The 71,343-nt window shown below is 49.7% G+C and overlaps 2 long non-coding RNA genes across 4 annotated transcripts; one reads left to right on the forward strand and one right to left on the reverse strand.

The window, feature by feature from the left end:
* The first annotated feature begins 22,607 nt into the window (after nt 1–22,607).
* LOC118351398 (uncharacterized) lies at nt 22,608–49,670 on the forward strand. Of its 3 annotated transcripts, XR_004806832.2 has the most exons (5): nt 22,615–23,098; nt 27,974–28,153; nt 34,854–34,949; nt 43,452–43,607; nt 45,005–49,670. It is a non-coding gene; the product is annotated as an uncharacterized LOC118351398 (long non-coding RNA). The 3 variants fall into 3 exon arrangements; XR_004806830.2 differs by lacking the exon at nt 43,452–43,607 and having other exon boundaries at nt 22,608–23,098; XR_004806831.2 differs by having other exon boundaries at nt 43,452–49,670.
* On the reverse strand, nt 32,200–45,136 carry LOC125752882 (uncharacterized). The gene is made up of 3 exons (XR_007403449.1): nt 44,733–45,136; nt 44,281–44,649; nt 32,200–32,749 (listed from the first exon to the last, which is right to left on the reverse strand). It is a non-coding gene; the product is annotated as an uncharacterized LOC125752882 (long non-coding RNA).
* Nucleotides 49,671–71,343: the final 21,673 nt, after the last annotated feature.

Genomic DNA, 71,343 nt, shown 5'->3' on the forward strand with positions numbered 1-71,343 from the left:
CTTCCCTGTTTCCTAATAATGTTGAGCATCTCTTCATTGGCTTCTTAGCTATTTGTGTATCTTCCTGGAAAAATACCTATTCAAATACTTTGCTAAATTTTGAGTTATTTGTCTTATAAATATTTTTCTTGAGTAGTTTTTGTATATTCTGGATATAAGCCAATGTCTGATTTGTAAATATTTTCTCTTATCTGTAGGCACTAATGTTCATAGTAGCAATATGAAGGCAGACGCTTCACCAACTGAGCAACCCAGGCACTCCGATAGTTTATAGTTTTAACTTTTATGATTAAGTTATTGATCCAGTTAGAGGGTTTTTTGTGTTGCTGCTTTTGCACAGGATGGGAGAGGGAGAGAACTTCATTCTTTTGAAAGTGGATATCTCATCATCCCAGCACTATTTATTGAAAAGACTCTTCCACTGAATTATCTTGGAACCCTTGTTGAAGATCATTTGAACATAATTTAGAGGGTTCATCTCTATACTCTCAGTTCTATTCCATTGATCTGTGAATCTATCCTTATGCCAGCACCACACTGCCTCAATAATGTGGCCTTGAAGCACACTTTGAAATTGGGATGTGTGGATACTTCACTTTTGTTTTTTTGGGTTTTTTGCAAGGTTTTTTTTGACTATCTGAGATTCCTTGAATTTTCATTTGAATCTTAGGATCAGATGGTCAATTTCTGCAAGAAGCAACCTGCTATTTTGATAAGGGTTGCATTCCGTCTGCCGATCAACTTTTGGAAGATTGTCACTTTAACAATATGTCTTCTGATACATGAATGTTGGGTGCCTTTCCATTTATTTTGGTCTTTAACTCCTTTCAATGATGTTTTGCAGTTTTCAGTAAGCAAGTCTTGCATTTTTTTGGTTAAGATTATTCTTTAGTCTTTTGTTCTTTTTGATAAGATTGTTTTCTTAATTTATTTTTATTTTTTTATTATTTTTAATTTTTCTTTTCTTAATTTGAATGATGTTTGCTCACTGCTAGTATATAGAAATATGACTGACTTTTGTGTATTGATGTTGTATCCTGCAACCTATTGAATTCATTTATTTGTGTGTGTGTGTGTGTATGTGTGTTTCTTAGGAGTTTTTTATATGTAAAATAATATATTCTGTAAATAGAGATTTTTCATTTCTTCTTTCCTAACCTGGATGCCTTTTATTTATTTCTCTTGCCTTATGACCCTGGGTAGACCGTCAGTGCAACATTGAATAGAAGTGGTGACTGGATATTTCCTTCTTGTTCCTGACCTAGAAGGGAAACATCCAGGCTTTCTCTATGAAGTGTGAGGTCAGCTGTGGATTTTTGGTAGATGCCCTTTATCAGGTTGAGGAAATCCCTTTCTGTTCCTCCTGGTGCTGAACCAAAGCTGTGACATCTATGAGTGGTGGGTTCCTACTGACTCAGAGCCTAGAGATGGAGAGAGTGCTCTATACTCTATGCTGAGCCACACCATCTCTGGTCCTTGATACAGCACAATTTCTATTTTTGTCCTATAGAACATCTCAGGAACACAGATCACTTTAGCCTCACTTCCCTCTCTCTAGGCTTGACTCCTGCTCTGGGGCCTGGATGGGCACAGAGACCACACACTGGATCCCTTCTAAGGCAGATCATCTCATGGGGAAGGAACAGCATCCATTATTCCAACAAAGACAAACTCTGAATCCATTTAGATGCAGCTGGAACTCTCTCTATACTAATAAGAGATACTCTTTCATTCACTCATCCATTCACTAATCCTTTACTCATTCATACATACATGCAGTGATTCCTTCATTAATTAAACAAATGTATATGGACTGACCACTGGGCCCACAGTGGAGAGATAGCAGTGAACAACTGGGGAGCAATGGTTTCCCCTTAAGCAGTGAGACAAGGGAAACATGGTCAGTTTTGCTAATGAGACAGGATGGAAGAGAAAAGTCACCATGAGACCAAGGCTTATGTGTAGAGAGTTTATTTAGTGGTTCACCAAGATCCGTTGGAATCTTAATACAACTGTGTTAATTAGGCCAGTTACATGAGATGGTTGCATGCTAATGCCATAAAGCTCCTAGTGAGTAGCAGAAAGCAAAGATTTTGTGCCTCATATAGAATGACATAAACAGGGACTTCAGCCACCTCCTTGCCCTGTGAGCCACTTCCATATAGTCTGGCTCAGGCATTAGGGCATGTGGGAGGAGAGGCAAGGTACTTGAGGGATGGGATCTCTTTTTAGGGAATGGGTATGGGAATAGTCCATTCCCTTCCCACAAAGGCTGGGGGGAAAGTTCCAAGCCAGATGACTCTAGTTGTTCAGTACCTGAAGAGGAAGTGTTTACGGGATCCAGGATTTTTCTATAGGTCACTTGAGTGGAAACATGGGTCTTTAGGAACTACCAGAGGTCCTTAGGCAGAGCCTCAGACCTTACACTGGCAGCAAACAGGGACACAGCAGCTGGACTGGGAGCAGCAGGGCTTACAGCAGCAGGACTGGGAGCAGCAGGGCTTACAGCAGCAGGACTGGGAGCAGCAGGGCTTACAGCAGCAGGACTGGGAGCAGCAGGGTTTGCAGCAACAGGACTGGGAGCAGCAGGGTTTGCAGCAGCAGGACTCACAGCAGCAGGGTTTGCAGCAGCAGCTGGACTGGGAGCAGCAGGGTTTGCAGCAGCAGGACTGGGAGCAGCAAGGTTTGCAGCAGCTGGACTCACAGCAGCAGGGTTTGCAGCAGCAGGACTGGGAGCAGCCACAGGAGCCACAGCCCCCTTTGGAGCCCCCGCAGGAGCCACAGCCCCCCTTGGAGCCCCCGCAGGACCCACAGCCCCCCTTGGAGCCCCCGCAGGACCCACAGCCCCCCTTGGAGCCCCCACAGGACCCACAGCCCCCCTTGGAGCCCCCACAGGACCCACAGCTAGAGCAGGGACAGGCCGGCACACAGCAGCACACGGGCTTGCAGCAGCAGACAGGCACACAGCAGCTGGAGCCACAGCCCCCAGAGCAGCCACAGCAGGTCATGGTTCTGGTGGGTGGAAGGTGGAGCAGGTCAGAGGAGCAGGTGCAAGGGGAGGAGTTCAGGTGTGGAGCCTCCTGGGCCGGGGCCCTTTATATATCTGAGCATATGTTCACTTCCTTATGTTTGTTTATGCTCTGTTCTCAGGTAAATTCTGGTGGCCAGGTACTAAAAATAGGTGTGACAAACTTTATAATTGTGTCACATTTTTTGCATTTTTACTCTGTTCATTGATTGCCTTCGGTCCTTTCTGTGTCAGCTGTAGTGACTGAAGCTATAGATTCAGGATCTGGCTTCTGTCCCACCTCTGGATTCTCTGGGCTTTTTTAGATTTCAAAATCCTGAACCTTGTGTTTTGTTCTACTTGAGAGTCTCCCCATCCATGGACCAGCACCGTGCTGTGGTCCTACAACATGTCTCACAGCCAGTAGACTCACTGTGTCCTCAGCTCTCTCCCTCTTTCTTTTCTTTCATTTGACTTTTATCTGAGTTACAAGCAACACCGTGAAGTGAACAACAAGCACAAATAGTAGCAGAGACAGCAGTGGGTGGCTCCATCCCTCTCAGATATTCCAGCTTTGTCTGCTATTAGTTCAACCACTGTTTAAAAAAAAACACGACTGTGTTTCTATCTATTGGCGTTCCTGTTTAAATGCTATCTGTGGGCTCTCCTGACTCCCCTGCTACCTGCCTTCCCAGCACCAACTCCTGGACTAGCCCATAGATTCATCCCAGCTGTTGGGACAGTGATCATCAATCCCCTGGTCATCCGTTCTGCTTGCTGGGCATTCCCTAATTACAGCTGTGTTTCCTTGGGGATGATGCCGTGGGGGTTTGGGGCTCCCTCCTCTTCGGGAAGATGCCCTCTGCGCTCTCTGACATCCGTCTCCCATTAGTGGATCCCGTGGATTTATTTATTTATTTATTCATGAGAGACATACAGAGAGAGAGAGAGAGAGAGAGAGGCAGAGACACAAGCAGGCTCCATGCAAGGAGCCCGAAGCGGGACTCGATCCCAGGACTCCAGGATCACGCCTTGGGCCGAAGGCAGGTGCTAAACTGCTGAGCCACCCAGGGATCCCCTGAGCCATCCAGGAGTCCCTGGATCCCATGGATTTAATTTGGTTTACTTCCTTTTCTGACTGGAACAACTCTTGTAGTAGTTTCTTGACGGAGAAAGCAATGGAAGCTCCATCTTCAGAAAACATGCATTTCTGAGAATGAATCCTAATTTTCACTTCAAATCTGATTGGTACTTTGGCCAGATACACGATTCTGGGTTGGAAAGTTTCCCTTAGAACAGGAATGGAGTTGCTCTATTTCCTTCTGGCTCTTTGAGCGACGGTAGTGAACCTGAACCCTTACTTCCGCCTCTGTGTGCGCCCTCTGTGGCTTCTCCTCTCTGGGAGCTTGGAGGATCTTTCCTGGGAAACCGTTATTCTGAAATTGCACCCGGTGTGCCTGGGCTCTGGGTCTCTTTTCCTTTTTTTCCGATATGTCACTCCGATACCATGCTGCCGTCCTTGGGCGTAGAAGCGGAGGTCTTTCCATCCCCGAGCGTCCTGAATGAGATCTTTGTTATCGTGCTGTCCTGCTCTGTCTGCCTCTCTTCGCCCTGCAGGTTTGTTTGCTTGTTTGAGTCACGGGGACTCAGCTGGGGCCCCGACCACCTTGTCTTATTCTTCTATGGTTCATCTCTGCCTTTCCGTTCAATTTTCTGGGATCGCTGTTCAAGGCTGGCTCTTGGCCTCTCCCTCCCGAGTCCTACTTCTGGCTACCAGACTTCCCATTTTCAAGCTTTCTCTTTCACTGTGTTTTTCTTCTGGACAGCCCACTACTGTGCTTCATGGCTCTACTCTGCTTGAAGTGTCATCTTAGCAGCCTGAAAATGCTCTCCAAGGTGCCTTGGGGGTGCTGTGCTCCTACAGCATGGTGATCCTTGGCTTCGCCTATTGACCTTTGGGAGAACCTGCCCCCCAATGGCAGGATCCATGTCCCTGTTCTCTGGGACCCTCTGTTTTTCCATAGAGGAATCACTCTCTTGCGTGGAGATATGGCTGGTCCCCAGGGTTGTCAGAAGGAAGTGAAGGAAGAGGCCGGGGTCTCAAAGTTTGTGTGTGTCCTTCCGTGTGCCCTCCCTCCCCCATCTCAGCATGGCACTCTTGGATGCAGCGTGTCCTGTGTCCCTTGATTTCCCCATGAGTGGGAAGATGATCTAAGCCTCTCCTTCTTGTAGAGAATTTCAACGAATCTGCTTGGTGTTATACACACCCATCCCCTGTGCCCTGCCTCAGCGTCCCCGTGACCCTACACACCTTCGGTCCCAGTGGTGGTCCTGCATGTCTGCTGGCTCTGGCTTCTCCGCAGCAGGGCTGTTGCTCAAGCTTCTCCTTCATTGTTGAGTCAGCAAATGCTCACCGCTCTGCTTTTTGATTTCCAATGCTCTGTGGTTGCTGTGTCCTCTTTCCTTCTCTTACCTGGGGAGTTCTTCTACTCTACTCATTATTTTACTCAGAAGGGTTCAGAAGGGGATGGAAGTGGGTGTTATTCCGTCACATATGAAAGAACATCAACCACCACAGATCTACCCCCGCCACAAAGTTGAGGATCTCTCGGTTTAGCTGCAAAAAGGAATCCTGATGGAGCTTTTATTGGGATTGAAGTGAAGTGTAGATTAATTTAGGAATAATTGATACCTTTTTGCTGGAGAAACTTCCAGCGCAAGATCATGGTAAGCATTTACTTATGTTCAGTCTTTTCCTATTTCCCTCATAGAGGGGTTTTTCCTCTCAGTGTTATTGTGATAGAATTTATGTACAGTAAATGCACCCATTTGCAGCACAGCTTTGACCAGTTTTAACAAAACTGTACACCTGGGTCACCACAAAACAAATGAGATGTCAAACATTGCCATTGACCCAGAATGTTCCCTGGTGTCCCTTTCAACTCAGTACCTGCCACCCCTGCTGGCCAGGAAACGCTCACCTGCTTTCTGCCACCACAAGTGAGACTTTTCTTTTGCAGAGTTGCACATAATTGGAATCCTAGGCATTTCTCTTTTGTGTGTGTCTTCTTTCATTCCGAAAGTCTCTGAGGCTCCTCCGTGCTGTTTCTGCACAACTCATGGCCGACATGACATCTCAAACACCATTTCTGGCTCGACAGCTCAGGGAGGACTGTGTTCTCTGGTTCCCCCTTTCTGTACCTGCAGCCCGGAAGCAGCCTCTAGGCAGAGAGTGGCGATGTGGGGTCCTCACCAGTTCCCTTTGCTCAGACACCAGAGCCCTTTGCTTAATGTCACTCTGCGTCTGAACAAATTTATTTCGGGTATATATTTTTAAAGATTTTATTTATTTATTTGATAGCGCACACGCGAGAGAGTGCACAAGCAGGGAGGAGGGGCAGAGAGAGAGGGAGAAGCACGTCCCACGAAGCAGGGAGCCTGATGTAGGACTCGATCCCAGGACTCTGAGATCATGACCTGAGCTGAAGGCAGACGCTTCACCGACTGAGCCATCCACGTACCCTTATGTGTGTTCTTTAAGCATTATTTTGCATGCTTTAAACTTAATGTAGTAATTGGTAATGCACTACTTTTCTTCTTCTGGAAATTGCCTTTGCAAAATGCAGTGGTTACATGAAAGAGATTTCTCTGGGTGATTAAAACAACTTAACGTACAAATGAATGACTCTCATTAAATTTACAAAGTTGTGCAGCCATCCGCATAATTCACTTTTGGGACATCCTCTTCATCCCAGTAAGATCCCTTACACTTATTCAGTCAGTCGGTTTCTATTCCCACCGCCTGCCCAGGAAGCTAAGGGGCTCCCTGTTTCTGTGGAGTCACCTTCTCCTGACGTTTTATGTAAGTGGAATCATATGTGGTCTCTGTGTCTGGCTTCTTTCCCTGAGCACCTGAGGCACGTCCGTGTTGCTGCATTATGCAGACCCCATTGATTTTTATTGCTGAAGAGGATTCCTCTGTGTGGATGTGCTGCATTTTGTTTACCCATCACCGCTTAGTGGACATTTGTGTCGTTTACACTTTGTGGCTGTTGTGGATAAAGCTGTTGGGAATGTTTGTGTGCAGAGCCTCACGTGGCTGCACGCTTCCACTCTTTTGGGTAGAGACCTAGGGCTGGAATTCATGGGTCTCATGGTAAACGTATGTTTTTGACTTTTTAAGAATTCACAAGAGATCATGTTCCGCATTGGCCGTCCACATGACGTTCCCACCCACGGTGCCGACACCTGTTGCTGCGGAGCACAAATGCTCTAATGGGTGGAAGACGGTATCTTGCTTTAATTTTCATTTCTGCAGTGACCAGTGATGTCGTGCCTCGTTCTGGGGCATTGTCCATTACTACGTCCTCTCTGGGAAAATGTCTGTGCCCATGTCTTGTGCATACTAAATTAGGTTGTTCGTGTTCTTCTGATGGAGATGAAGACGTGTGTGTCTTGATATTCCTTCAGATGCTCCTCGTTCTGTTCCCAGTCTCCCTTCAGGACTCTGATTACACACGAAGCACGCTGTCCCACCTCAATATTGCTTTGGAGTGTGTCCCGCCTGTCTCTCTCCCGGTGCTGCTGTGCTCTGGGCTGTGGGCATAAGTGTCTTCTAGTTTATCGGCTCTTTATTTATTTGAGTCTAGACGGCTGTTGAATCTATGCAGTGACATTTTAAGAACCAATTCCTCTTTGAAGGATATGTCCTGGGTCCTTCAGAAGAGTCGGTGATGCTACAGTAACAGGCAACTCCAGCCTCCGATGGTGGATAACGAGGGGCCACATCTCACGGACACTCCACGTCCACAGGGAGCTGAGCATGTTGGGGGGCGGTGCTGGCCATCCGCTTCTGTTCGGCAGCAAACGCTAGGTTTCTGAAAGTTGTCTTTTCTTTGAGGTGTGCGTATTCCTTTTTTCTTCCATATTATAATTTCCGCTGTGTGTGGGAGAGGCCGTGCAGGTTCTACTGCTGTTCAGATGGAGGGCAGCACAAAAGAGACCATTCCTCTCATCGGTTCAAAGGACTCAAACTACAAAAGCATAGATATTGTTGTAAAACCCACCAGAGAGTCAGCGACACAAAGACACGTATACTCGGCACACCCCAGGGGAGAAGAGCCCCACGGCAGCTCTTGTGCCTGTTGGACAGTCAGAGGCCACGATGCCCCAGAGCGAGGACGAGGGGCCAGTGGACTGCTAAGACCTTTGGGAGCGGTACCTGTGGGCTGGCGGGACAGACTGTGTCTGGCAGGGCCCGCCCCCTGATTTAGAGTCCTCAGCCACTGCCAGCTCTCTCCACAGATCTCTGAGTGCTTAGGAGTCAGAGGGACAGGGACAGAATCTGTGAAGGATCCCTCACGGGGGTGGGGGCTACACCGTGCGCAGGTGAGAGCTGGGGGAGAGCCCGCTGAGCACCTGCAGCTCCCCGAGGAAGAAAGCCTGGGCACCTCACACCCGGGAAGACGATGCTGTCCAAGGAACAGAGACACACACGTGCGGGAGAGGATGTGCAGACATCAGAGGGCCCGGCAGTATCGACGGGAATGTTAGTGGGTGCAGCCTCCGGAACAGGATGACAGTTCCTCAAAAAATTACAAAGATAATTGCTGGATGGCCTAGCTGCCCCCCCTTCTGCCCATATCCCCCAAAGACCTGTGTCCCCCGTGTTCACAGCAGCAACCAGGCACACGCGGCCCAAGTATCATCGCAGATGAGTGGAGGAGCATGGTATGGGCCAGCCACACATGGACGGTCACTTGGCACAGAAAGGAAGGAAATTCTGACACCTGCTACAACTGGGATGCAACGTGGGGACACAATGTGAACTGACCATCAGCCAGGCACCAAAGGACGAAACTGGGTGACCCACTCATGTGAGTGCCTTGGAGGCTCCAGATTCATGGGGACAGAGAGTGGATGGTGGTCACAGGAAGGAGGGATGGGGGTCAGTGTCTCCTGGGGACAGGGTCCCAGTTTCCAAAGTGAAGATTCTGGAGATGGATGGCGGTGATGGTAGCACACAGTGTGAATGCCACTGAATGTGCACTTAAAAAATGGGTAAGATGGTAAATTTTATGTTATGTGTATTTCACCACAATAAAAACTTTGGAAAACAGGAGGGAAAAGCTAGGACAAGGGAGAAGAAATAAGAGAAGCCCCTGAGCCTTTTGGGCTCGGGACCAGGAAAAGACCCCATCTTGTGCAGGGAGCAGGGATAGTGCAGGACAGCGAGGGGAACTCCTGCAGGAACCCAAAACCCAGCAGAGGGGCAGAGGACAGGGCCTTAAGGGGCATGGACACTGGAGAACATTGAACCCCAAGAAGAGCAGAAGCAAGTCCTGTCACAGGGTCACAGACAAGAGAAAAGCTCCAGGGAGGCCTGGTGACCCAGGAGCCTGAGAAAATCTCAGATTCCCTGATACTAGACAAGGGGCAGAGATGTTTCTCAGAGCTTCTGCTCCAAGACATAGTGCAGAATGCAGCTTTCCATCAGGCTCGATTTGGATCATGAACTAGAAGAGTCCAAGCTTTATAAATGTCTCCACAAAACAAAGAAACCACTAAAAAGAAAACTCTGGTGAGTCCTTCTGGAATAGCGAGAGAAGCCTAACTAGGATACAAAGGGTCGTGGGCAAGAACAGACCAATATCACCTGTACCCAAATGATCACTGGGGTGAACAGGATTCTGATGATCACTGGGGTGAAGAGGACTCTGACCCTGGAGATTTAGAGCGGAAACATTGTGTAAAAAGGAAGTGTGTCACAGGCATAAAGCAATGTTTATGTTATTTTAAAATGACACACGATTTTCCTGGGGAGACAACATGAATAGAAACCAGGAAGTGATCGTGTGCCCAGCACCTCACCTGACCCCGGGCAGGTATATAAGGGGCCCCTGCCCAGGAGCCTCTACACCTGAACACCTCCCCTCTGCACCTGCTCCTCTGACCTGCTCCACCCTCCACCCACCAGAACCATGACCTGCTCTGGCTGCTCTGGGGGCTGTGGCTCCAGCTGCTGTGTGCCTGTCTGCTGCTGCAAGCCCGTGTGCTGCTGTGTGCCGGCCTGTCCCTGCTCTAGCTGTGGGTCCTGCGGGGGCTCCAAGGGGGGCTGTGGGTCCTGCGGGGGCTCCAAGGGGGGCTGTGGGTCCTGCGGGGGCTCCAAGGGGGGCTGTGGGTCCTGTGGAGGCTCCAAGGGGGGCTGTGGGTCATCTTGCTGCCAGTCCAGCTGCTGCAAACCCTGCTGCTGTGAGTCCAGCTGCTGCAAACCCTGCTGCTCCCAGTCCTGCTGCTGCAAACCCTGCTGCTGTGAATCCAGCTGCTGCAAACCCTGCTGCTGCCAGTCCAGCTGCTGCAAACCTTGCTGCTGTGAGTCTAGCTGCTGCAAACCCTGCTGCTCCCAGTCCTGCTGCTGCAAACCCTGTTGCTCCCAGTCCAGCTGCTGCAAACCCTGCTGCTCCCAGTCCAGCTGCTGCAAACCCTGCTGCTGCGAGTCCAGCTGCTGCAAACCCTGCTGCTCCCAGTCCTGCTGCTGCAAACCCTGTTGCTCTCAGTCCTGCTGCTGCAAACCCTGCTGCTCCCAGTCCAGTTGCTGCAAACCCTGCTGCTCCCAGTCCAGCTGCTGTGTCCCTGTGTGCTGCCAGTGCAAGATCTAAAGCTTTGACCCAGACCTTAGGCTTCTTTCTCAATATTTGGTGAAACCTGTATTCTTGTGGTTCCCCCGAATCAGCTCCTTCCCACACATCCCCTCCTGAAGCTCACTATTGGAGCCTTTATCTTTCGGTTTGTGGGAGCTTGGTCTACAGACTGAGGAGGACTCAGTTCTGCTGCTGTAGAAGACAGACATCTTTCACATGGTGGATATAAGTCCCTCTTACCTATTCTTGGGGAACCATACTTCTTTGCCTGTGTCACTTCTTTGCCTGTGCACTGCCATCCTGGGCCCTGGCTTGACCTGGACTCTTGCAGATATGACAGCCTCCTGGCCCACCATCCCTTCTGAAGATACTCCACCCCCCAAGCCTCATCCTCTTGCCTGTCCCATCTCTGACTCCATTTGAGCCAAGTCACAGGGGAGCAGCAGAGAGTGGGCTCCCCTAAATCCTAGGGACCCTTTGCCACTGAGAGTTGGCCCTGCTCTACAGCCTCTACGCTTGGCTGGCTACTGTTCCTGATCCCTCCGATTTGTGTATTGAGGTAGGAACTGAACCATGAATTCCCTAAATAAACACCGCACCCCCACCCCCTAATGTTGTTCTCGCTGTGATTCTTCATTCTGGTGTGGATGAGCAGATGCTTTGCAGCCCACGTGGCCTCAGGATGTTCCTGCAGAGTCCAAACGTGGGACCCCCTGCCCTGGATTCTGTGAAGCAAGTTGTGCGGGAGATAAGATCCATAGTTGGGGGCAAGATATGCCAGCAGCAGAGACCCATTTTGAGCTGTTCAAAGGTTGCCACCAACCACTTGGGGCTGTTTAAATTCAAACTGAATTCAAAAAAAAATCCTGTGAGGTAAATGCTTCAGTTCCTTACACACTGGCATGTTTCAAGTATGCAGTGGCCTCTTGTGGTCAGTGGTTGGCTTACAGGATAGCACATCTCCATAAAAAAGCAGAAAGCTCTGTGGGCAACTCTGGTTGGAACAGGAAAGAGCTCCCCACCAGGTGTGTCACCCAGGCCCAAGAGCTGGGGTCCAGATCCATGATTTCTCAATGCAAGTATTAGGTAGGTGGGTGTGGTTGCTCTAACAAATTATGTCATGCAGCTTGGCTTGAAACAAGAGAATTTATTCTCTCACACTTCTGGAGACCAGATCCCAAATTGAGGTGTTAGGACCATACTCCCTGGGGGTCTTTGGGGACAATCTCTTCTTTGTCCTCTTCTAGCTATGGTGGCATCTTGGGTTTATTCCCATCTCACTCCAACCACTTCCCTTGGTCACATTGCCTCCTCTTGGTCTGGCTGTCCATCTCTGTCTCTCTTATAGAGACATCTAATGGTATGTGTGTCAGCCCTATAATCTGGGCAATGCCCCTTCCTCAAGATCCTTAACTTAGGGATCCCTGGTTGGCGCAGCGGTTTAGCGCTTGCCTTTGGCCCAGGGCGCGATCCTGGAGACCCGGGATCGAATCCCACGTCGGGCTCCCGGTGCATGGAGCCTGCTTCTCCCTCTGCCTGTGTCTCTGCCTCTCTCTCTCTCTGTAACTATCATAAATAAATAAATAAATAATAAAAAATTTTAAAAAAAAGATCCTTAACTTAGTTCTATCTGTGAAGACTTTCAAAATAAGATAACATTCACTCTTTTGTCACATAAAGTAACATTCACAGATTCTAGGAATTTGGACAGGTATCTATATTTGGGGGGCCACCATTCAGGCCATGATAGTCTGCCCTGTGACCCCCAAACATCTGCATTTGTCCCATGTGCAGCATACACTCACCACGTCTTGGTATTCCCTAACTTCCCAGCCCATTACAGCATCAGATCATGTTAAACACCATCAGCTCAAAAGTCCCAAATCTCATCATTTGATCTTCTGAATCAAGTATGGTTGATACTCTGGATACGATCCATCCTGGGGCAAATTTCCTCTTTGTATGAGGGCCAGAGAAACTAGAGCATAAGTTATCTGCTTCCAAAGTGCAGCGGTGGGGTATGCATAAATTAACAGGTGCAGGCATCCTCATTCCGGGAGGAAGAAAGAGGAGGAATGAGCAGGTCATCAGTCTGGGAAGGCTTGAAATCCAGCAGGGCAGCGTCCACCAGGTGTCAAGGCCTGGGAATACACAGGTGATCACGTAACTCATCATACAAACCTGGGGGGCACTTACAAAATTTAACTTTTAGTTTGAAATGTTCAAGACTCACAAAGACCTTTCAGAGTTCCTCTGTATCCCTCACCCAGCTCCCTCCAATGATAGTATTTTTTTAAAATTATTATTGTGGTAAAATACACATAACATAAAATGTACGGTCTTTACCATCTCTAAGCCCACAGCTCAGTGCATTAAGCAAGGACATGGTGTAGGGTTTTCAGGTGGTGAAGGGTGAGGCCAGGCTGGGAATGCCTGAGAATGCTGGCCTGCACCATAGTGGGGAGCACCTTGTCCAAATTTGGGGCAGAGGAGGAAGAGGGAGAGGTGGGCCTGCAAGGTGTCAGCATCACACACCAAAGATGAAGTTGCGCCCCTTACAGTGTGTTTGTCCATCCACTCACTGAAAGGCATTTAGGTGTCTTCATTTTTTGGCTATTATACATTAAGCCACTTTACGCATATGTGTATGGATTTTTGTGTGCACATTTATTTTTATTTCCTCTAGGAGAGTGTTCAGAATGCAGCCACTGGGTCATATGGTGTTTGATTTACTTTATAGGAAACACCAACCGATCTTCTAGAGCGGCTGCACCATTCTGCATTCCCCCCTGGTGGAGCATAACAGATCTAGTTTTTTCCAGCACTTGGTTTTTCCAGTAACTTCAATTTAAGCCACTTAGGTGTGTTGTGGTTTCTCATTGTGCAGGTGTGTTGTGGTTTCTCATTGTGCCTTTAATTTGCGTTTTCTAAAAAAAAAAAAAAAAAATTTGCGTTTTCTAATGGTCATGATGCCGAACATCTTCACAAGTGAATCCCAGCCATTCACACATCTTCACTGAAAAGTCTTTTCATATGTTTTGCCCATTTTTAAGTTAGAGTGTTTTTCTCACTGTTGCATCTGGAGAGGTCTTTATATACTTCATAGCCAAACCGTTTCTGACATTTGTGATTTTCAAATATCTTCTCCCTCTCTGTGCTTGTTTTTCCATCCTCTTGATGGGAGTTCCACAGAGCAACACTTTTTAATTTTGATGAAATCCAATTCATCAGGTTGTTCTTTTGTGGATTGTCTTTAGTGTTCTAAGAACGCCTTATCTGTCTAACCCTAGGTCTTGAAGATTTTTCTCTGTTTTCCTCTAGACATTTTATTGTGATTTTTAAAAAATATTTATTTATTTATTCATGAGAGACACAGACTGAGAGAGAGAGGCAGAGACAGGCAGAGGGAGAAGCAGGCTCCATGCAGGGAGCCTGATGTGGGACTCGATCCTGGATCCCAGGATCATGACCTGAGCCAAAGGCAGGTGCCCAACTGCTGAGCCACCCAGGGGTCCCAGCTTTGTGGTTTCTATCCTATGATCTGTTTTGAGTTAATATTTAATAAAATATGAGGTTTAGGTCAAGATTCTTTTCCTCCTACAAATGGCTAATTATTCCAGTGTTACCTGTTGAAAAGTCCATCCTTCTACCATTGAATTGGTTTTGTATCTTTGTCAAAAACCATCTGGCCCTGGACACCTGGGTGGTTCAGTGGTTGAGAATCTGCCTTTGGCTCAAGTGGTGATCCCGGATCCTGGGATGGAGTCCCGCATCGAGCTCCCTGCAGGGAGCCTGCTTCTCCCTCTGCCTAGGTCTCTGCCTCTCTCTCTGTGTCTCTCACGAATAAATAAATAAAATCTTTAAAAGAAAATAAAATCGTAAAAAAAAAAAAAACCATCTGGGGATGCCTGGGTGGCTCAGTGGTTGAGTGTCTGCCTTCGGCTCAGGGTACGATCCCGGGGTCCTGGGATTGAGTCCCACATCAGACTCCTTGCTGGGAGTCTGCTTCTCCCTCTGCATGTGTCTCTGCTTCTCTCTCTGGTCTCTCATAAAATAAATAAATACAATTAAAAAAAAAACAACAAACATCTGGCCCTACTTGTGTGGCTTTATTTCTGTAGTCTCTATTCTGTTACATTCTCTTCTCTATTTGTTACATTTGATTCCCTACTTGTTACATTCTGTCCTCTATACTGTTACATTGGTCTACATGCCTTTCCTTCCCCCCCCCATGCCACAGGCTGTCTTAGTCTTTGTAGCTTAAAGTCAAGTAGTGTTATTCCTGTAACTATATTCCTTTTCAAGATTGCTGCGGCTATTGTAGTTAACCTTTCTTTATAATTTTTTAGAATCAGCTTGTCTGAATCTACAAAGAGTCCTGCTGGGATTTTGATGGAACTTTCTCTTTCATTGTAGATCAGAATGAGAGAATAGACATCTTAGCTATGTTGAGTTTTCCAATCCATGAACATTGTGTATCTCTCTATTTTTATAGATCTTTGTTTGTTTCCTTCATTAGCATTTTGTAGTTTTCAGCACACTGTGTCTCTATATATTTTTTGTTACACTTTGCCTATGCATTTTATTTTTTGGAGCAACTGTAAATGATATTGTGCTTTAAATTTGGTTTCCAGGTGTTTATTGCTATCAAATAGACATATGGTTGATTTTTTTTTGTGTTGACCTTGTATCTCATGACTTTACTAGACTCAAAACTCATTTATTGACTCCAAGGGTTTTTTGTTTGTAGATTCCTTAGGATTTTTTACTTTTTAGAGTTTTCCTGAGATCCTGAATCCTAATCTTTAACTTTTATGCCTTTCTTTCATTCTTTTATTCTTTCTTTCTTTCTTTCTTTCTTTCTTTCTTTCTTTCTTTCTCTTTCTTCTTTCTTTTCTTCTTCTTTCTTCTTTCTTTCTTTTCTTTTATTTTCTTTTTAAAAGATTTTATTTATTTATTCATGAGAGACTCACAGAGAGAGGCAGAGACATAGGCAGAGGGAGAAGGAGGCTCCCTGCAGGGAGCCCCACATGTGGCTTGATCTCAGGATCCCAGGATCACGATCTGAGCTGAAGGCAGTTGCTCAACCACTGAGCCACCCAGGTGTCCTTCCTTAGGATTTTTTTTTTACAATCACATCTTCCTGTGTGTAAAGTCCAGGAAAACTCAGCTCCCAGCTCACTGGGCTTCCTTGGAGCTGCTCTCAGTCTGTGGCCTCCATGACAGTTCTGTTTCTTCTCACCTTTCATGTTCCCAGATGCTCCTGCTCCACAGGGCTCTGTCCTCAACTGCTCTTCTCTACACCCTATAATCGACCTTAAGCTGATGTTATCTGGCCTTGCTCATTCCTGGTTTTGTTACCACTGTCATGGTTGGTAGCTTCTGGATCTGCACTCAGGCCCTGAACTCCAGGCCTGCTCATCTGACTGTACTTGGGATGTTTTGAGGTCCTATGGATTCTGTGAATGAGACCTGTCCTCATATCCCCAAACTTGTCTTTCTTCCTGTGATAGGCAGAAGTAGAAAATGACCCTCAGTGACCCTTGCCCTTATGTAACCTCCTTGTGAGTGTGGATGGAGCTGCAGTTAGGGTGAGTTATCACCTTTGTGGTTTTGTTCTGCGATACGGCAAAAGGGATGCTCACAGATGTGATCAAGGCTCCTAATTAGCCGAGTTCATCAAACAGGAGATTATGCTGGCTGGGCCTGCCTTGATCAGGGAGCTCTTATAAGGGAAGTCTAGATGCTGGAGACAGAAGTCAGAGACGCACCTCCTGCTGGCCTGAAAGGAACCAGAGAGCCAGGTTGTGAAGTGTATGGGGGTCACAGTGCAAGGAACCGTGGGAGGTCTCTAATGGATGAGAGTGGCCTTGGGCACACAGCTCACAAGGAAATGGGGCCTCAATCCTGCAATCACAAGGAACACCTAGTGGGCTTGGAAGTTCCAGAAGGGAACCATGTGCGGCTGACCCTCATGCTGGCCTTGTGACAGCCTGAGGAGAGGGCCCAGCTTTGCTGTGCCTGGACTCTAGAACTTAGGAAATGGAGGTAATAAATGTGTATTGTTTTAAGCCTCAGAGTTTGTGGTAGTTCGTTACACAGGAGTTGGAAACAAATATACCCTCTCTTAGCACTGAGTCTCCACTCGATTCCCCAGAGCCCCATCCTCATCCCTACACGGCCTTTGTCTGATCCATACCCCTCAGTATCTATTTGCTCCACTGCTCTGCCTGCAAGTTTAGGCTTCCAGTGACCCCCACCCACTGAATGAACTTACAGAAATCCTAGATACTCCCCCACCTGCAATCACATGCTGGCTCTTTAGCTTCCAGTGAAGGGATTGAGCTCCTGTGTTGGGCCTCAGCCCTCTCCCCTCTCCTGTCTGTGCCCCTTTATGAGCAGGTGTGCTGGCCAGGGTGTTTGCTGTGCACTTGGCATGGACTGAACACTCAGCATTTACCTCAATGCTGCGAGGTATGAACTATTGACTCCTTTTTACGGATGAGGAAATCGAGGCACCAGGAGGACACATTGCTTGCCAAGGGTCACACAGCCTCTGGCTCTGACTACCAAGCCAGTGTCCTCTGTGTCCTCAGACACGCCACCCCCCCCCCCGAGCCCTGCATGACTTTACCAAATTCTTTTTTAAAAGATTTATTTATTTATTTATTTGAGAGAGAGAGACACAGAGAGAGAGAGAGACAGAGAACACATGTAAGGAGGGGGAGGGAGAGGGACAAGCAGACTCTACTCTGAGTGCAGAGCCTGATGCCAGGCTCCATCCCAGGACCCTGAGATCATGACCTAGCCAAAATCAAAAGTTGGATGCTTAACTGTGCCACCCAGGTGCACCCTCACTGAATTCATTATCTGAGGGAACCGTTTGCCCACCTCACGATCCTGTATTGGGTCCTACACACCCTCCCTTGCAGGGGTGAGCAGGCCAGAGCAAAATACTCCAGGGAGGGGTGATAGGGTAGAGGCGTAGGTGGGGCTTTCACTTGTTAGAAGGGAGCCAGAGAAAACTGCACCATGAGAAGGTGTCTTGTGCAGATGGAGTGTATTTATTGCAGGATTTCACAATGCCTGGTTTGGGCCAAAAAATGCAACAAAAATGGCAGAAGTGACCAAGGACTTGCAGGTGGTCAGGAGGCCTTGGTTTGAGGGGTCCCAGGAGGCTTGATTGAGCTTGAGGCTCCAATATGGGACTCACTTCCAGGTTGTGCTAGAGGAGGGGAATGCCAGCTTTCCATTAGGAGGTGATGGATGTGAGGTTGATGCTATCCCTATCTGCTATCATCTGTAGCCCGACACTGACCACCCAGCTGAGGAGACTGAAGAAAGAATACTCCAGAGGGTATGATGGCATTACAGCTGTAGGGCTACAGCAGGCAGACCAAGATGCATCCTGGAAATCTGAAGTTGAGTGAATTACCTGAGCCTGTGGCCAGCATCTCAGACCTTGCACTGGCAGCAAACGGGGACACAGCAGCTGGACTGGGAGCAGCAGGGTTTGCAGCAGCAGGACTCACAGCAGCAGGGTTTGCAGCAGCAGGACTGAGAACAGCAGGGTTTGCAGCAGCTGGACTGGCAGCAGCAGGGTTTGCAGCAGCTGGACTCACAGCAGCAGGGTTTGCAGCAGCAGCTGGACTGGGAGCAGCAGGGTTTGCAGCAGCAGGACTGGGAGCAGCAGGGTTTGCAGCAGCAGGACTGGGAGCAGCAGGGTTTGCAGCAGCTGGACTGGCAGCAGCAGGGTTTGCAGCAGTTGGACTCACAGCAGCAGGGTTTGCAGCAGCAGGACTGGGAGCAGCAGGGTTTGCAGCAGCTGGACTGGCAGCAGGATGACCCACAGCCCCCCTTGGAGCCCCCACAGGACCCACAGCCCCCCTTGGAGCCCCCACAAGATCCACAACCTCCCTTGGAGCCCCCACAGGACCCACAGCCCCCCTTGGAGCCCCCACAGGACCCACAGCCCCCCTTGGAGCCCCCGCAGGACCCACAGCTAGAGCAGGGACAGGCCGGCACACAGCAGCACACGGGCTTGCAGCAGCAGACAGGCACACAGCAGCTGGAGCCACAGCCCCCAGAGCAGCCAGAGCAGGTCATGGTTCTGGTGGGTGGAGGGTGGAGCAGGTCAGAGGAGCAGGTGTAGAGGGGAGGTGTTCAGGTGTGGAGCCTCCTGGGCTGGGGCCCTTATATACCTGCCCAGGTGTCACGTGGTTACTTCCTGTTGCTATTTGTACTTTCTCCAGGGAAATTCTGAATTTTTCCTTGTTTGTTTCAAATAATCACACATTTGTTTACATGCACTTTCTATGTTTATCCTTTTCATTGTTTTCATCAAATACTGGCAACATCCCAAGCTGCAGTGTTTCCACACTTAAGGGCTCCGCAGCTTAAGGAGAGATGTGTCAGGCAGGCTCCCATGGCAGCAGGGGAGGCTGGTCCTGTCAGGTCCTGTCTGGTCCCCCTGTGAGGACCATTGCCCCTTGTCCACTCATCTCTGACCCTGAGCTCTTGGTGTGGCCCCTGCTCTTCTCTTGCATCTCATCCCATTGAGCCGCTGCTCCCTCGAGCTGCCTTACCCCTTCTAGACATGAATGGAGGGGACACTGTCTGTCCACAGGTCCAGAGACCCAGGAGCTATGCGGGAGGGGCCTACACTCTCCATGGAGACACAGAGGCTTCCAGGTGTGTGTGGATTGGCCTTCCAGGAAGCTAGTGTGCAGAGAGGAGGGGTGGAGGTGGTGACTGGAAGGGGTGCACCTCCTGCACCTCTTATGACAGCTGACCCAGCCCCTGCCCGGTGAAGCCCCTCCACTGCCCAGTGCCCTTCCAGCTTGTTTCTCCCTGGTTGTGGCCATCAGCCACACAGGATAGCCGCCAAAGGCAGGGGATCCAGAGCCAGATGCCCTCAGCCGGACACCAGGTCTGCTCCTTTCCAGGAGTGGGCCCTTGAGTACTTGGTTCTCTCCTGCCTTGTTCTGCTCCTTTGTACACATGGATGGTCATGGTTCCAGCCCTGTGGGGAAAGTGAGGCTTGCCAAGAGCCCCGAGCGTGCGTGGACAGTGCCTGTGGATCCCGCCTTCCCATCCTTGGGATCTCAGTATGCTTTTGGGGCTTGAGTTGGGCTGGGTCATGCCTGACATTTACACACTCTGAGGTCCTGCCCAGGATGCCCCCCAGCTCACTGGGGTCAGGATGGACCCTCTGGAGGGTGAGAGAGAAGGGCACCCCAGGCAGAGAGCAGACCTTGAGCAAAGCAGGCAGCAGGGCTGGGTTTCTGGGGCTTCAGGTGCTGAGCTTTGGTCTCAAGGATTGGCCTGCAGCTGGTGGGACCATGGGAGGGTTGGTGCAGGGAGGGCAGTGGTGAGGGACAGGCAGGAGACCCGACCTTCAGGCAGGGTGTATGGTGCTCATCCAAGCATTGCAGGAGGCCTGATCTGGGTCCCAGCCATGAGCCATGAGCTGGGGCAGGTAGGGCAGATGCAGGTCTGGAAATGAAATCCCTGGGAAAAGGATCCATCGCAGTGTCGTGTGAGTCCCTGCCACTGTTCTCATGAGCACACGCACACCCAGCCCATACACTTGCCTACACACGCACATGCACTGCCTGACCTGGGGGATTGATAAGCTACAGGATGTGACACATTGAATTTTAAAAATTTATTTGGGGGGCACTTGGGTGGCTCAGTAGGTGAAGTGTCTGCTCTTGGCTGAGGTCATGCTGTTAGGGTCCTGGGCTTGAGCTCTGCATTGGGCTCCCTGCTGAGCAGGGAGTCTGCTTCTCTCTCTCCCTTTGCTGCTCCCTCCACAACCCCCCCCCCCCGCTCAGCTTGTGCTCTCTCTCTCTCTCTCTCTCTCTCAAATAAACAAAATTTTTCAAAAAGTAAAAATTTGTTTGGAGAAAATCGGGCCAGTTTTGTTTTGTATCACATGGCTCTCTAAGGTCCTAGCACAGGAAATCTGAGACAAGACCCCATCTGTGTGACAGAGAAATGTCCCACGTGCAGTGTAGACGTGCAGGGCGGAAGGGTTCTTGAATCTGGCTGCTCCTGCCACCTTCTTTTCCAGTTGAGGGGAGTGAGTCAGGAAAAAGTCACCTCTCGATTGTGGCTAGCACGAGGACAAGCCCAGGGCACCGGACATCAGGGAGGTCTTCACCCCTGCCCAGGGGCGATCCCAGCTTGACTTGTGCAGTTTGCAAGAGGATAGTCCCTCTGCACGTTTAGCTGCTCCTCTCCCCCCGCCCCCAGGCCAGGCAAGCATCCCTGGTCAAGACCACAGAGCAGCTCCCGAAGGACATTCCAGGGGCAGCTTGGAACACCCAAGCTCTGGTTGTGCACCTGCGGTTTTGTCTTTATTTTTATTTTTTTTAAGATTTATTTATTTATTCATGAGAGAGGCAGACTGAGAAAGAGAGGCAGAGACACAGGCAGAGAGAGAAGCAGGCTCCCCGCAGGGAGCCCGACGCGGGAGTTGATCCCCGATACCAGGATCAAGACCTGTGCCGAAGGCAGGCGCCCATCCGCTGAGCCACCCAGGCATCCCTGTGGTTTTTGTCTTTAAAGCACCACTGCCCACGGTGTGCAGGCACCTTGGTTCGCTTACCCCGAGGTGACCCCGGGGGCTTTCCCAGGGGACGCAGCCCCAGCCGTGGCCCTGGCCTGTCTGCTGCTATTCCGTGGAGAGTCACCTGCCAGTTCCCCTCCTGCTGAAATAGGGTGCGTTTCAAGTCCAGACGTCCCCCACCCGTCAAACACGGTGGAGATGCCCCCTCATTCTCGTGGGTATGACGTCAACAGAAACAGCGTGGCAGGTGTTTCAGGGGCGCAGGTGGGGACTCCGAGGGCCCCCGTGCGAGGCGGCACGGAGGACGGGGTTGCGGCTGCTTTATCCCCTCGGAATTTGTTCTTGATAGACGTCTGCTCAGCCATAGTCATTTGTGCACGTTCGTATGAACAGTGTGGCTGATCACGGGAGACCCCTGTCCCCCGGCCCTGGCTGCGGTCTGCCCACCGCCCCAACCAGTCCCCCGGGTAGGAGGGGGGCCCCCAGGTCCTGGTCTGCAACTCGCCTCCTCCAGGGCTCCCCTGGCGGCACCCTTCGGCCACGTGATCCACGGGCGTGGGCTCTGTCCCTCGCTCTCCCTCGGTGTCTCTCTGTCTCTGTCTCTCTCAGGAGGGGCTCTACTTGTTGCCTGTTGTGTTTTATTCATTCATGTTTACCGGTTTGCAGGTGTTCTTTATGTAAAGGGGATGCCGGCCTAAGGTCTGCGGAGCGCTGGGCCTCCCCGCAAACCTTCGTCTGGCCTGTTCCCTCAGGGCTTCCTGATCTGGGCTGATGTTCCTCGAAGAGCTATTTTTCTGTGCCTTTTGCCTACAATCCATCCTCTCTGCCCCCTTGAAACGTGTGAGTGTGCACTTTTGCCGCCCGCAGCAGTGGGCTGTGAGCTACGGCAACCGGTCCCGCCCCACTGCTGCCTCTCCTCGCACTGGCCCTCTGCTCCTACCTGCTTTCCTGTTCTCGCAGGGCGACCCGCTTTGTGAGGTTGTCAGGGTTTCCTGTTTGTCTCTCCAATGGGAGCGTAAGACCCATGCGGGCTGTGCCTGGGGCAGGGATGCGAGCAGAGACCCCAGACGGTGCATCTCCGTGCATCTCCCAGGGCCGCGTCTCCGCCTCCACCCCAGCCTGGTTTCAAGTCTCTGTGGCCTAGGAGAGTACACAACACAGCCGGCGTGTTAACAAGTGGTTACAATGGAACCCAAAAAAGTCTGATGGGACAAAGCATGGCCTTAAATCGTGTCCCCCAGAATGCATGCTTAAGTCCTGACCCCTGGCGCCTGGGAACGTGACCTTAATTGGAAAAAGTCTTTGCGGATATAATCAAATAAAGCCGACGTCACTAGGGTGGGCCCTAATCCAACAGGATGGGTGTCAGAATAGGAAGAGCAGAGACAGACACACAGGAGGCCACATGAGCACGGAGCAGAGACAGGACGATGTGGCCACCGGCACAGGGCCGCCCGGAACCCCAGGAGTGGAAGAGGCAGGAAGTGTCCTCCCCCAGAGCCTCTGGAGCTCGGCCCTGCCCACACCTTGATGTTGGATTTGGCCTCTAGTCATGGGTTGGTGGGGGGGGAGATCACATGGTTGTCCTAAGCCAGCAGCGACAGCAGCCCCAGGAAGGGACAGCTGTCTCACCGAATGCGTGCCTGTCCTCCAAGCTGTGGCTGTGAGTGGCCCAGTAATGTGTAGTGATGGATTGAATAAGCACCAAGGAAGATGCCCAAGCTTTGGACCGTCGCTGCACCACTTGGTGTCTCTCTACGTCGTGATGGAGGATGGAAGACACAAGTCAATACGGAGTCAGGAAGAAAACCATGTCCAAGGGCCTGGGTGGGGCCTGCATGGAGAGGGAGGTGACAGGTGCGGTGCCTTCAGAGGGAGGTAAGGAGGAGGGTGGAGAGGATTCAGCGAGGGGCCGGGGGAGGGGTGGGGGGGCTTTGTCCGGGGGAGCGTGTGAGTGGGGACACCTGGTGGGAACCGGGGCCTCTGCCCAGCATGTGGCCCTCTGCTCTCCCTGCCGAGGCCCCTTTGGGACCTGGGTTTGGGTGCATGCAACCCACAGCACTTGTCACCCCTAACTCCATAGCTACCTGCCCCTCTTCATGGATGTGGCACCCTCTAAAATATGTCAGGGATGTTATTTTAAACCTCCCTCTAGCCAATAGGTTATAACCAGCTTACAGTGTAGTTTTGTTCGCTCAGACAGTCACGGTGCTGCTTTTCCTGGTTATTCTGTGATTCGAAGTGAGTGGACTGGTCATGGCTTTGGGGTCTCAGTCAGCTTCTCCTTGACCCAATAACCCTAGTAGTGGGAGGCCATGATGCCATTCCCCAAGGTCACACACTGTCCAGGTGGTGGGCCTGATGCTCGACTCCAGGCCTCTGACTCCAGAATCCACTATCCTCACCACTGTCCTGGTGTTTCTCAAACTGGGGTCTCCAGCACCCCACCAGGGTGTCCAGAAAGCCAACACTATCTTCACAATTACAACAAGACACTGGTTTCCCTTTCTCTGTGTCCTTCATGAGTGAATGGTGGAACTTTCTGGAAGCTACATGATGGGTGGTATTGGCACATAGTGACGATGACAGAAGCTGATGAGAAACCAGCTGTCCCCTATTACGCCCTTTTTACCAGGGTTTGGGTGGAGAGGAGGAGGAGGCAGTGACTTAAAAAAAAAAAAAAAAAGCATCATGTGTAAGCCCATGACACGTATGTTATTTTATTTATTTTATTTTATCATTTACATTTTATTTTTTCAGTGTTAAGCTTTTATTATCCCTGCTTGTAAAATTTAGTTTTATTTCTGCCACCTTACATTGAGCTATAACTGACTTATAACATTTATAAGTTTCAAAGTGTGGCAGGGTGATCTGATATGTGGATACCTTGTGAAATAATCACCACAGTGAATTTACTTCTTGCACATTTTCTTCATTGCGATGAGAACTGAGAACGGTTCAGATCTACTCTCTGCAACTTTCCAACACACAGCACGGCATCGTGAGTGATTGCCACCGTGCTGTGGGTCACATCCCCAGGACTTGTGGGTCTTGTAAATGGAAACCTGCGCTTTTGACCACCTTATTGATGTTTTCTTAAACGAACTTGTAAACAAATATTCTAAAACTTGGCCAGCGCCCATTTCCGCTATCCTATTACACGTGGACCCACATACACAAAAGGGTTCGGGACCCTTGATAGTGGTCAGGGGGTGATGCTATGGGCACCATGTGATTAGGGACCAGTCTTCACTTTTTTTTAAAGATTTATTTATTTATTCATGAGACACACACACAAACACACACAGAGAGAGAGAGAGAGAGAGAGAGGCAGAGACACAGGCAGAGGAGAAGCAGGCTCCCTGTGGGGAGCCCGATGTGGGACTCGATCCCGGATCCCAGGATCATGCCCTAAGCCGAAGGCAGATGCTCAATTGCTGAGCCACCCAGGCATCCCCCAGTCTTCACTTCTTGGGGTCACAGTGCTCAGGTCCCTTGGTAGAAATGATGTCCCAATAATAGTGAAACACAAGTTTTCTGCCTTGAAACCTTCCTTTATTCAAAATAAACTCCAGACCAATACAGCAGTGCCCCCTCCACGACTATTTCTGGAGGGTCGTGAAGGGTCTCAGATGTGGTCAGGAATCCTTTGGGTCTTGGCCAGCTTCCAGGTTCCAGCTTCCAGCTTCACCAACCCCTGCTGTGCTGTGGTGCGCCACCATCGCCTATAATCCAGGAGAGACCAGCAAGGCCACTGCCCACCTCTGCCCAGAGGGCTCCACCTGTACCCCGAGAAACACAACTGATCAGATGAGTGTGTGTAAAGAGGTTTGTGTGAAGGACTTAACTCACATGCTTGTGGGCCCTGGTAAGTCCAGAATGTATAGGGCCGGCAAGGCAAGATCTCCAAGTTACTGTCTTAAGGGGATTCCTTCCTTCTCAGGAAACCTCAGTCCTTATACTCTTAGAGCCTTCGCCTGATTGGATGAGGCCCACCCACATTATGAAGGTGATCAGTTTTACTTGAAGTCAAGTGATTTAAATGTTGATCACATTTACAAAATACCTTCACAGCAATGTCTAGACCAAGGTTTGACCAAACAGATGCTGGGTGCTATGGCCCACTCCCCTTCCAGGTCACTCTGACATGGGTCTGGTATCCCTCAGCAGGGTGGTCTGGACCATAAGATGATACAGGGTTTACTGGGATGGAGCTTTTTGCCCATATATTCCATCTGCCCCCCTTTCTCTCGGGTGGTTGGGTCAGGAGGATAGGGTGGGTGGACCCTGACCTTGGCCGTGCAGAGCAGACCCTGTCCCGCCAGGATGGCTGCTTCTCAGGGCCCCCAAGCCTCCTTGAAGACCGGGAGAAACACCGACACGGGTCCAGATCCATTTTGCAAGAGGTCCCTGAACATCATGCCTATTGGGAATAAGCAGATGCCCGGAGAAGGGGTTGGGCACACGGAAGAGGCAGTTCTCTGGAAGCTGCTCTGTGTCCACCAGAAAGAGGAGAATGAGAAGAACCATACAGAGCAGAAGGACTGGGGGACACAGAGTCCAGATGGACGGCAGCAGATCACAAATAGCAAGGGGACCGTGAAGGAGAGATGCCCGCGGGGCAGACACCCTGAGGGCTGGGGAAAGTCGGGTCAGATGGTGGGCACATGGTCACTTCTGCTTCCTGTTTGTGCCACTCCCCCGGGGAAATTTTGTTTGTTTTCTTAAAATTTAAAAACATCCATTGTTTTTCTGGGTGCTTTTGCACTTTGACTTCGGAGCACTGCGTCTTGCCCTGACTGGCTGGTGCCTGGTCCACACCTCACGGGGGAGACGGGCCAGGGGTGTTGAGACTCAGCTGGAGGCCTGCATGGTTCCTGCCAGGTCCTCTCCCATGGTTGCCCTGACCCCCTGACCAGACCCCAGGCCATCAGGGAACATCTCGGGGGAAGGAGAGTGAGACAGAGCCTGGGGGGCAGGAGTGCTTGATTGCTGCAGAGAGTGGGACCCTCTTTCCATAACTCAGCTGTGCTCAGCTGAGCTGGGTGTGTGCCAGGCCCGGACCTGGTCCCCATCTTGGCTTCTGGGGGACGGGCTCCAGGCAGACATGCTTCTAAAGGGTTTGTAGCTCGAGCTGCAAGGGCAGGAGGGGTCTGGCTGGGAAGCCTGAGCATTCCCTCCTCTGCTGCTCTGTCCTGCTCCCGCTCCAACGCCCCCCGGCCCCCCCTCAGGTCGTGGAGTTTGCAGAGACATGAATTTGCACTTAATTGCTCCGAAGCATCAATCAGTGCGCTGGCAGGATCCCTTCATTCAGGGGCATAGCGCAGTCCCTCAACCTCCACCCCACCTGCCTGCCGCCCCCACCCCCTCGGGAGGCACCGGCTCTGGGCCTGGGAAGAGCCTGTTTTGCTTCCTCCCCAGGAGACTGTTTGGAGGACGGGCTCCCACACCAATGGGCTAGTTCGGAAGTGCTGCTACAGCTCTGCTTTGCCTGGAGGTGGCGTTCTAGCACCGTCCATGAGGCCACAGGCTACCTTTAAGGAGGTTTAGGGAGATTTGCAGCACTTTGTTGAGATCTCATGCTCAGCCGCCTTCCTGAGACCACCTGCAATGCCACAGGTGGTCACTGCAGGCTCATCCCCACAGCCGTCATGCACCCCACTTTACAGATGAGGCACAGAGCTGGGGATACATAGCTGGCAAGTGGGGGGCGGGGTTGGGGGGCTGCCCCTGTGTCTGTGCATCCTCAGGGGAAGGCTGGCCCCCGGGCCAGTGATGTCGTGAGGACCCTTGTGAAACCCACCCCACTGATTGTCCCGGGACTGTGACGATTTTCTTGCCATCAGCCGCTGGGCTGGGCTGGTCTCCCTCGGACGCTGTCAACGGTGTGGAGCCAGAGCGTTTCCCTCTTTGCCCAGAGCTGGGAGCTCAAGATGTTGTTGTGGGAAAAACAGTTGAGTGTCAAACCATTCAGCTTTGGTTTTCGAGCTGGCCTGCCCTCGGAGAAGCTTGCAGATGCATCCCAGCCAGCGCAGGGCTGGATGAGGTCCGGCCGGATGAAGTGACGTGAGGTTAGGGTCGTGGGGACCACAGGGCGGTGGGCTGGGCAGGGGTGTGGGAAGGTGGCAACCAGGATGAACGTGAATTGCACCCACGTGTGAAAGCATCAGGGGCCTGGGGCCTATGGTGTTGCTGGGTCTGCACAGGGCAGGTTTTGGGGCGAGCTTTTGGTCCGAGAGGGGCCGCAGGGCCGGAGCCGCCGTGAAGACAAGCCTCGGTGGGGAGCCCCTTGCAGAGGGTGGTCTCGGGCTGGGCAGGTACGTGGTGGTCAGTGTGCTCCTCATCCCAACAGGCCGCCCCGTGGCAGCAGCTGGCTGGGACCAGGGGGTTGACTCACTCTGGGGGACAGGAGGCTCGGCTGTGCCCTGAGGGGGACAGAGGCTGCTGCCTGGCGGCGGGGTGCCCCGTGTGACTGGCCAGAGCGCAGGACAACAGTGAGGGCGGCTGACAGTTACAGAAGAAGCTGTTTGGGGCCAGGATTGTAGTTGGGCTTCCTGGACATCTTGCTGGTGTGGTGGACCTGCCTTCCTGCACCCCTGATGCCTGGGGCAGCGGGCGGCTGCCTTGGTGACTGTGGACGGCGACAGAGAGGGGCTGACAGTCCCCGTGTCGCCCGTGGCCTACATGTCTGTTTGGATGTTTGTCTCCAGCGTTTTATCACATTCAATGTAATTGAAATCTTGCCACTTGCAGCAACGTGGACGGTCCTTGAGGGCATGAGGCTGAGCGGAACAGGCCAGATGGAGACGAACCCGCATGACCACCTTCCACGGGGCTGGGAAGTAAACCCGCCGACACCGAGAGAAGCTGCTGCTCGCCAGGGCTGGGGGCTGCGGTGAAGGTGCTCGGAAGGTCCCAACTCCCAGTTATGAGGTAAATAAAGGGGAAAAATCTTGCGAGTTTGTATTTGAAAGGTCAAATAATGTGGGGGGTTTAGAGGGAAAGCAAGACTTGGCCTCCCTCTCCCTCAGCCCTGGGCCCCATGCAGAGGATCTCTCTCTGTCTCTGTCTCTCTGCCTCTGTCTCTTTGTCTCTGTCTGTCTCTCTGACTCTGGCTCTGTCTGTCCTCTATCTGGATCTCCCTCCCCCCACCCCTGAGGTCCAGGCTCAGGCAGGACGGGTCCTCCTGAGGCCAATCTGTGTGTGTGTGGACGGCTATGCTCTCCCTGGGTCCTCACTGGGTCATCCCTCAGTGAGTGTCTGTGTCCTGATCCCCTCTTGTTGTGAGGACCCTGGTCACACTGGATCAGGGTCACCTTGGTGACCCCATGTCACCTCTAGCACCTCTGTAAAGGCCTGATCTCCAGCCGTGGTCCCATTCTGAGGTCCAGGGTGTAGGACTCTGACTTATGAATTTGGGAGACACTGTACTTTGAACATCCCTCCTCTTGGGGTAAATTTCCTTCCTGGCTAATTCCCAGAAAGCCACACCAGCACCAGCTCTGAGGGTCTCTAGATCCTGCATTGGTATAGAACCTGACTTTCCGGGTACCTCTCCAGGGAGGTCTCACCAGAGTCCCAGGGGTGGGTGGATCGGCTAATCTGGCCCGAGTTATTCGCCCACTGTTTCTGGGGCTGGGGCCCTCCCTATCACAGGGGGAGCAGGCTGGCACACCCACGCAGGTTCCCAGGTGCCAAGCAGCAGCATCCGGACGCAGGCAGTTGGCCCAGGAGAAGCAGGGCCGGGGCCAGCGGCCAGAACCACGGGAGCAGGAACCCCACCTCTCTGCAGCTACAGAGTGAAGACGGGGATGTGGGTGGATGGTATACTCATCTCTGGAGCCCTGGCACCCAGTTGGGACCCTCAGAGAATCAGGCCAGTGCCATGGGCACGGTCGGCTATAGGAGAGGCCGGGTCAGCTGCTCCGTGGGTGTCCCGGAGCCTGGCGACCTCCCGGGCCTCTGAGCTGGCCTCTGCATGCGGCCTTCCTGTGACGAAGGGTGGGTGGCTGGGGAGGGGGCACAGGGGTCAGGTGGGACGTCGGCTGGGGTGGGGGTGACGGCAGGGTCTCGGCGGGGCCAGGAGGGGACGCTTGTTCCCACCGCTGCTTTCCGGGTGACCTCCTCTTGCACTTTCTACATCCTGTGAGAAGGCCCCTTGCCTGGGTTCTCATGTAAACATGTACGGCTATAAATTCTCTTCAAGTCTCTGCTACTTTGGGGCCTGTCTCCCTGGTTTTGATACAGAATCTTTTCTAAATGTTGTCTAATTGCTGGAATTACTTCTTTAATCTATGCATTATGGGGAGATATGCCTTTAAATTTCCAGAAACGTGGGGCTTTTCCAGCTATCTTTTTGATGTTGGTCTTCAAAAGTCCTGCAGGGGATGGAGAACATTCCCTGCGGCTGTGCTGAGATTAGGCTCATCGTGAGTAAGTGGACAGCTGTCCGGGCTTACGGATGCCCGTTCTTCAACCACGGGGTGCAGAGTCTGTCCACACCCAGAGTCTTTAACCTTTTAGTTGTGTGCTTCAAACTTGCCGGCCTTCCTGGCCATTTTGAATCCGACCAGACTGAGAGAGATGTGCTGACCGTTCCCCCCTTAGGCATGCACTCACTGAATCCCCCCGACACTCTCGGCAGCCTCCTGCCTCAGGGCCTTTGCACTGGCTGGGCGAGAAAGCACTGCCCGGGGGACAGGACGGCTCACTGCTTTGCTGCGTCCTGGTTGACAGATGGACACCTTCCCCAGGAGGTCCACCCTTTAACACAGGCCACCTTCCCTCTGGGAAGTCCTTTCCACTTCCCTGTTTTATTCTCCTCCTTGGAACACTCTCTGTCACTCAGTGGTCCCACTTGCTTTTGTCTGTCCCTCCCCATAGAGGGTCACTCAGTGGTCCCACTTGCTTTTGTCTGTCCCTCCCCATAGAGGGTCACTCAGTGGTCCCACTTACTTTTGTCTGTCCCTCCCCATAGAGGGTCACTCAGTGGTCCCGCTTGGTTTTGACTGCCCCTCCCCATAAAGGGTCACTCAGTGGTCCCACTTGCTTTTATCCATCCCTCCCCATAGAGGGTCACTCAGTGGTCCCACTTGCTTTTGTCTGTCCCTCCCCATAGAGGGTCCCTCAGTGGTCCTGCTTGGTTTTGACTGTCCCTCCTCATAAAGGGTCACTCAGTGGTCCCACTTGGTTTCGACTGTCCCTCCCCATAGAGGGTCACTCAGTGGTCCCGCTTGCTTTCATCCATCCCTCCCCATAGAGGGTCAGCTGCCCAGACTGAGATTGTTGTGTGTTTTCCTCCCATCTGCGTCACTGCTCCCAGCCGGTGCCAGGACAAAGCAGATGCCGCGTCGGGGCTGCTCAGAAGGACGGATTCTCCTCGGCTTTACTGTGCCGTGTGTGTGTGTTTCTACAGATCCTGTTTTCAACCCAGAAATCTCACTGTTAGCATTTCTCATAAACACTCAAAAATTCCCCCACATTATCTCTTCGAACGTTGACCCCCACCCCCGCCCCTCGCTCCCTCTGCCCCCTCCGGCAGCCCGGCGGCCTGCGGGTCCCTATGTGTCTGTGTTCCCGTGTGGAAGGAGAGATAACCTATCGGTGTTTACACACCCCGGCACCCACTCTCTTTTCATCTGGCCGAGCCAGACCCGGCAAGTTGTGAAATTCAGTTAGTGTAGTTCTTGTTTGTAGAATTTCCGCGTTCGCTGTCCCGGGTGCGTGGCCGTGTTTGTGGGCTCTCCTCTGCTCCCCTTCCAGAGGCTCTGGTATTTCTTTAGAGATTTCCGCAGCACCTCTTCTGTGCCATGTGTGCTGGTTGCAGAGACCGGAGCCTTTGCTGGGTGGGCTCTCCCGCCGGTGGCTGCTGCCTCTCCCACCAGGCCTGTGTGTGCAGTTTGTGATTTGTGATTTGGGCTCCCGGGAACTTCATCTGTGGGGTCCGTTGACATCTGCTTGCAGGTGACTTTCCTTCTGGGTTGTTTGCTCGCATCCTTGCTCACCTGGCGCGTCCCAGCCTGGGCTGCCTTGACAAGACGTCCCATGTGCCTCCAGTTTTCAGGAGACGCTTGGCAGGGCCAGCCTCGAGGCTGCTCTCCCGCCACACCCCTGGCCAGCACTGGTCCCCGCGGCTTCCCTTGGCCAGGCCTATGGGGGGCCAGCGGCACTCGTTCACCTTCCCCTGTGGATCCGAAAGTCCCTCAGGCCTGGGCACTGAGGAGCCGCCCGGTGACCTTCCAAAAATCATTCTGTGATCTAGCAGGTGTTTCTTGGAGGACTGTGGTTGGCGTCTGGTCGGCCTGTCTTACCCAGCAGGCTGCGTACAAGTGGAACTCAGAAGAACATTTGGAAATGTGCATGTCGTGGAGTTGACGGCTCCGGCCATGGTGCTGTTGGGTCTGCTGCCCTCAGAGCAGGCCCGGGGCCGGGCCCGGGGGCTCCAATTGTGCAGCCTGCGCCCCAGCATTGGCCTGCCTTGCCCGATGAGCCCCCAACGCCTGAGCTCCTGGGAGGACTGTTCTTGCACATCAAAGTCCAGAGCCTGGGGCCTCAGACGGGGGCCTTTTGTGGAAATAAGGCTGTGGCAGCCGCGGCTCTGGGTCAGGGAGCCCCTGACCCAACAGGACTGGTGTCCTTATAGCGAGTGGACATCAGGACACAGAGAGACGACACTGTGAGGACCCAGGGAGAGCATGGCTGTCCACACACAAGCTGAGAAGCTTCAGGGAGACCCTGCCTCCCCACACCTGGACCTCGGGCTTCGGCCTCCAGGACCAGGGGACAGTGAGCATCTGTGGTTCAAGCCAGGGTTTGTGGTGCTTTGTTAAGGCCACCTGAGCAAACTCATACAGTAGGGAACACGGTGGAGCTAGGGATGTTGGTCCCAAAAGTACGGGAGTGGAATTATGTAAAAGTTGTACATGTTTTTAATCATGTAGAAGCTGAAACAAAGACTCACAGAGTAAACTTCTGGGAGGTACAGATTGTATTTATTTAGAGATCCAGATTGAACACTTGTCAAAGAGGGAATCCCAGCAACTGAGCAAAGAACCTGAACCATTGACAGAGAAGGAAGGGAAGGGCTTGGAGACCCCGTTCCCTCAGGGAGGACCCCAGGGCACTGATGCCTCAGTGTCCTCCAGCTAGAGATTAGTGGCCATCCCAGTTCAGACAGCCTGGGTGGGTTGGGGAAGGAGGGACGTGGTGAAGCTAGGAGTGGGCAGGGGTGAGGAGAGGGTCGGCAAGGGTCCAGGTCAGAGGGCATCCAGCTCAGGATCCTCCCTGTGAGCTCTCTGGGGGCACCAAGTGGCTTGGTGAGCTCAGGAATGGTGGCGGAGGGGACAGGGCCCTGGGGTTGTTCATGAGTTGAGTCCTGAGGTCTGGCCACGAGGCTGCAGCTGTCCAGAGGACAATAGACCCAGGGTTGTACACCAGGAGCTCAGGACACACTGGCCATTCCAGGAGAGCTCAGATCTGCAGGAGCCAGAGCTCTGCTTTCTGGGTCTAGGATGCAGCACTTGTCACTGCCTAGGGGAGAGACAGGGGTACAAGGGCCACCTGAGGTCTGTGGCCAGCATCTCACACCTTGCACTGGCAGCAAACGGGGACACAGCAGCAGGACTGGGAGCAGCAGGGTTTGCAGCAGCTGGACTGGCAGCAGCAGGGTTTGCAGCAGCTGGACTGGGAGCAGCAGGGTTTGCAGCAACAGGACTGGGAGCAGCAGGGTTTGCAGCAGCTGGACTCACAGCAGCAGGGTTTGCAGCAGCAGGACTGGGAGCAACAGGGTTTGCAGCAGCAAGGCTCACAGCAGCAGGGTTTGCAGCAGCAGGACTGGGAGCAGCAGGGTTTGCAGCAGCTGGACTGGGAGCAGCCACAGGACCCACAGCCCCCCTTGGAGCCCCCGCAGGAGCCACAGCCCCCCTTGGAGCCCCCACAGGACCCACAGCCTCCCTTAGAGCCCCCACAGGACCCACAGCCCCCTTTGGAGCCCCCGCAGGACCCACAGCCCCCCTTGGAGCCCCCGCAGGACCCACAGCTGGAGCACACAGCAGCACACGGGCTTGCAGCAGCAGACAGGCACACAGCAGCTGGAGCCACAGCCCCCAGAGCAGCCACAGCAGGTCATGGTTCTGGTGGGTGGAGGGTGGAGCAGGTCAGAGGAGCAGGTGCAAGGGGAGGGGTTCAGGTGTGGAGCCTCCTGGGCTGGGGCCCCCCTCTATATACCTGCCCAAGGTGTTTATACTCAAGACATGATTACTTCCTTTTATGTGTTTACACTATTTCTTTTTTTTTTAATATTTTTATTTATTTATTTATGATAGTCACACAGAGAGAGAGAGAGAGAGAGAGAGAAGCAGAGACACAGGCAGAGGGAGAAGCAGGCTCCATGTACCGGGAGCCGGACGTGGGATTCGATCCCGGGCCTCCAGGATCGCGCCCTGGGCCAAAGGCAGGCACCAAACCGCTGCACCACCCAGGGATCCCTGTTTACACTATTTCTTATGGACAAGTGTTATTTTTAAACTCTGCAATCCCATGAACTCCTAAGAGCTCAAGCCAGGTCAACTTTCTTTGGTTCCCAAATCTGGCTCTTTCCTCATGAGTATTTTTCTTTGTAAACAGAGACCGAGCTCCTTCCTCAGGAGAGGAGGTCAGTGGTGGGTGGGCTGGGGGGCTGCCATCCGTGGCTTTTCCACTTCTGCTCATTGATAAGGATCCTCTGTCCCCCTGACCCTGGGCGCTGGTGTTTATACTCCTGCTTAAAAATCAGTTGCTGCTCATTTTTGTAAACATAAGTGTCAAGTTGAAGGACAAGACTCTTTGCAGCCACATATCCCCAAATGGTCAGCACAGATATTTTGTTAAATTGGTAAAACAAAATCTTGAAGTGCTTAGTTTTCATGCACCACCCATAATTCCTCTCTCTTACTCAATCAGCTCCCCGGGCCCCATCTGGCCAGTCCCCAGCACCAGCCACACCCAGAGTTCTCTTCAGGAGACCCAGTTCACAAATTCCTGCTAGGGCACCCACGCTTTGTAAAAACCCCACACATCCGCTAACATAATTCAAATTCATTGTCTTTGAAGTCTATGCCAGTTTACCAAGTGGGTGGGCCACCATTTGATTAGCCATCCTCTCTGGCAGACTTCCATTGTCTAGAAAATTAATTTTTTTTAATCAAGTTAACATTCACATCCAGTGAAATGCACATATTCCAAGTCCACAGCATTGAGTTTTGCTCAGCGTGTGGTGGTGCCACCACCGCGCACCTGGACAGACGTCTCTGGCCTTCCAGAAGGTTCCCTCTTCTCTGCCCACTCCTGGTGTTCAGTGTCGGGTGCTGTCCCCTCTCTGCGCATGTGTCCTCGTGCAGAGAACCGGCCCTCGTCCTGACCTTGATTTGCATTGCTCTGGTGACTAACGTTGTCTACCCTCTTTTCAGGTGCTTGTTGGTGACACACACATCCTTCTTGGGAAAATGTTCAAATTTTTTGTCCCTTTTTATTGTGGTTTTCTCTTGTCTCTTAGTGATTGATTTGTTGGAGCTCTTCATAGATGGTGGCTACATGAAGGGCTAGGGATGTATGTGTTATGTACAACTATATATAATTATATGTATTATCTTAACAGCGTCCTTGGAGAGGGAGATGTTTAACATCTGGCTTGAAGTGAGCCTGTTGCTCTGACCTCTCTGAAAACTCGGATTTTCTTCTTGGAGCGACGGAGGTATTTTTATGCGTATTTCTATGGTGGGCTTTGGACTGATTTTTGTGCACCATGAGAGGCCAGAGTTCATCTTCAAAGCGATTGTGCAGGTATAGACCAGACTGCAAGAGGAGGGGCCGCACGAGGACGGGATGTGCCAGGTTGGGATGTGCCAGGTTGGGGGAAAGTGCACCATCAGGCAGGTGAGCTGCTCTACTGGGAAGAGATGTTAGATGTGTCAGCTCCTCTGTGACTATTTTTTCTTTTCTTTTCTTTTCTTTTTCTTTCTTCTTTTCTTTTCTTTTCTTTTCTTTTCTTTCTTTTCTTTTTCTTTTCTTTTCTTTCCTTTTCTTTTCTCCTTTCCTTTCCTTTCATTTCCTTTCCTTCGATTTTATTTATTTGAGAAAGAGGGAGAGCCAGAGAGAGAGCAGGAGTGGAGGGGAGAGGCAGAGGGAGAAGCAGACTCCCCAGTGAGCAGGGAGCCTGATGTGGGACTTGATCCTAGGACCTAGGATCATGACCTGAGCTGAAGGCAGATGCTTCACTGACTGAGCCACCAGGGGTCCCTCATCTGTGACTGTTTTCAGGACATGATGGCCCTTCCTGGTTCCTGGGGATGCAGGGTCTGGGGTGCTGGGGTAATGAGGACCAGCCTCGACTGGACCTGGGGTCTGGGCTAGGAAGTGGGCTGGATGCTGAACAAGGGTCTTGGTTGTTGAGGAAATTTCCGAGTGGTGGAGGAGCCACTCCTGAAAGCAGGGGGTGATGCAGGGATGGAGCCAGGGCAGCTGCCACCAACTGCCATTGGTTCTGCTTTGGAGGCCCATGTGGGCTCTGATGGGTACCACCTTCACCACCACCACTGACCATGTAGGGCGCTTTCTGTGCACCAGTCACTCAGTTCTGCTCTTTGGAAATGGCGCCTTTGGGAGTCAGAGGATCCCCATTGTAGCTTCCTATTTGGGGGAAACTGTAGGTTCCCAGCCTGTGGACTCACCAAGGGACACCATCAAGGCCAGATATGTTTTAATCTGAATTTTAACCATTCGTGGCTGCTCAGGACCTTCTAAGGATTATCAGTGAGCAGTTGGGGTCGAGAATTCTGTAGTTCCTCACATTTCTGGGCTGATCCCACCCCTGTCCTTCTGGCCTGCACAGAGGCCTGTTGTTTGAGTTCACCTCTTTCTCATAATGCTCTGCAAAATGTGGCCACAGTGCACTACGTAGAGGCAGCCCTGAGTTTCCTGAGTTTCCCCCCCAGAGATACATGATCTGGGACTGTGATACCAAACCCATAATAGCCATCTTTCCAGCCTCTGAAAACAATTTCCTTTCCACTCCCGCCCTGGCCACTGAACCAAGGCCACCACTCTCTGCTTTCGTTATATTACCTTTCTGGGTCAAGCAGGATGGGTCAACCAATTATGCTGCTGAGCTAGCTGCCCCCACGGTTCAGTGCTTATTTCGGGCTCGTGCTACACGCCACCGCAGGCCAGCTCCCGGCTCACTGCACTTCCTCCCTTGGGACTCAGGCTGGAGCAGCCGCTGCGCTGGGAATGCTAGTGGTCTGGAGGAAGGAAAAGCGTACGTGGGAAACTGCACTGAGGTCTCTGCTCACGGGCTCATGCAAATCACATGGTCACGTCCAGCTGCCTGGGGGACCTCGGGGGCCACTTGCCACCTGCCATCTGACCCTGTCCCCAGGAAAGGAGGAACAAGGGGGCCTGTAAATAGCCTGGATTCAGTGTTCCGTGTGGCAGCCCTGTCAGCACTTTAGATGGTTTTAGCTAATGATCTTAAGCCTGTCTTCTCAACTCACTTATGCATTTGAAGCTAGAAGTTTCCACTACGCCCGACTGGGTTGTGTTCAGTAAATTTAATAGGTAATGATTCACCATCATCACCTACACCCGTCCTTTTGCTGGGGTTGCAAAGCGGTGGGTTTCTAATCCTGCGGTTCCTCACTGATGGGCTGGGGTACGTACGTCCTCTCGCCATCTGCTTGCCATACGGTGGAGTTTGTGTATTGAAAACAGGAAAAAGCACGATTCTTTTCCTTATCTCCTCTTGTTCAGAATAACGAATTGATTCCCAACATCCTCCAAGGGCAACTGAAGGCCTTGCATATTTTTCCCAGCTTCACTGAGGGGTGGTTGATAAATGAGGAATGCATAAACTTAGTCTGCACCATGTGATGTTTTGATGCCTGTACACACTGTGATTACCACCATCTAGGTAACAATCCAGCACCTCGCACACTGACCCGTCCCCCCACTTTTCTGTAGTGAGAACATTTAAGATCTGCTCCTTTTGTCACTTTCAAGCGTACACCACACTATCGTCAACTATAGTCCCCGTGGTGTGCCTTACATCCTGGGAACAGTTCGCCCTACAATGGGAAGTTGGTACCCCTTGACCGACGTCTCCTCCCCTTCCCCCAGCCCACCCCATGGCCGCCACCATTCTGTAATTTATTACTGTGAGTTCCATGCTGTTAGATCCCATCTATAAGTGAGATTATGCAGTATTTGTCCTTCTGGGTCTGGCTCATTTCACTGAGCATAATGTCCTCCAGCTTCATCCATGTTGTCACAAATGGCAGGATTTCCTTCTTTTTAAATATTGTGTAATGGTTCATTGTATATGTAAACTATACCTTCTTTATCCATTCATCTGTTGACAGACACTGAGGTTGCTTCCATATCTCGACCATTGTGAAGAACGCTGTAGTCACCATGGGGGTGCACGCATCCCTTCAAGCTAGTGACTTCATTTCCTTTGGGTAAATACCCAGAAGTGCAATTACTAGATCATAGGGTAGCTCTATTTTTAACTTTTTGAGGACCCTCCATACTGTTTTCCAGAGTGGCTGCACCAGCTTGCATTCCCACTAACCGTGCACAAGGTTCCCCTTTCTCCGCATCCTCACCAGTGCCTGTTGTTTCTTGCCTTTTTGGTACCAGCCATTCTGACAGGTGTGAGGCGGTATCTCATTGTGGTTTTGGTTTGCAGTTCCCTGATGAGTGAGGTTGAGCACTTTTTCATGTACTCATTGGCCATTTGTATGTTTTCTTTGGAAAAATGTCTATCTATTTGGGCCCTTTGCCTATTTTTTAATAGAGTTATTTGTTTTTTGGCAATTGAGTTATATGAGTTCCTTATATGTTTTGGATATTAACCCCTTATCAGATAATATGGTTTACAAATATTCTCTCCCATCCTGTAGGTTGCGTGTTCACTCTGTTGATTGTTTTTTGTTTTGGTTTTCGTTTTTTTTTTTTTTCCCCTGTGCAGAAACTATTTAGTTTGATGTGGCCCCACTGTTTATTTTGCTTTTGTTTTCTGTGAAAGCTATCTGTCTTGGATTTTCCTTTGCTGGGAGATTTTAATTCAGTCTCCTGACTGGTTATTGGTCTGTTCATATTCATTCTTTCTTTCTTTCTTTCTTTCTTTCTTTCTTTCTTTCTTTCTTTCTTTCTTTCTTTCTTTCTTTCTTTCTTTCTTCTTTCCTTTCCTTCCTTCCTTCCTTCCTTCCTCCCTCCCTCCCTCCCTCCCTTCCTTCCTTCCTTCCTTCCTTCCTTCCTTCCTTCGTTCGAAGGAGAGTACACATGAGCAGGGATGGTGGGAAGGGCAGAGAGAGAGAGAATCTCAAGCTGACTCCCCACCTACTGCAGAGCCTGACATGGGGGCTTGATCTCACAACCTTGCGACCATGACCTGAGCCAAAATCAAGAGTCAGATGCTTAAAACCGACTGGGCCACCCAGGCTCCCCCAGATTTTCTATTTCTTAATGATTCAGTCTTGGTCGGTTGTATGTTTCTAGGAATTCATTCCTTTCTTCTAGGTTGTTGTGGTATGATAAAAAAATATATATATGGTCTTTGTCTCCGGTTTCTGGTAAGAAGCTCCTAAAAACCTTAGGACTTCCTGAGAGGTAAGAATGTCTTTTGTCACTTATTAGGAGTCTCTTTTGAGCACACCTGAGTGAATGCTGATGAGGTGACTCAGGGTGGGCCCCTAGATAGCCCCAGGGTGGGGCTAGTCTCCAGAAAGACCTTGGAACTTTCAGCCCCACCCACCTGCCTCTGGAAAGGGGAGAGGGTGCCCTACAGATTAGGTTCTATAAAAACTCTTAAACATCAAGACTTGAGGAGATTCCAGGTTAGTGAACATGGGGAGGTTTGGGAGAGGGTGGTATGCTCGGCAGCATGGAAACTCTGCGCCCTTTCCCCGAACCTTGCTTCCTACATCTCTTCCATCTGCCTGTACCTGAGTTTATCCTCTTATAATCCACCCTTAATCTAGTATACGTGACATGTTTCTTTGAGTTCTGTGAGCAACTCCAGCAAATCAGTCATACCCAAGGAAGGTTGTTGGAACCTTAGGTCTCTCACTGGTCGGTTAGAAGCACAGGTGACTCTGGGCTTGCAATTGGCATCAGAAGTTGTTGGGGGGGGGCGTTCCCATGGGACTGTGCCCTTCACCTGTGAGAGCTGATGCTAGCGCCAGGTGGATCATGTCAGAACAGGTTTAAGTGAACTTTGTGGGACACTCAGTCTGTGACTGCAGAGAACTGGAGGGTTTTTGGTGGTGTTGAAAAAACACACGCTGGAGGGCTCTGATCTGTTGGTGTGTAATTGCTCACGGTAATCTCTTAGGATAAGTTGTGTTTTTGTGGGATCTGATATAATGTCCCCTCTTTCATTTCGGGTTTTATTTGAGTCTAAATTAATCTAGTTAAAGTTTTGTCAACTTTTTTTTTTTTATCTTTTCCAAAGCCTAACTCAGTTTCACAGATCTTTTTAGTTGTTTTTCTATAGTCTCTTTCATTTATTTCCACCCTGAACTTTATTATTTCCTTCATTCTACTAACCTTGGGCTTGGTTTGCTCTTTTGTTCCCTAGTTCCTTGAGATGTAACATTAGTTGTTTATTTGACATCTTTCTTTTTTCTTAATCTAGGTATTTGTCATGTAAACTTCTGCCTTAGTCTGTTGGGCTGCTGTCGCAAAATATCACAGCCTGGGTGGCTCTTAAACAACAGAGCTTATTTGTTATAGTGGTGGGACAGAGTCCAAGATCATGGTGCTAGCAGATTGGGTGTGGTGGATGGTGAGGGCGCCTCTCCTGGCTCATAGATGATGCTTCCACCTGTGTTCTCCCTGTGGGAGAAGGCGCTGGGGAGCTCGGTGATGTCTCTTGGAAGAACACCAATCCCATTCAGGAGGGCTCCACTCTGATGACCTGGGCCCCTCCCAGAGGTCCGACCTATTAAAACCATCATCTTTGGGAATTAAGATTTTAATATGAATTTTGAGAGGATGGAAACATTCAAGCCATGGCAAGTAACCTCTTATGCTGCATCCCATATATTTTGGTATGATGTGCTTCCATTTTCTTTTGTCTCGAGATATATTTTTTAAAGATTCTATTTATTTATTCATGAGAGACACAGAGAGAGAGAGGCAGAGACACAGGCAGAGAGAGAAGCAGGCTCCCTGCAGGGAGCCCGATGCAGGACTTGATCCCAGGACCCCAGGATCACTCTCTGAGCTGAAGGCAGATGCTCAACGACCCAGGTGCCCCTCAAGATATTTTTTGGTGCTTCTTTTGATTTCCTTTTTGACTCAGTGGTTGTTCAGGAGTGTGTTGCTCACTTTCCATGTACATGTGAATGTTTCCATTTTCTTCCCATGACTGTTCTCTACTTTCCTGCCTTTGGCTGTCAGAGAAAATGCTCCATACAATTTCAATCCTCCTGTGTTCAAGATCTGTTTTGTAACCTAACATGTGATCTATCCTGAAGAATGTCCCATGTCACTTGAGAAGCATGTGTTTGCTGTTCTGTAGGTGTCTGTTAGGTCCATTTGCTGTAAAACAGTTCAAGCTCAGTGATGTTCTGTGCGAGTGATCTGTCCATTGATGAAAGGGGGCACTGAGGTTCCCTGCTACTCTTGTGTCTGTCACTACTTTCTGATCTGTTACTATTTGCTCCATACATTTAGGTGCTGTGATGCTGGGTGGGTTATAGCTTCCTTGTCATCCTCTTTGTCATTTATTATTATTATTATTATTATTATTATTATTATAATTAATTTATTTATTCATGAGAGATACCGAGAGAGAAAGAGAGAGAGAGAGAGAGTCCCCTGATGTGGGACTCAATCCCGGGACTCCAAGATCATGCCCTGAGCCAAAGGCAGATGCTCAACCGCTGAGCCACCCAGGCATCCCTCCTCTTTGTCATTAATAATGACCTTCCTTGTGTCTTGTTACCATTTTGACTTGAGTCTCTTTTCTCCGATGGGAGTACAGCTTCCCCGACTCTCTTGCTTTCCATTTGCTGGAAATATCTTTTTCCATCCATTTACTTTCAGCCTATGTGTGATCTGGAAGCTGAAGTGAATCCCTTGTAGGCAGCATAGAGTTGGGTCTTTTATGTTTTTTCTTTAAATCTAGTAAGTCAAAAAAAAAAAAAAAACAAAAAAAAAATAAATCTAGTAAGTCTGTGTCTTTTGAAGAATTTAATCCATTTATGTTTAAAGTAATTAACCTGTCTCTTTATTTTGTGTATATCTACTGTAAGGTTTTTCTTGTGTGGTTACCTCATGGTACCATGTACCCTGGTTACATGAAACACCTTATAGTTATGACACTATGCATTTTGCATATTATTTGTATTATTATTTGTGCATTATTATGTGCTCATAGATTTAAGCATACTTTTTAAAAAATATTTTATTTATTTATTAATGAGAGACATGGAGAGAGGAGAGGCAGAGACACAGGCAGAGGGAGAAGCAGGCTCCATGTAGGGGAGCCCATTGTGAGACTCGATCCCGGGACTCCAGGATCACGCCCTGAGCCAAAGGCAGAGGCTCAAGCTCAACCGCTGAGCCACCCAGGCATCCCATTGATTTAAGGATACTTGACGCGTATCAGTCCTTTTGTTTTTTTGTTTTTTGTTTTTAAATGTTCATTTATTTATTTGAGAGAGAGAAAGAGAGAGAGAGAGAGAGAAGGAGAGAGAGAGAGAGGAAGAGAGCAGGAGGAGGAGGAGGAGGGAGAGGGAGAATCTGAAGTAGACTCCTTGCCCAGTACAAAGCCCAATGCAGGGCTCCATCTCATGACCCTGAGATCATGACCTGAGCTGAAACCAAGAATTGTATGCTTGAGCCACCCACGTGCCTCTGTATCAGTCCATTTAAACATTTGGTGTTCACATTACCCAAATTTATCTACTGGAGATCTCTTTGAATTTGACACCCTGCTTCTTTTCATGACCTGAGGAGTCTTTGTCATCTCCTTGCTTTCTGGGATAATGAGATGTCCAGATTCATCTCGGTTCATTTCCAATCCCATTTCTGCAGAGAACTGAGGTTCCACTTATGTACAAGAGATGATATTTAACAACAATAGGCTTGGCACAAGGAGTGCTCACAGCTACCAGGTTGGCCATTTTTCTAGGTCTTTCAGTGAAATAGGAAACTAATTTTTTTCAAAAGATAGCTTACATTGTAATTTCATAGTGACATCTTTAATTCAAATTCAGCACTGTAGAGTTTTTAGTCAGTTTCATCAACCCCATACCCACAACCACATTTCTGGTACCAACCTAATTTGCTCTCCCCTGGGACACTCAAACTGTCTGAGTGATAATACCAAGCTGCCACCAATAAAACGATTACTGAAAACAGCTTAAGATTTCTGTTTTTGTGTTTTTGTACGCTGAGAGCGTATCACACCAGGAGATTACTGTGTTTTCAAATGACTTGAAATAACTCATCTCTATTAATACTGCCTTTTAAGAATTTTGAAAGAATGTGGTTGGAGGTCTCAAAATAACAAGGGAGGCCTCAGAGTATGATTTCCCAAGGCCCTCAGTCTGGGAAACAGCCACTGTTTTTCTTTTTCTTGACAATCCCTTATGTATTATGCAGATTGGAACAGATAGGTTAAGGGCTGGGACGCGGATACAGAAGGTGAACTCCCTTCCTTAGGCCAGTGTGTGAGTTTCCTGTGGCAAGAGGCTGGTTGTACCACGGTCCTCAAATGTGGATGATGAGTGGCAATGTCTGGTTCCCAGGCCCCAGCCACTTGACTAAGACAGGGATTCAGCTCTGCCTGTGGTCGGAGAAGGAGGGAGGTGGCACAGGCCTGGGACAAGAGAAGGGACAGTCTAGAGCCCCAGACTGTCCCACACTGTGAGGCCTCTGTTGGCCTGGCCTTGGGGACTGTCCTGTCTCCATCACATCAATGGCTGGTAAGATGTGAGGAAGAGAGTGTCCTGAGGATAGAAAAGACAGGCCACAGAGGAGATGTGAGGCCAGGCTGACTGCCAGCCTATCCTGGGGGTGGGGTGTTAGCACCCCCCAAAAACAGATCCATCAACCTCCTCAAGTGTGGAATAGGATGAGAATGAGAACAGCAGTGACCATAGTGGAAGTAATGACCAATGATAGAAACACACAAGCCATGGGTTTCAATTTGTCAACATGATGTTTTTATTCATTTGTAACATAGGATTGAAGATAAATCAGAGTGTTTGACATGCAAAGCAGCTCCAAGGAAGTCTCTTTAACCACAACTTTGTTCCCAGTGGAACACCAACACTTACATCCTCTTGGAGTGAAAACAGGACTTCAGCTGGAGCCCATGCCTGTCAGTGGACCAATCAGGGTGAGGTCAGGGGAGAGGAGGGACATGCAGGCAGAAGGTGACTTGGGAATGGATTTGTCAGGAGACAGTGAACATTAGAATGGCTTTTCCTCAGGAACTAGAAACCAAATCTGGCTTCTTTCTACAAGGGTGATGGATCCCAAGATGTGATTTGGAACTTAACAATGAAGCACAGGACATAGCTGGGGAAACCTGGATCAGCTGGAGTCACAGCCTCAGACCTTGCACTGGCAGCAGATGGGGGCACAACAGCTGGACTGGGAGCAGCAGGGTTTGCAGCAGCTGGACTGGGAGCAGCAAGGCTTACAGCAGCTCGACTCACAGCAGCAGCAGGGTTTGCAGCAGCAGGACTGGGAGCAGCAGGGTTTGCAGCAGCAGGACTCACAGCAGCAGCAGGGTTTGCAGCAGCAGGACTGGGAGCAGCAGGGTTTGCAGCAGCTGGACTCACAGCAGCAGGGTTTGCAGCAGCAGGACTGGGAGCAGCAGGGTTTGCAGCAGCAGGACTGGGAGCAGCAGGGTTTGCAGCAGCTGGACTGGCAGCAGGATGACCCACAGCCTCCCTTGGAGCCCCCACAGGACCCACAGCCCCCCTTGGAGCTCCCACAGGACCCACAGCCCCCCTTGGAGCCCCCACAGGACCCACAGCCCCCCTTGGAGCCCCCGCAGGACCCACAGCTAGAGCAGGGACAGGCCGGCACACAGCAGCACACGGGCTTGCAGCAGCAGACAGGCACACAGCAGCTGGAGCCACAGCCCCCAGAGCAGCCACAGCAGGTCATGGTTCTGGTGAGTGGAGGGTGGAGCAGGTCAGAGGAGCAGGTGCAGAGGGGAGGTGTTCAGGTGTGGAGCCTCCTGGGCCGGGGGCCCTTATATACCTGCCTGGTGTCAGGTGAGATGCTGGGCGCACGGTCATTTCCTGGTTCCTGTTTGTGCCACTTCCCCAGGGAAATCACATCTGCTTGTTTGTCTTCAATCTTACAATAACCTCAGTGCTCTCACAGTTCTGCTCTTCTATAGCCCATGATTTCCTCTCACGTGTTCCCTGAAAAACAAGAAAGCTTCTGTGTCCGTTGAAGGCGATGGGAGCAGGGTCCTTGGCTTTGAGGCCGTGTTCATCTTTGCTACCTGTGTTACTTTTCTGTGGCTCCCAGAACAGATGACCACAAAGGCAGTAGACGTTGATTGTCCCCCCGTTCTGCTGGAAGTCCACGGTGGAGTCAGCAGGGCCGTGCCCTCCCTGACAGCTCTGGGGGAGGATCCCTCTTGCCTCCTCCAGCTCCTGGGACCGCCAGCATTCTTGATGCTCCTGGCCTCCAGCTGGTGCCTAACTCTGATTTCATGTGGCCTTTCTCCCTGTGTGTCTGCACCTCACCTCTCCTCCTCTTTTCTCTTACAAGGACACCAGCCATTGAATTGGGGCCTCACCTCAACTTGACTCCACCTGCAAAGACCTGATTTCCAAATAAGGTCGTATTCTGCAGTTCCAGGAAGACACTGTTCAACCCACTGCACTGCCTCATCACGTTCCTGATGTGATTCCTGATGCTGCCCTGGCTGTGAAAGCCCAGGAAGTGTCCTAGAAGGCAAGGGGGGATGGAGTCCAGGGAAATACTCTGGACCAGTCAGTCCCATCGTGCCTGTCACCTCTGGGAAGAACAGGACTCAAGGTCAGGACAGGATTCAGGATCAGGATAGGACTCAGGATTAGAATAGGACTTAGGATCAGGATAGGACTCAGAGTCAGGACAGTCCAGGATTAGAATAGGGTTCCCGATCAGGACAGGACTCAGGTAATGAGCTGGGATTCCCCTTCTAGGCTTCTAGGATTCTGGGGTATCTTCACTCAGTTGGGCAAATTTTTTAGGGGAGGCTCCTAAAATGTTCCAGCTGAACCATAAACACAGCAGCAGACTCTGCCCTTTGTGATGAGAAACTTCTCAATAAACAGCTTTATTAAATAGCATGCATCCCTGAAATAGGTATATTTCTGTAATATGCATAATATCTATCTGGTCACATATTGCATATTTGCTAATTTTTTCACATTTTTGAGGCTGAAACACAAATATGTTTTAATATGCTTTTCTGTGATCCATGTTGGAGACCATACTTGTAGGCCCATGCTTATGATTCATATACCCCTCTTTGAAATTCAAGTGAGAAACTCCTTAGACATGTCTATATATATGTGCATTTATAAACATAGAATTTTGCATAAAATTTGCAAGAATTCATAAGGTCCTGATGCCCATCCGTGGTCTGTAGCTCCAGATTATTAGACACCCATTGATTTGTAACATAGGATTTAAGATAAATAAATAAAAAAAAAGGATTTAAGATAAATCAGAGTGTTTGACATGCAAAGCAGAGGAGAAGGAGGAGAGGCTCCAAGGGAGAGGAGGCTCCATTAGGAGAGGAGGCTCCAAGGGAGAGGAGGCATTTCTCCCAGATAATTACTGTGGGCTTCCCATGAAGCTTACAGGATTGATCACATGAGTTTTTGTGCCTCTCTCACAATAAGAGGAAAACAAAGGTGCTGGGGCAATATTGTGTCAGTTGGTGAAGTGCTAAGTGACTTAGCAGAACAAGGAAAGGTAGTCTGAAGCCCTAGGGCAGGGCTGCAGATGAAAATACCAACAACATAATGATTCATTTGGAATGAACTGATGGTGTGTGATTTGGAGGAGAGGTCATAAAAGGCATGTAGACTCTCTCTCGTCACTACCCTTGCTGGTGGGGGGAATCAGATGCCATGTCACAGCCTACAGAGAGTCCCATATGGTGAAGAACTGAGGCCAACTGCAGTGGTTTTTTGTTTGTTTGTTTGTTTGTTTGTTTGTTTGTTTGCCATCTTGGAAATGGCTCCTTCAACCCCACTCAAGCCTTCAGATGATGCAGCCCCAGCCAATGCCTTGCTGAGAAGGTCAGAGGAGATCCAGAGCCAGGGCCACCCAGGAAAATGTAGAGCTTGACAGAAAAGAATGAAAACAGGGCAAGCATTCAAATAGAGGTGCTAGAAAAAGCACAGAATGAAACCAAAATAAGAAAAAAGCAGAACAGGGATCCCTGGGTGGCGCAGTGGTTTGGCGCCTGCCTTTGGCCCAGGGCGTGATCCTGGGGACCCGGGATCGAATCCCACATCGGGCTCCCGGTGCATGGAGCCTGCTTCTCCCTCTGCCTGTGTCTCTGTCTCTCTCTCTCTCTCTGTGACTATCATAAATAAATAAAAATTAAAAAAAAAAAAAAAAAAAAAAGAAAAAAGCAGAACAAATATGACAGATAAGTAACAGTCAACTCTGCATCTCTGAAAAAAGTAATAAGACAAATATCCATAAAACTGAGCCGCAGAAGAGGAAGTAAAATGCAGATGAAATATAACTGGGCAAGATTAAATAATCCACAAGTAACAGATTTTACATAAAGGAATTTGGGGAGCAAATTTGCTGGTAAGTTGAAATCTAAAAGAAATGGGTACATTTCTGAAAAAAAAAAAGAAAGAAAACCCATCACATGGCAAACTTCACATGAAAAGATATTGAAAACTTAAATAGATCGATAACCATCAAAGACAGTGAAATTATTACCAGAAATGTAAGCCCCATAGACCCCAGACCCAGACAGCTTTATGGACGAGTTCTAACAGACCTTCCACCCCTCTTTGAATGTTGGGAATAAAATGGAAGGGAAGGGCAGCCTGGGTGGCTCAGCGGTTTGGCGCCACCTTCGGCCCAGGGCGTGATCCTCGAGACCCAGGATCGAGCCCCACGTTGGGCTCCCAGCATGGAGCCTGCTTCTCCCTCTGTCTGTGCCTGTCTGTCTCTCTCTCATGAACAAATAAATAAAATTTTTTAAAAAAGGGAAGGGAAGCTGAGCAGGTTCTCTCATGAAGCTATTATAACTTTCATTTCAAAAATCAGGCAAGCACTGTAAAACAATAAAAAAATTGTAGATCCACACAATTTCTAAATCCAATATTAGAACAATCAGGTAGATTATTGAAAATAGCCAGTCATAGTCAAGGAGGGTTTATTCTAAGAAGACTAGGGCGGCTCACCATCAGAAAATATATCCTCATAACTCATTGCTACGGGGCTCAGAGGAGAAAAGAATTTACGCGATCATCTCAGCAGGTGTAACAAAAGGGCCAATGAACAACTTATGACTTTTCTGCCGAAAGTGGAGAGACAGAAGGATCTTCTTTAACAATTTGATAAAACCTGCCTGTCCAAACCCCACACCAAATGCGACACTTAGTGAAGGAAGTTCAGATACGTTCCTTCTAAATTTATATGTAAGATGAAGATATGAAAAAAAAAAAAAAGATGAAGATATGGCCCATCAAAACTGTGGGAAAAAGACAAACCGGTGATTGGCAGATGATGTGGCCGTCTCTAACAGCAACCAGAATGGACAGAGAGGAAATTAGAATAAGAGGGCTGAGCTAGGCTGCAGAACTCCTGCCCAGCGCTCACAGGGCAAGAGTATTCTTCCTCAGGAGGTAGGAAGTGAGGGGACGGGCACAGGAATGACAAAAGTGCCAGCCACCCGGGAGTGCTCCCGATCCAGACCTGCCCTTCCCCGTGTAAACCCTTCTGTGACAAAGACATAGCAATGGAAAGGAGAGTCTCGTTCTCTCCAAAGTGATCTGGGAAGCCTCTACAATTCCAACAATCTCAGGATGTTACAGGAAAATCATTGCTATTTCTTGAATTATGTGGAAGAAGCAGGTCTCACGGATCGCGAGGAAGGGAGAGTCCACTCACTGCCTCCGCGAAATGGCAAGGCAGGGCAGAGGTGGGCAGGCCAAGGGACAGGGCATGGCCGGCACCTGGCCCCCCATAGAGAGCATCCCGACTGGGTGATGACAGTTGTAGGTCACACACGTGACCTCTCCTGTGTGTCAGGAGATGCTCTCAGGGCTTGCTATATGGTGCCGCCGTTAACCCCGCCAGCAGACCTCTGACATGGGGCCTGGCACTGATTTCCTTTCCAGGGGGCTAGACCCAGGTGCCCCCTCAGCCCGCACACTTAGGACATGGCCAGGTCGCCACGTAGGACGACGCTTACAGTGGCCATGTCGTGGGCAGGCCAGTTGGGAGCCCTGATGGTGTCCAAAACGGAGAGAATAAGCAGAATGAGGCATGTGCTGATGCTGGCAAACCGCATATCAGAGAAAACACGTGTTGGATTTATGGTAAAGAAATGTGGCTTAATTTAAAAAATGCAATACTCAGCAAGAGAAGGCACTGACGTAGATCTGTCGCCGGCATCCACGTCAGTTGAAAAATAAGAATGTAAAAACTACAGCATATATTTTTTTCAGGATGTGCCCACATGCATCGATATATTTGAGGTGCATGAGAGGGGTCTTTTTTTTAGGGGATGGAGGGGATGTGGGAAAACCAAGAGGGGCTTTAGCCCCACCTCGTCAGAGGGGCAGGATGGTAGCAAACAACCGGAAAGTTAAACGAGAAACAGTTTTCAAAGGAACTTGTGATCCCAGTTGACTCTAATCCCCTTGCTCACTCGGAAGATAGAAGAAGAATCAGAGCAGGGGAGGAAGATCCTGTAGTTCATAATTCTACACTCGAGGATTACAGTTAAGTTCTCTGTGGCGGCTGTGACTTGTATAATTGCTCCACGTTAATCCTCATCTTGTGGGACTCGGCGCTCACCCCCAGTGCTTATCCGTGCCGCCCTTCATTCCCTGGAGCCGATCCCAGGGGGATGGTTTCCAGTACCGTTTGATCAAGGCGCCCGGGGGTGCCATGGGCTCAGACATGTTTGGGACTGCCTGCCTGTTCTCTTTTGCTTACATGATGTTTTGTAGAGATACACACACCATCCTAGGGTCATGCTTCCTTTTTATCAGGCGTTTGGAGATATTGCTCCAATATGTTTGGGCTTGGGATGTTATGGCAGGACATCTGGAAGCAGCCAGACGTCGGCACCCGCCCCACCACATGCCACAGAGGGCTGGGAATTCGCTGTTGGGGCAACATTTTGGGTGGGGGGTTAATCTTTGGAATTCTGTAACTTAATAATCATATGTCTTACTCTGGAGCATTCTGTGTCCATTTTTTTTCCCAGAACATGTCACTCCTTTTTTCCCCCCCAAAGATTTATTTATTTACCTTAGAGAGAGAGAGTGGGGAGGGGGATGCAGAGAGAATCCCAAGCACACTCCCTGCTGAGCATGGAGCCCCCGAGGGGCTCGATCTCACGACCCTGAGATCATGACCCGAGACGAAATCGAGAGTCTGACGCTCAATCGACCGAGTCACTCAGGCGCCCCAACACGTCACTCTTTCAGATTAAACTTTCAGATCTTCCTCGGGCCATGGAGGGTTTCCTGTATTTTTAGCCTAGTTCAGCTCCACTGACCGAGGTCTTCACCACTTTTCAGGGGGCTAGGTCACCCAGCCCCCCGTGTCCGTCAGCCCCTCTCCCTGTGTTTCCACCCACACTGGGAACTTCCCACACCTTCCTTTTGTGCTTGCTCTTCCGTTTCTGGCCACCCCTGGGCTGCTGCGGGCTCTCTGCTTCATTTATCCCTTCTGCGATGCTCTCTGGTCCTCAGCCACAGGCCTCTGCTCTGCCTTATTCTTTTTAATTTTTATTTATTTAAAATTTTTAATTTAAATTCCATGTACTTAAAATATAGCGTATTAATAGTTTCAGAGGTAGAATTCAGACATTCATCAGATGCACCTGACACCTAGTGCTCATCCCATCACGTGCCTCCTTCATACCCGTCACCCAGTTACCCTGTTCCCCTACCCAGCTCCCCTCCATTCCCTGTTTGTTTCCTGTGGTTAAGAGTCTTTTTATGGTTTGTCTCCCTCTCTGATTTGTCTTATTTTATGTTTCCCTCCCTTCCCCTATGCTCCTCTGTTTTGTTTCTTAAATTCCACATGAGTGAAATCATACAGTCTTTGTCTTTCTCTGATTGACTTATTTTGCTCAGCATAATACCCTCCAGTTCCATCCACGTCAACATGTCTCCCAAGGCAAGAGAAACAAAAGCAAAAATGAACTATTGGGACGTCATCAAGATAAAAAGCTTTTGCACAGCAAAGGAAACAGACAACAAAACTAAAAGGCAGCCTACAGAATGGGAGAAGGTATCTGCAAACGTCTTATCAGATAAAAGGCTCTATAAAGAACTTATCAATCTTAACACCCAAAACACAAAAAATACAGTTCAGAAATGAGCAGAAGACATGAACACACATTTCTCCAAAGAAGACCTACACATGGCCAACAGACACGTGAAAAAATGCTCCACATCACTCGGCATCAGGGAAATACAAATCAAAACCACAGTGAGATCCCACCTCACAGCAGTCAGAATGGCTAAAATGAACAAGTCAGGAAACAACAGATGCTGGCGAGGATGCGGAGAAAGGGGAACCCCCTGACTCTGCTGGTGGGAATGCAAGCTGGTGCAGCCACTGTGCAAAACTGTATGGAGGGTCCTCAAAAAGTTAAAAATAGAGCCACCCTACGACCCAGCAATTGGTATTCACTCCAAATGATCCACTCTTACTTTTAAAATGTATTCTATAGTTTTACGTGTCCCTTGTGAGCCCTATTAAAATTATTATGCATATTTTAATTTGCTACACAGCTCAACCATTTGTAGGAAATGCACTGCTGTTTCCTAGATTGTGTTAAGACTGATTCATCTTTTGTTTACTCCCTCCCTCTTCTCTCTGTAGCCGTTGGCAACGTCACCAGGACATCCCTCTACCTTCCTCAAGTTGGGGCAGTTCTGTCTACCTAGACCCTCCGCTTCCGTGGAAACAAAAGGGGAAGTTTCTTGTTTTCTGTGGCCTGGGTTGGAGGAGGATGGGGCCCATATTCTGTGCCCCCACCCTGAGCTGCCAGGCAGCAGGGGCGCTGGGGAGAGAGCTCGGTTAGAACCCCTGAGCTCTGCTGTCACTCTGGGGTCCTGGGATGTCCCCACCTGGCACTCACTGCACCTGGTGGGCAGTGTAAGCTTTATCAGTGGAAGGCCCCAGCTTCAGACCCAGCCCCCACTGGAAAGCTGTGCTGAGAGGGTGTCCTGGCCGCACAGATAGAGCTGCTGTTTATTTAAACATTTCCTAGGGGCGCCTGGGTGGCTCAGTCGGCTAAGCCTCTGACTCTTGGTTTTGGCTCAGGTCATGATCTCAGGATCCTGGGATAGAGCTCCCTCCCCCTCTCCCTCTCCTTCTGTCCCCTGCTCCTGCCCCACTCTCACACTCTGTCTCTCTCTATAAAATAAATAAATAAATCTTAAATAAATAAATACATCCTAACCTGAACTCCCACATAAACACCTGTGGAAAACAAAGTACATTGTTTGAGGGCTAGAAATTCCTTTCCTTGAGATATAAATAACTTCTTAAAGCAATAGCAAATTCAAACAAAATGTAATTTACAGTAAAATAATTTAAAAAAATCACCCTCACTAAAAAGGAATGAAAGTAATCAATGAAATTGTGAGCACTCTGATGTCCTGAAGAAGCCAAAAGGCAAAATTAGCTAGGGCTCACCGGTAATTTTTTTTTTTTTTTTTTTAGTTTTTAAATTAAAAAAAAAAAACATTTTTTAAAGATTTTATTTATTTATTAATGAGAGACCGAGAGGCAGAGGGAGAAGCAGGCTCCCTGCAGGAGCCCGACATAGGACTGGATCCAGGGTCTCCAGGATCACACCCTGAGCCGAAGGCAGCGCCAAACTGCTGAGCCACCCGGGCTGCCCGGCTCATCGGTATGTTAAGATGGGATAAGGCTATAAAGTCTTCTCTTCAATTGAGCCTCTTTTGTGACATCGATAAAAGTTCGGCAAAAATAACTGAAAACCATAGTTACACAGAGATTATAATTTAAAAGGAAATAGAGCTATCTGGGGAACAGGTAAGATAAGGAGAAGTTAATCAAAAGGTTGCCATTATGTGATGGGATTACTGGTTATTTTAACATCTTTCCTTATATTTTGAGTTTCTCTTTTTGCACCACCATCTTGTATTTTAAGAGTTGGAAGTGATGTAAAACAATAAGTGCTATTAATTGTATTTGAGAGACTGGCCGATTCAGTGGAAGGTGTTTTTTGTTCGGGGAAGGTGATCTTCTAAAAAGCCATCCTCTACGTGTCACCTGGGGAAAGCAGAGAAGGCAGGTGATCAGGATAATTGCAGAGTCCAGATGCGATGGGGAGGTGGCCAATGAGAACCTGAAGTCCAGCAAACAAATAAGCACATCCCAGGAAGTAGTGTAAACAGCCACAGTGAAGTCAGCAGGTGCTCAGAGACACCCCAGGCAGGTATATAAGGGCCCCCTGCCCAAGAGGCTCCACACCTGAACACCTCCCCTCTGCACCTGCTCCTCTGACCTGCTCCACCCTCCACCCACCAGAACCATGACCTGCTCTGGCTGCTCTGGGTGCTGTGGCTCCAGCTGCTGTGTGCCTGTCTGCTGCTGCAAGCCCGTGTGCTGCTGTGTGCCGGCCTGTCCCTGCTCTAGCTGTGGGTCCTGCGGGGGCTCCAAGGGGGGCTGTGGGTCCTGTGGGGGCTCCAAGGGGGGCTGTGGGTCCTGTGGGGGCTCTAAGGGAGGCTGTGGGTCCTGTGGGGGCTCCAAGGGAGGCTGTGGGTCCTGTGGGGGCTCCCAGTCCTGCTGCTGCAAGCCCGTGTGCTGCTGTGTGCCGGCCTGTCCCTGCTCCAGCTGTGGGTCCTGTGGGGGCTCCAAGGGGGGCTGTGGTTCATCCTGCTGCCAGTCCAGCTGCTGCAAACCCTGCTGCTCCCAGTCCTGCTGCTGCAAACCCTGCTGCTGTGAGTCCTGCTGCTGCAAGCCCTGCTGTTCCCAGTCCTGCTGCTGTAAACCCTGCTGCTGTGAGTCCTGCTGCTGCAAACCCTGCTGTTCCCAGTCCAGCTGCTGCAAACCCTGCTGCTCCCAGTCCAGCTGCTGTAAACCCTGCTGCTGTGAGTCCAGCTGCTGCAAACCCTGCTGCTCCCAGTCCAGCTGCTGCAAACCCTGCTGCTCCCAGTCCAGCTGCTGCAAACCCTGCTGCTCCCAGTCCAGCTGCTGTAAGCCCTGCTGCTCTGAGGCTAGCTGCTGTGTCCCCATTTGCTGTCAGCGCAAGATCTGAGGCTCTGGCCACCAACCTCCAGTGGCCTGTGCTGATGCAGGGGCCCAGGCTGCCCAGCCCACTGCCCTGGGCCTGTCTGACTTCACCTCCCCACGACTTCACTCCCTGACTTCCTCATCTGCACACCCCAGTTTAGGTAACATATTATCGAGATGGGTGGAACCCTGGGACCACCTCCTGGTTCATCCCCTACCTCTTCTCCTGGACCTTCCCTCTCTGCCCCTCACCTGACTGAAGACCCCAACTGGCCCCCAGAGACCCATGAGGCAGCCTGGACCCCTGGGACCGTGAGAGCTGCCCTTCCTTTCAGGAGCTGCAACGACCCTCTGGCTCCTTGTATATCCAAACCTAATCCCCAGTCTTCCAAATAAACAGTTGACAAGCACAAAGCTCAGTCTTGTCCTTCCTTTCTGTAACTCCCCAAAGCATCATTTCCATCCCAGGGGCCTGTTCCAGGCCTTTCTCCTCTGACCTCTTTTGTACACTAAGCTGACATTTACGGTTCTCTGCCCTCTGCCCTCATGGCGTTAGGCTCCGAGGGTCAAGTACATGTTGGCGTCCTGAGCCCCATGACCTCAGAATGTGACCTGATTAGGAAGTAAGATTGTAGCAGAGTGGGGTGGGCCCTGATCCGCTGTGACCGGATCCTCTGTACGAGGAGAAACCCACACAGATGCGGAGGCAGGGAGCATGCTGTGAGGACGGAACAGAGGTGGGGTGAGGCTGGTGTTATCAGAGGCTGTTGGGTCGCAGGGACAGACCCTCCCTCGTAGCCTCAGAGAATCAACCCTGCAGCACCTCATCGCTTGCTCCCGGCCTCCAGACTGCCCCATGAGCATGTGGTCTACACCCCTGGCGGCACTGTGTTTCAGCAGCTCCAGGAAAAGGCTGCATCAGGAGCCTGGAGGGGTTTAACGTGGAAACTGGGTGCTTACAAGGTTGATGGCGGTTCCAGAGGCCACACCCCCAGAAGGACTCCTCGAAGTCCACAGTGCTGGCCCTAGGGGACTTCTTTCTCTAGGACTGACCCAGAGTCCTGATGCCCCCATGACCATGGCCCAGGCATCAGAGCCATCGGAGATGCTGATCTATGGGTCACACCCCCCTGCGATGCCCACTGTCCATGTATCTCCGTAGCAATATTCGATCAATATTTGATCTCATGACCTTGGCCTGCTGAACACAGGAGTGTCAGTGCCTCACCTTTGCTTCTGGGGTGCAGGTGGGGAGCCCCATCGGGTGTAGGACGGAGGACCGCTGGCAATGAGGGGCCAGCAGGGGGCGCTGCAGGTCAGGAGATGGTGGTGGAGGTTCCCGGCCCGCAGGAGGGCAGCTGGGCTGAGTTCCAGCCCTGGACGCTGGTGACAGCCCTGGCATGGCAGTCTCAAAAGGCCGAGCGGCTGTCAGTGGTTCTGAAGTAAGAATAAGACTTGGTCTTTGTAGAAATATGTGAACTGAGCATTATTTCCACTTTTCGGTTGTTGATAGAGCCGGGAGCAGAGGGACCCCAGGAGAGTCACAGGAGGGAGTGAGGAAGTGAGTGGGCAGAGAGAGCTGGGGGGGGGGGGGTGTGCAGGGTGCGGGGGGAGGGGACTGCTCTGTCCCTGCAACAGCCTCTGTGGGGTCGGGTGTGAAGGGACAGTGGACCCGCAGACCCCCCCGCCCCCCCACTCCCCCAAGGCCCAGGCACCAGGAGGCTGTAGGGGCCTGCGGCTGAAACAATGTTTCTGTTTCTGGTGAACAATGTTACTTTTACCTGAAGTGCTTTTAGTTTGTTACTGGATTGAGACCTGAGCTCTCTTCACTGCCCCAGTGCACTCATGGGGGAGGGGAGGGAGGGCAGCACTCCCCCCCGCCCCCCCTCCCCCGTCTCCCACACCCCAGGCCACTCACACCACATGGACAGTCCTTGGCATCCCCCAGCCTTGGGCTCCTCATTGCCAAAGCTGGTCAATGCCAGATACCCCCAGGATCCACTAGTGGTGGGACAAGTCGGAGGGTCCCCCCGTGGAGCATCTCAGTGCTCCAGATAGAACCTGCTGTAGGATTGGGCTTGGGCTGGGAGGTTGGGGAGGGTCTGCGGGTCCGGGGCTGCGCACTAGATCGATGCTCCCAGAAAGCAGTCTGCTCAGCGTTGAGCTTCTCTGTCTCCTCTGAGAGGAGGTCAGTTGCTCATCCCAGCCCGGGGGAGGAGGTGGGGGTGTTGACTACTTTGTGGGTAGCCCAGCGACCTTGGTTTGTCTGTGCTTAGGAGACTTAGGAAGGTGCCTCCTTCTGTCTCATTTCATTGTGGCCTCAGAGTGACCTTCTCTGCAGTGGCCCTGCTGGGGACAGGAGCTTCCACCTTCCCTCCCTCCCCCTCCCCCCTTCCTTCTCTCACTATTTCTAGTGCTCACACCCTCCCCCAGGGTGAATAGATATCAGCCTTCCTGATATTGCCTCAGCCCCCGCAGGGCCCCTCACCTTCATGGACAAGCAGTGACTGCTTTGAGTTTGCATCCTGGGCCCCACAGACCCCTCCACCCCCTCATCTCCTTGTCCCCTTCACTCCCTCTTCCCACAAGAGGATGAGGGGAGACAGGGGCTGGAACACTCCTGAGAGCCCTGCTGCAGGGCTGCCCCCAAGTCCGGGTCAGGTCATTGGGAGCTCCGGGACCCACCCCTTCACCTGAGGCTTCAAAACTCTTGAAACTTCTCTTCAAAGAGTTTTATTCAACTTCCTTTCCCACTTCCGTTTTTCTTGTTCTGGTATTTATCCACTCACTGCCCCAGGGTCTTTGCAATGATGCCACCTGCCATGCCCAGGCCTTAGCCCCCAGCTGGGGGAAAGGCCCTCCTTTTGCCCCAGGATATCAGGTTCAGATGGGTCCCCAGTCCCTAGAGCTCTTCCCTCTCTACTGCCTGAGGCTGAAATGCAGATCATGGGGTGGGGTTGGGGGGGGGGGAAGCTGTGAGGTCAGGCACTGCCCAGCACTTGGGGACTGTGAGTGTGGGTTAGAGCAGCTGGGGGTGAGGCCCCCACTTCCCGAAGGGGTGGAGGGAGATGCTGCTGTCCTGGGCCTCTGGTCACTCAGCAGTGACCTCCAGAGGGGTGCGAGGGGGACACTTGTGCTGTAGAGCTGGGAGAAGACAGGTGCTCTGATGCCCTCTGCCCCACTTACCAAGAGTGTGCCCACTGGGCCCCTCCCTGTCCCCTGCACATGCTGGCAGGGCCACCTGACCACCTGAGGCTGGACCTGGGGGTGGAGATGCAGGCGCCGGCAGCCCAGTACCCTCCCTAGGCGGGCACCGCTGGAGAAGGCCAGCTGGCTTGTGGATGGAACCCATCCCAGGTGTTATTCCTCCATGTCCTCCAGACCCCCGGGCCGACAACAGAGGCTCCCTAAGGTCCGGACCTACTGGCGGGGGCACAGCCTTTCCCAGGTGTGTGGCCTCATCCACCACTCTGCTCCTCTCCCTGTACCCTGGGCCTCCTCAGTGGTGCCACCTACTTAGCAGAGGGCCAAGCCACCAGGTGGCAAGTTCGCCTCCAGCTGGAGAACTCTGGGAAAGGCCTGGTGGGTGGGAAAGAGGCATGCCCCTCCCTGCAATCAGCAGTCATCCCCTCCCTCTGAAACCCCAGGGCACTGGTCCCTGTGTCCCACCCCACCCCCACCCCCCAACACACACACCAAGATCGGGAAGGTGGAGCTCACCCACCCACAGGACAGGGAGTTAGGTTGGATGTGCTAGAGCCAAGGCCTGGCTGGGCAGGCGTGGCTGCTCCAGGGACCCCACGGGATGGCTGTCTGTCTATGTCCCTCTGCTTGTGCCACCCGATGCCCATGGGACGGATGACCTGGATTGCCACCAAGGAGCCACCTGGAGGATGCGAGACAGAGGGATGCTGCCACCTCTCCTGCCCCACTCCAGGACTTCTGCTGGGCTGGAGAAGGGCTGGGGTTGCTGGACTCTGCGATCCTGACTCGGTGGTCCCACTGATGCCTGAGGCTTCTGCTCACCCAGTGGCTGTCACCACTGCCCCACTGAGCCACATGAGACTACAGGGGTTCACCCCTGAGAGGTCTGGTGGCAGGTCTGAGGACACCAAAAAGGGCTTCCTCCAGCCTGGGAGACTGTATGGGGTCAAGTCCACCATCTGCATCTGGTAAGCCCCTGGGGCCTCCCTGAGGTCACCAGCCATCCAACTTGTAGAAAGGGAGGGGGTAAATCCTCACAACTAAGACCCAGGTCCTGGGGTTCCCTCTTTCAAAAGAAACACTTGGGATCCTTAGTCCCATCAGGAGTGGCAGCCCCCAACTGGGGGACACCCAGACAGGCCACCCAGAGCCCCTGTGGGTAGCTGTCCAGCCCCACATCTGGAGGGTCAAGTGCACCAGTCCTTGCAGAAGGCTATCTTCACCGACCTCAGGGGGTCCACTAGTCCCAGGGCCCCCTTCCTCATCACAGGTTGCTTGAGCACCAGCCAATATCCTGGATTTCAGAAAGGAACCCCTTCCTCAGTGAGCTGCATCTCAGGGACCCGAATAATTGATGACAGGATCTCAGATGAAGATGCAAAGGTAGAGTCAGAAAACAGCCATGTCCTGAGCCCAAGGAGAAGATGGACCTACAGTCATCAACAAGCTGAAAGGAATCAGGTGAACTGAAAGGGACAGGTGACCCCTGAGCCATTCATTGGTCTCCAACTTAAGTTAGGACCATGTGACATTGAGCCCTTGTCCACGTGATGGAGCAGGGAGGGTACAGCCCCCCAAAGAGATAAACCTGACTCTGCTATGAGTCTCCTCCAACCCTATGGACAGTCTACAGAAATCCAGGACAGGAGAGAAGATGGAAAAACGGCACCTGAGGGTACAATCAGTCAGATTCAGAGAGTAGGGGACCTTATGAGGGAAATAGCCTTGTCCACTTCGGCAAGTGATGAGCATTACAAAAGACACACAGAGGTGGCAGTGGTGGTTTAGGCCAGAATATGTGTCCAGAACTGTTGGGATCATGGTAGCACACATCACTTTGGACTGAGCTGCAGGATTTGAATCCCTGGGGGCAAGCCAACATCATCGAAGCATGTTCACTGCATTGGGTGGCCTAATGATGTTGGGGTTGTGTTCTGAGAGGTGGTCCCTGCTAGACATGCGCACAGGTGTTTGTGGGAGAAGCAGAATGACGTTTGCCTTATAACATCACAGCAAAGATGTGCACGGGAGAGGGAGAGCGAGCAAATCAGGAAAACAGAGGTGGGAGTGACGGTGTGGCCTGCCTGGGGGCCAGGATGGTGTTCATTGTAAGTTGTTGTGGGTTAAAAAACCATATGGAAATCCTAAGCTCCAGTACCTTAGAATGTTACCTTATTTGGACATAAAGTCTTTACAGAACTAATGCAGTTGGAATGAGGTCATTAGGGTGGGTCCTAGTTCGATAAGACTGTTGTCCTTATTAAAAAAAAAAAAAAAAAGAACATTTTGAAGGACACACATATACACAAAGAGACCACCATGTGAAGGTACATGCAGAATTGGGGTGGTGTCTCTACATGTCAAGAACCACCGAGATAGACAGCAAAGTCCCAGAAACAAGGAGGGGACACAGAGCAGGTTCCTTCTCCCAGCCTCAGAAGGAGTCCATAGACACTTTGACCTTGGACTCCAGCCTCTAGAATGGGGACTATATATTTCTGGGGTTCCGGCCACAGAGTCTGTGGTACTCTGCTGTGGCAGCTTTAACAAATTAACACCCAAGTGTGCAGTGAAGCCAGCGATGACACCTAAGGGATACCAGCCAGTTCTAGTGGCCTGGTGCTCTGGCTTCAGAAAGGCAAGTCATGATGCAGGACACGTTAGCACAGGACTGAACCCCATGTCGGAGTCTCCACATGAACACGTGTCCCCAGAGGGGACAGCATCACTGAAAGCCTGAACTGTAAAGTAAGGTGTCCAAAGGCAAGGAAACTGAGGGTCCCCTTGTGTGTCTGGGTGCAGCGGAAAAGGGACATGATAAGTATAACCATATGGGAACTCAACATTGGAATTTCAATATCTGCGTGGCTCAAATCCTGGCTGAGAATTTGGTTTCAGATTCCACAACTTCATGGAACCCCCTGAGCTCCTTGGGCCAAAACGAATGCAAGTGATTCCTGCAAGACCTTACTTTACGCTCACGTCCCTGGTACCTCCACAAACGTATTCCAGTTGCCTGTGAGCTCCCAGTGACAACAATCACATACCCAAAAATAAATCAGAGGGAAAGGCTATCTTTTGGAGCATCAGAATAAAAGGAAAGAAAAGAAAAGGAGGGAGAGTCAAAGAAGTTCACGAGGATTTGGACCTTTAGAAAAATAAAATTAAATATATTTAATCTGCTAGAAAATAAAAAAAAATCACAAACTTATGACTAAGCAATATAATACTGGAGAGGTTTGAGGTCAACAATCGCTTCAGAAATGGAAGCTAGCCACGGCCAACATACATAGGTAGCTTCGAGGCTAAATATGCTCCTGGATGATGGGCAAGCGGGAGTGCCGATGTGAGGGATTTAGCAGAACCTCTTCACCAGAGAAGACAGACTCCAAGATTCCAGGGTGAGGACCCCCAGCAGTAAAATGCTAGGATGGACGTAAAAGAAAACTCCCAGATAAACAGTTTCTCGGAAATCAGAAAGCAACCAAATCCACCCAGAACCAACAGGTGCACCGAGAGCCCAGGGCATCTGTCCCCACTGGGCACGTGTTCATGAGGAGACTCCGACATGGGGTTCAGTCCTGTGCTCACGTGTCCCGTATCATGACTCGGCCTTCTGAAGCCAGAGCACCAGGCCACTAGAACTGGCTGGTATCCCTTAGGTGTCACAGCTTCACTGCACACTTGGGTATTAATTTGTTAAAGCTGCCACAGCAGAGTACCGGAACCCCAGAAATATATAGTCCCCATTCTAGAGGCTGGAGTCCAAGGTCAAAGTGTCTATGGACTCCTTCTGAGGCTGGGAGAAGGAACCTGCTCTGTGTCCCCTCCTTGTTTCTGGGACTTTGCTGTCTATCTCGGTGGTTCTTGACATGTAGAGACACCACCCCACTTCTGCATGTACCTTCACATGGTGGTCTCTTTGTGTGTACGTGTGTCCTTCAAAATGTTCTTTTTTTTTTTTTTTTTTTTAATAAGGACAACAGTCTTATCGAACTAGGACCCACCCTAATGACCTCATTCCAACTGCATTAGTTCTGTAAAGACTTTATGTCCAAATAAGGTAACATTCTAAGGTACTGGAGCTTAGGATTTCCATATGGTTTTTTCGGGAAGGAGAGCACCATTCAACCCATAACAACTTACAATGCAATCTCTCTCTCTTTTTTTTTTTTTTCACATCATTGCCTTAGTATGCTGATCTGGAAAAAAGATTTCATACAGTTACGCTTAAAATGAGCACTGAGCCCGAGTGACAGGGTCAAGCAACTAGAACATAATCAGAAACAGATACAGTGAAAGACACACTTGAACGTGATCGAGAGGCATGTCACTACCATAGAACAGTAGGCAGGGGAGGGGTTCTAAAAAACAAGGAAGGATGAACACCTAGGTCTCACATGTGGGAATATTTCAATTGCCACTAGAGACCCCAGAAGGGTTTTTATGTTATTATATATATATATATATATATATATATATATATATATATATATGTATTTGTGAAAGTAAATGCAACATATAAGCGTTCAGATTGATCCCAGTCTTCTGGAGCCACCTCTTCCAAGGTCTGAGGGGAAATGATTATTTTAATCACCATGCAAGTTACATTCAGCTTCTTCTGGAATGACCAGAGACCCCGGACAGTCACCTTGACTTGCGAATAGGACAGAATTGGGTCCTGGGAACTCAAAGAGGCTCTCTTGCTTCTCATGTGTCATGCCTCAGCTTGGACTGAGGTCCCGTGTCCCAGAAGTGCTATTCTGACGAGATTATATGAAGGGAAGGGGTGCAAGAGACAAAATGCCTGATGGAATTAGGAGCCACAGGTTCTCATCTGCCACTAAAACTTAAGATGCCCACAGATGTGGTCAGTGTGACATGTGCGGGGAGGAAGTTCAGAGGAATGGGATGGGCAGGGAGGGTGTCCTTGGGAAACAGTCTACCCGCTTGTCTTCCCTTGTTGGCCTTGCCCTGGGCAGCCACAGCTTCCGTGGCTTTCCACGCACTCTCTTCATCCCCCCGGAACTGTGTGGGCTTCACCACCTTCACGTTCTCCTCCAGTTCACGGGCTGTGGGAATACCAGTCGGCAGGTTCAGCACCATGACAGCTTCTCCAGAAAGACCCTCCAGATGCCTGACGATGCCCTGAAGTAGGTTGCCAGAGGCAGCAATCAGTACCAGTTTCCCTTCCTTGACCTGGGAAGCGATATCTTCATTCCAAAAGGGTAGAACTCCAGCAATCATGTCGTGCAGGCTCTCACAGGAGGGTAGCTGACCTTCAGTGGGGCCTGCATCCTTGAGATCCTTGCTTATGTTGTTCTAGAAGGGATGCTCAGGCTCCTTTGGAGGTGGTGGGACATCACAGGGACTCCAGCTCTTTACCTGGGCCTTGCCATGCTTGGCAGCAGTTTCTGCTTTATCGAGGCCAGTCAGACCCCCTAGTGCCACTCCTTGAGGCTCCTGGTCCTCACTATTGGTAGCCACATTTGGTCAGTGGCATCCAGCACTGTCCCGAGAGTCCAAATAACTCTCCTCTGCACTGAGGTGAAGCAGGTGTCAAACTCAGAGCCAGCCTCTCAAGGTGCCTGCCCACCACACGTCACCTCCTCATGCCAGGCCAGGCTCAGGTTGGTGTCATTCCAGCTGGTGAAAGGGATTTCTGGGTCCCAAGTGCTAAGACTCCAGAGTTGCTGTTTAGCCTCTGCTGTACCCGGTGCTTGAACCCCATCGCTGGGCTCCCATGCACTTGTTCACCCCAATTTTTAAATGGATTTTGGCATCTAACCATCTTATGTTCTTGCCAGGCCAGTCATGCTTTGGGAAAAATTTGTAGTGTAATCAAGAAAAAAAAAAAAAAGAAAAGTAAATGAAAAGGAATGAAAAAGAACACATGGTTATAGATCCTATAACCATCAGAAAGATTATAAAAGGATTTGGCAATTTCTATAAATGGGTAAACTCCTTCAAGACTATAATTTATATAGTCAATAAAGAAGAAATAGGAAATCTAAATGGTTCTGTCAGTGAAGTCAGTTGAATCCATTAGAATCTTCCTACAAAGAAAACCCCAGATCCAGATGATTTCCTCAGTGACATTAAAAAAAAAGGACATTAAAAAAAAAAAAAAGTGAGAGATGCCTGGGTGGCTCAGCAGTTGAGTGTCTGCCTTTGACTCAGGGCATGATCCTGGGGTCAGGGATTGAGTCCCACATCAGGCTTCCTGTGAGGAGCCTTCTTCTCCCTCTGCCTGTCTCTCATGAATAAATAAAATCTTTTTTAAAAAAGGGAAGAGTATTAATTTTGTGTATATTTTTTTGGAGTATAGACAAAGTGGAAGACATGATATTTTATGATCCCCCAAACCCTCAAGGCCATTTTGAAAAAGAAATACTTAAAGCCAACTCTGTTTTGAATACAGACACAAAAATACTTAACAAAGTATTAGATAAGAAATATAACAACATTAAAAAAAATAAGATATCATGACCAAGTGGAATGGACTCCAGGTTTGTGAGGGCAGTTTAACATTGAAGCACCCAGGTGAGGTTTTGCTCCGGGTGCTGTTCTGTGCATTGTATGATGTTTACAGGCACCTTTGGCTTCTACCCACTAGATGTCAGGAGCACCACACACTCCAAATTATGACAACAGCAAATGTCTCCAGATAGTGCCAAATGTCCTCGTGGGGTAACATAGCTCCCAGTTGGAAACCAAAGCATAATAAAAATTTTAGAATCTATAGCTAGAAGTAAACATTCCTACCTGATTTTTAAAAAATCTATAAGATTAAACTAAATGTTGAAATATTAAACATTTTATCCTAAAATCGCAAACAAGACCTGAATGTGCCTGACCCCTGGGTCAGTTGAATGTTGAATAATACAACCCACTCATTCAAAAGGCAAGGAAAAGAAATAGCACTATAAACACATACTGGAAAAGAAGAAATAAAATTGCTAAAATTAATAACACAATTTTTAATGTATAAAGTTCAAATAAATCTATTATAACCAAAAAGTTAATATAGCAAGATAGATGGATATAAGATCCATATAAAAGTTAATCATGTCTTATGGCAAGCAACAATCTCTTAAAAATAAAATTTAAAATAGATCAAATAAAATTAAAAATTTTAAATATTAAAATTAATTACCTACGTATAAAACCAAGGAAAGAACTAATGAAAATTGTGACATATTTTTAAGGAAAATTAAAGATCTAAGTAAATAAAGCCAAAGATTGCATTTATGGATTTGAAAAGTCACATTTTATAAAGATGTCAATCCTTCCAAAACTTATATATGGAATCCATGCCATTTGTATCAAAATCCCAGAAAGTTAACTTTGCTTACATTGAAAAGCTGATTTTAAAATTTATATGGAGACTCAGAAGACCAAGAGAAGCCAAAGCAGTCTTAAAGAACAAAGCTGGTTTTCTTTACCAGATATCAAACCTGGTAGGAACAGAGAATAAGAGAATGTGGCTGGGAGGGAAGGTAGACCAGATGATTATTGGAACAGCCCACAGTCCCGTCCTGTAGAAGCTCTGGGATAATAGACATGTTCTACAGAGATACTAGCTACATGAGTCTGTTGAGCATTTGAAATGTGACTAATGGGTTTGAGGAAATGAAATTTATTTTTAATTAATTTATAATTACTTTATTTATTAATTTTTTTTACTTTATTTTTTTAAAACATTCTTTTTTTATTTTTATTTTTTTATTTATGATAGTCACACACACACAGAGAGGCAGAGACACAGGCAGAGGGAGAAGCAGGCTCCATGCACCGGGAGCCCGATGTGGGATTCGATCCCGGGTCTCCAGGATCACGTCTTGGGCCAAAGGCAGGCGCTAAACCACTGTGCACCCTAATTTATAATTACTTTAAATGTAAACAGCCACACATGGCTACGACATTGGATGGCACACTTATGGAGTTTCCAGTACTTGTCCTGCATATTGTATAACAACCTTATTTTTAACCAAGGTGATGCTTTAGTTCAATGTGCAATAAATATTTTGAGATAGGTTATCCATTTAAAAAGGCAGTTGACTCTTACATCATACACAGAAGTCAATTCCAGATGCATTGCATTTCTAGGTGTGAAAGATTAAAAGCTATAAAACTTTTATGGGAAACATAGAGCAATATTATGTTCCATGTTCTCTTAAAGGGTAAAATATAATAGTTTGGGACATAATAAATTTTAAGATTTCTGTCACTAAAAAGAAACCTTTAAGAAAATGAAAAGGCAAGCAGAAGAGCTGGAGAAGATATTGAAAAAGCATATATTTGATGAAGCACAAGTATCAGGATCCCATGAATAATTAAGTATAATAATCATAATAATGACTCTCATTAATAATTTCTTTAAAAGACAGATACTCCAATAGAAAAATGAGCAAATGATTTGAATAGACATTTTACAAAGAGAGTAGCCAACTGGCTAAACATAATAAAAACTGCCCCCCCCAAAAAAATAAATAAAAAAATAAAAACTGCCCAGATTCATGAGTCATCAGAAAAGTACAAAATGAGTCACAACATGCTAGTACCACACGCGTGTAACAACAGCTAAAGTGAAATGACAAAGTACTGCATGGTGGTAAGGATCTGGGCCAGTTGGGGTTCTTATGCGTTGTTGGAAGAAGCAGAACTTGGCGCAATCACCTTTTTTAAAAAAAGACTATTTATTTATTTATTTATTTATTTATTTATTTATTTATTTGAGAGAGAGAGAGAGAGAGAAAGAGAGAGCGCATGAGCTGGGAAGAGGGGTGGAGGGAGAGGGAGAAGCAGACACTCCGCTGAGCAGGGATTCCAATGTGAGGCTCTATCCCAGGACCTGGGATCATGACCCAAGCTGAAGATTTAACCCACTGCACCACCCAGGTGCCCCAGCACAATCACATTTGAAAATGGTTTCCTTATGACTCAGCAAATCCATTCTGGTTATATATATCCAACAGAAATGAACGCTAATGTCAATCAAAAAACCATGCAAAAATACTCAGTCACTTATTCCTAATGCTCAGAACTGGAAACACTTCACATGTCCATGAACTACAGAGCAGATAAGTAAATTGAGATGTATCTGTGTGATGGAACTCTGCGTGTCAAGGGAAAGAAAAGAAAAAGAGAAGGCAGAAAAAATATTTCAAGAAATAATGGTGAGAATTTTCCAAAATCAGTGATGGCTACCACACCAATTCAGAGAAGATCAATCATGGTAAATACCCAAACACACACACACACACACACACACACACACACACACACACACACACTGAGGTAAATCATATTTAAATTGCTGAAAGCCAGAAACAATGGGGAAAATCTTGAAGGCAGCCAGAGCATAGGAACTACATCATCTGCAGAGAAACAAGGATGAGAAATGCAGCAGGCTGCTCATCAGAAACCACACAAAAAAGATAATGGGGTGATATCTTTAAAGTGTTAACAGAAAATAACAATCAACCCAGAATCTATATCCAACAGAGGTATCTTTCAAAAGGAAAGGAGAAATAAAGACTTTCCCAAATAGAAGCAAAGGGACTTCATTTTCAGTGGGCCTACCCTATAAAAGATATTTAAGGAAGTTCTTCAGCCAGAAGAAATGTGATATAGGTCAGAGACTTGGGTCTACAAAAAGAAGAATGTTGGAAATGGACAAAATGAAAGTAAAATATATTATCTTTATTTTTAATGTTTCTACAAGGTAGCTAACTGTTTAAAATAGTAATAGTAACAATGAACTGGATGATCACAGTTTATGTAAAAGTGGGATATATGACAACCACTGCAATGGTATAGGAGGGAGAATCTGGGAACATAAGGCCTTTACCATATACATTAAGCAGTATAATATTATTTATTGGTGGACTTAGATTATTTTAAAGTGTATATTGTAAACCTTAGGGCAAACTCTAAAAAAAATGTTTTTAAAAAAGAGATACAAATAAGTCAATAGAAGACATACAATGGAAAAAATTTTAAATTGCTGAATTAAACCTAAAGAAGAGAGAAGAAAAAAAAAAAAGAGCAAACATGACAAATATAAAACAGCTACCAAAATAATAGAGTTTAATCTACGTCAATAATCGCTGCAAATGTGAGTCTTCTAAACACAACAGTTAAAGACAGAGATTGTCAGATTGGGTAAAGAGGCAATATCCAAGTATACATTCTCTGTAAAAAAACCTAGTTTAGTATCACAACTACGCTGGATCAATGGTAAAGGGATGGAGAAAGATATGCCATAGTAACACTAAGAGGGATGTCACACAATGATAAAGGGGTTAATTCACCAAGAAAATAAAATAAGCATAAACACTATGCACATAATAACAGAGCTCCAAAACACAAGAGGCAAAAGTTGATCTGAAAGATGCATCCTCGATTATAGCTGGACTCTTCGATGCTGCTCTCAGCACGTGATACAGCAAGTGGGCAGAGGTCAGTAGGAATGTAGAAGACCTGACAATACTATAAGCAACTTGACCTAATGACATTTATAGAATATTTCCCCAAGAATAGAGAAAACTTACTCTCTTTTTAGTGATTTTTAAAAATTGAAGTCTAGTTAGCACAGTGTTAACACTGGTTTCAGATCTGTGCTCACCACACACCTCTGGTACAATACCATTGACTATATTCCCTGTGCTGTACCTTTCATCCCCGTGACTCATTCTCTCCATAACTGGAAGCCCGTACCCTCACCCTCTTCACCCATTTTGCCCATCTCCCCTTCCCATCCAGCACCCACCAGTTTGTTCTCTGTATTTATGGGTCTGTTTCAGCTTTTTTTATTTGTTTGTTGAGAAAGCTCATTCTTTTCAAGCATGCATGCGGACCATTTGCCAAGATAGATCATATTCTGGGCCATAAAGCAAACCTTAACACATTTAAAAGAATAGAAATCATATGAAGTATGTGTTGAGCAAGTGGCATCTGTTGCTTGTCACCAGGAGTAGACGTCTAAGCACTTCTGTCCCCTGCCTCTCCATATTGGGGTCGCCAAGAAAAACACAAGGCAGTCACGCGCCGGATGGGACAATACTCTGCTCACACGAAGGAGAGACAGAGTGAGGTCAGTTTCAGCAGCGGGTGGTGCTCTCCCACGGCCAGCTGGTCCCTGCTGGCAGCTGGCGTGGGGCCATTGGCCTGCATGCACCCTCTTGTGCCACAGCAGAAGGACCCTTCCTCTCCACCCCCAGGGACAGATAGAGCAGTGGGTTTGACCAGCCACCATCAGATACACCATCAGATACACATGTTTAAGCAGAACAAAGGCTCACACAGCGAGTCTGAAACAGGGAAAGATGTTTCCACCCAAGGTGTCAAGGCCAGTATAGGATGTGCGACTCCTTAGGTCCCAGGGAAGGAGATGTTGGGGCCCCCACCTGGGCCTGTTCCACTGCTGGTGACCACTACAGGCATTTCCTCACAGGGGCTGGTGTCACAGCAGGACCAGCACTGGTGGTCCGTCCTATGTCATAGGACACACTTCAGCACCAGCCATGGGGGAACTTTGGGGAAGCTTTTGCTACTCATGGCTCCTGGAGGGCACATGCACACCTGTGGCCACACAGCAAGGTCACAGGTCAAGAGGGAGGCTGCGTGGACCTTGGTCTCTGACTCTTTGGGGTTGGGGGTGCAGGCTGGGGTTTCACAGGTTCACTCTTTATTGATGAACTTAAAGCACAAGAGCAGGAATTTGGGTGCACAGAGGGAAATGCAAGGTCAGTGCTGCAGTCTGCTGCCTCCGTCACATGGGGCTTTCTGGAGCCTAACTTCGCGGGTGGGCGGCCTGGCTCCTTATCTGGCCGCGTAGCTGGCAGTGTGATTACCAGAGCTGGATGTCTTTGAAGTGGCTGACTCGGCTGCCAGAGCTGCAGACCAGGCCCCGAGGTGACGCTGAGCCTGTGATTCTGGGTCCCCTCCCTCCTGGATGCCGTGTGGCTGCCCGGGTTCCCTCCTGCCCGCCCCCCCCACCGGCTCTGGCTCCAGAAGGAACTGGGGTGACACAGGGCTGCCCACTGGCACCCCGCTTGGCCTGCTGGTGCATGTGGACTGTCTCCATGGGCGTCGTCCCCCGTCAGGGCTGCAGTGTGGCCAGAAGCGGGTCCTGTGGATTCTGTGGAAGACCACGCACTCGAGTCCTCACTCTCTGACAGCTTGTTCCTAGTCTCTTTACATTTTTATTAGCTTGCATTTCAGAGATTCCACTGGGAGTTTCAAACAGTGTGGATCTACTTGTCACATCAAAACGATGTTTGTTAACTCAGAGCATTAAAATACTAACATCTGGCTGTTTTCATATTAAGGACGGTGGACAGTTAGGCAAGCCAGTGTCAGGCAGTGATGTTTGTCCTTAATCACACTAACTGATAATGGGTGTTGAGGCACTATTCCGGTCGAGCGAGATGAGATCCCAAAAGTGGAGGCTCTGTGTGTCTGTATGGAGTGCAAATTCAGTGAGCACATCAGTGGCAATGTCTCCCCTTACAAAAGAACTGTCATTTTGTACAGTAGTCTTAAGCACAGGGAGTGGATCTCACCATAGGTTGTTCTTTTTTTTTTTAAGATTTTATTTATTTATTCATGACACACACCACACACACACACACACACACACAGAGGCAGAGACACAGGCAGAGGGAGAAGCAGGCTCCATGCAGGGAGCCCGATGTGGGACTCCATCCCGGGTCTCAGGATCATGCCCTGGGCTGAAGGTGTTGCTAAACTGCTGAGCCACCCGGGCTGCCTACCATAGGTTGTTCTAATGCGATCACCCCCACCCAATGTCCCTCATGGGGTCAGAGCAGTGTTTCGTCCTGTGGAACCCACCCCTGGCCCCTGTGCCCAGGCCCTGACAGCTGCTTTCCGAGCTCCAGGGAATATTGTCCTGACTTTTCCGTTGCCATCTGCGTGCATAGAGCTTTAAAGGCCAAAAGACCTCTCACTGAAGTGACTTTGGCAGCTTTGTATGACTTTATGTCTGAAACTTTTATCTTCAAACACATTTGTCTTGCTTGGAAATCTGTATAATCCAACTCATGCTGCATGATGCCACCTAGGTGGGGGGCACTGTTGCTTGCAGACAAGACCCGCTGTCCCTCTGGCGATGGGGATGGGAGGGTGCAGGAAGAAGTCCTGTGTTTGCTAAGGTGCCAGAGAGGAGCAGCAGGGTCCCAGGCCGGGCACACAGAGGACAGTCACCGCAGTGGAAGGAGGCATCCTGTCTTGTAACCTTTCTGGATTCCTGACTTTTGAACGTAAAAGCACCATAAACGATTGTGTTTTAGCTTGAGGTTTTGCTGGTCTTTTAAAGTGATATAAAAATCATTTCCATTTCCCTGTTCCATTTAATGCAGAGACACAGGGAATGAGGACAGACCCAGACAGGGAGGTGGGGAGAAACCCACCCCCGTCCAAAATGCAGAGCCCTGCAGGTTTGGATGCCCCCCTACCCCAAGCGGCCTGGGAACCCACCTAGCCGGCTGGGGCTGGCGCGCTGCGCCCTCTGGCGGACGACAAGGCCAGCTTGGTCGCCGGGCCTCTGCATCTCACTGAGCATCAAGCCCCGGCTGGAAGAAAGCTCCTTTAGGGGGAAAAAAAACACCTGCTTTGGTTTACAGCTGCAGCCTGAGGACCTTGACAGGGTGGGTGGCTGTTTGCAAAGTGGGGAGAGAGGAGTGCAGGTGGTTTGCTGCCCACCAGCCAATGCCCCAGGGTTACTGTTGTGACCAAATCCATCAGTGCCTGTTTCCCATCCCTAGAGTGCTGCAGCCAGCCGTGGGAGTCCCAGGGAGGGACCCGCGTCCTGGGCTCTGTCCCCCTCACTAACCTGCCTGTACCTGCCCTCCCAGGTGGGAGAAGGGACAAAGACTCTCCTCTGCTGCTCTGGGCAGGGCTCGGGCTTCACACTCACCCTGCCTTCGGGATCATCAAGCCAGAGACCCGAGAAGAAAGCTGTGCACGGTGATGTATTTCATTAATAATGAGTACAAGATTTCAAGCCAGTTCTAGGATGTAAATAATCAGCAGAACCCAGGGAGGTGATGGGAAGAGGAAATAGAATCTGCGTGACGCCCGCGTAGAGTCAGATGCCCAGATGGGCTTGTGTCCTGGCACCTGCTGGCGCATCTTTTCAAGAGGTTGTAGGTCAAAGTTTGTAGGGCCAGGGCCTCCCTGTGGCACCAAATAAAGAAAACCAACACTCTTTCTTGTTTTGCCAGCGGAGAGCTCACAGTTCAGAGAAAGCACCCAAATCACAAAATTAAAAAATTATAGAGCTGTGCTGTGGGTTCCCTGAGTGTGTCGGCTACCAGGTCAGGTGGAGGCATTCAGTGGCCCTCCATAAGTGTATATTGCTAGGTTCACGGAAGGAGTCTCGGGCTCGTGTTGCACCTCAG

The sequence above is a fragment of the Canis lupus genome, chromosome 18 (assembly GCF_003254725.2).
Source record: "Canis lupus dingo isolate Sandy chromosome 18, ASM325472v2, whole genome shotgun sequence".
In the NCBI taxonomy this organism is placed as follows: domain Eukaryota; kingdom Metazoa; phylum Chordata; class Mammalia; order Carnivora; family Canidae; genus Canis; species Canis lupus.